This window comes from Dryobates pubescens, chromosome 15, assembly GCF_014839835.1.
Source record: "Dryobates pubescens isolate bDryPub1 chromosome 15, bDryPub1.pri, whole genome shotgun sequence".
NCBI lineage: Eukaryota > Metazoa > Chordata > Aves > Piciformes > Picidae > Dryobates > Dryobates pubescens.
The window spans coordinates 9896167-9965829 of record NC_071626.1 but is presented as its reverse complement, the minus strand read 5'-3'; the positions used below and the strand labels follow the sequence as shown (position 1 = coordinate 9965829).

Sequence of the window (69663 nt, the reverse complement as noted above, 5' to 3'; positions counted from 1 at the left end):
CATTTCCAGACTTAAAACTCTGTTGAAAGAAGCTCTCCTAAGAGGAATAAAAGTGTGGGGTGGTTGGGGGGTTTTGTGTGTGTGTGTGTATTTTTTTGTTATTTTCTGTCAAAAGAAGCAAGTCAGAAAAATCATAATAACCTTTCCCCCTTCCCTAGAGCTTGGATTGTTATTGAAGCAGGAAGGGAAAGAGCTATAGGACCCACAGGGAGCAGATCCTGACTATCAAAGGAAACTTGCTCCTAGTTTTGGCACTGACATCTGAATGGTTCCTAAAAACTGCTCAAATTTGGTGGGGTTTCTTGGGAAAGCAGGCAAAACAACAGTGACCCTGTCAGCCAGGCTGCTTTACTGTCTGTGAGCCCATCTGTCAGGCTGCTATGGAATCTCAGTGTGTAATGGTTGTAGCTGGGAAACAGCCTGGGTATTCCTTTTTAGGGGAAATTCCAGAATGGGGAAACTTGAGGATTGTTCCAGATCAAATATTACTCTGAATTTTGTAATCTGTATTTTGCTTTTAGCATTTTATTGAGGAAAATCAACTAACTAGAGGAGTAGAACAATGCCAAGTAGTGCCATTAAGAATTAGCCTTTTTCATCCATGAACGATGGAGCCAACCTCTGATGGTTCCAGAGGGAGTCTGCTCTTACCCAAAGCTACATTATTTACCTTGCATTACCTTGGCAGTACATAGCATACCATAAGAATGCAGCCATTAGCATGTGTATACACCAGCATCTGAAAGCAACTGGGGCAATTCTACAGAAAACCAAGGAATCTGGGAGGAAAAAAAGTAGAAAACCGTCTCATAAAACCCAGCCGTCGTGAAGGCACCAAATGGAGAACATAAATCTCTTGCTGAGGAAGAGGCAAGTACTTGCTCAGCAGGTATCGCTGCCTTTGCATACCCTGCGAAGTTGGGAACTGCGGCTAGAAGGAGCACCCCTGAATACGCAGCTGCTAACGGTTCAGGGCAAGAGGACCAGAAATGACTCTGCTGCCATCTGGTGATTTTTGCAGCCATTTGAGCTCATGGAAAGATGCTGTAAATCTTGGCAGGTAGCACTAGCTTAGCAGCACAGGATAATACACACATAAAGCGTGAACTTAGCTGTGGTAAAGAGAGGAATACGGTGAAAAATTTAGTACTGGATGTCTTCAGACCATAATGAACATAATATTGTGTATATCCATGTTCAGCCCAAAAGATATCACTGAGACATTACTGCTGGCGGTGACTGGAGCAGGAACACTTGAGAAACGTTGCACTGACATTTATGTGATCATTTGTCTCCCAGGTGATTTCTTGACAAGTTCTCAGAATCCAGATTTGTCTTCTATTCTGGAATACAGCAGGGCTCTGCTTTCCAGAGTGGCAGTGTTTAGATAAAAATGCATTTGCAACTACAGGAATTATCCTGGAGTTAACTCAGAAATTTCCAACCTTGTTTAGAGCTGTGCTCCTGCACTCCAAGAAACATGAAGCAGGGATTTCCACTGCATCCTTTTGTTACATGCAAAAAAACTTCCTTTCACCAGTCTTCCTCTGCAATAAGCTCTCCTTTCTTCATTTCATTAAAAAAAAGTGATTAGCAGTCACATCTTCTCCTGCACAGTACCTTATATGGTGTACATTTCCCATGCCTTCTGGTCTTCACCTCTTCACTAACAGTTCAATCTTTCTCTACATGGGAGTTTCTCTGTTCCTAGACTCCCCCTGGTTGTCTGACTCAACCATTCTCTCCTCCCCTGTTGGAGGTGATATAAACAGAGCACCTCTCCTATGAGGACAGACTGAAAGAGTTGGGTCTGTTCAGTCTAGAGAAAAGAAGGCTCTGAGGTGACCTTATTGTGGCCTTCCAGTATCTGAAGGGGGCCTACAAGAAGGCTGGGGAGGGACTTCTCAGGATATCAGGTAGTGATAGGACTAGGGGGAATGGAGTGGAGCTGGAGGTGGGGAGATTCAGACTGGACGTGAAGAAGAAGTTCTTCACCATGAGAGTGGTGAAGCCCTGGAATGGGTTGTCCAGGGAGGTGGTTGAGGCCCCGTCCCTGGAGGTGTTTAAGACCAGACTGGATGATGCTCTGGCCAGCCTGATCTAGTGTGAGGTGCCCCTGCCCATGGCGGGGGGGTTGGAACTAGATGATCCTTGTGGTCCCTTCCAACCCTGACTGATACTATGATACTATGCATAGGATCCATTTGTATAATAGCACTGCAATATCCCACTTCCCACACTCGGTGCATTTTGCTTCTCCTTAACCACTGATTTCGCCCATCCACAGAAACTATTCATTTGCTGAATGTGCTGAAAACATGCAAATGCACTTAACAGAAAAGGAAGAATGTCTGTTGCTTTTCCCCTTGTTTGATCTTAGATGCTGTTTTCATCCTCCCACCTATCAGGGTTTATAATTTACCAGTGCTATTTCCAGGACAAATGTATCTAACGAGTCCTAAATTTCAGCTCGGTAATAGGATTGCTAAATCCAAATATAGAAAGATACAAATAAATATAAAGAGGTTTTTGCCCAGCCTCACTCATTTTAATAAAGCACTGCTGTGGGGGTGTTTTGAGTTGAGCTAATTTGCAAATTTCTTGGTAATAATCATCTTTTCTTCAGGTTCCCTCAACTGGAAACTAATGCATTTCAAGGAGGAAAATGTGAAGAAAACAGCAACAACTGAAATAGACTCAGTGGGGGAGGTTTTCAGATTTGCTTTTTATTTGGTCATTTATTTCTTCAGAAAAAGTAAGCAGCTCAACTAAATAAAAAAGAAAACTCCTTGCTTATGAAATCTAGCAGACAATACAATGGTCTCTCAAGTGATGTGGTAAAAGCTTCCATTACCTGAGACATTTAACCGTGAATTGAATTTAAGACCATAAAGCATCCCATTCTTCCAGTGCTTCAAGTACAGCACAAATACTCAATAACCTTACCAGGCTGGTACTGTTAAAAAGAGAAATGAGTTATGACTGAGATATACACTGATACAATCTCTCTACTTCTCTCTACATAAGTACACTAAGTGTTGTATCCTTCATAAAAATGAACAACAGGGGTTTTTTTTCTTCTTTGTGACTCCCCCAGTCTGAAACCTTAACTGCAAACCATCCATTCCTCCCCTGGGTGTCTCACCAAAATAAATGTAGGGCACACAGACCTGTGTGTCTTATTCGTGACCAGCACTTCCTGGAAGAACAATCTATCCTTCTCTATACAGTGTACAACTGACCAATACACAGCCCGGGTACACGGTAAGGATCTGAGGATCACTGGGAGGCTGGTCAAAACTGCTTCTCAGACTGTCACAGCTTCAGCATCCCTAGATAATACTGAAAACCCCCACATTCCATCTGGATATTATATAGAAAGAGAAGAAGAAAATTCAGATACTGTTGCATGGTTGCAGTGAGCTATGAGCTGATGCAGCTTCCATTCTGATTCATCTCAGAGTACCCCAACTTCTTCTGTAGGTTTCTCACGTGCATGGCACCAAAATTACTCTCACTGCAAGTTCACCCCATGTTTTTACTTATGCTTCAGAGCAGTACTGTCTTCACACACAAAAAAATTAAGCTCAGCTTTATGACTCTTTTGTCTTCCTGGTGCAAAGTATAGATAAATTACATTTTATAGGGGCTCTTCATTCCTACATCTTTCCCAGCATTAGATCAGTTGTGGTCCATACTACAGGCTTCCCAGTTAGACAGCTCTCTTGTACCCTCTATATTTATTTCAGTTTGTGGCACAGTGAGAGGTGAGGCTTTTTTAAGCAAGTTTGTTAACAAACAGTAGATCAACCTCACAAAAAAAAGCCATTGTATCCCTGCTAGGCTATACTTACTCCAAGGTCAAGGACTAGTTGCTTTTACACATCTAGGGAAAGGGGTGTAGATGACTCCATGTAGTATATTTTCTTCTGAATGATGATTCCCCAAACAACTCAGCACTCCAAGGTCTTTCCACCATGATATGTGTCCCTACACACCTAAGCCAAAAAAAATAAAAACAGGATAAATATCCTCTCTCTAATAAATAGTCTAACCATCTCCCATGTTCCTAGCTCTGCAATTTCATCCTGTATCCTATTTGCAAATGCTATAATATAGAATTATTTTTTATTTAAGACAGTTAAAACTGGTACTCACCTAAATATAAATCCTGCATCATCTCAGACAGATGTGATGCATGTTCAACATCCACTGGCACCTTGACTATCAGGAGAAAAATGGGTGTAGGGAGGAAAAGAGAGAAAGATGGTGCAGCCCTGCAGTATCTAGGGCATGTTGGAGAAAGAAAGCAAGATGAAGGTCAGCTCCAGGCTTTACATGATCAGCACCCCGAAGTCTCCAGCATGATGGTGGTGGCCCACCCAGCATGGCAGTATTGCAGAGAGCTACTGACCTGAAACAACAGTCCTCCTCCACATTATATGTGTTGCAATCACAGAGTAAAACTAGAGCTGAGCAGGCTCTGTCCTGGTCCCCAAAAGGCTGTGATCAATCTGTATATGTTCCTTGTTTTCCATATCCTCCTATGACTCACAGGGGAAATTATAATGCAGACTGACACTCTGGTTTTTAGAAAGTGGTCAACTCTTCTATCCTCATAAAAAAAAAAATTCCTCTAGAGAGAGGGAAGTATTAGAGTCACTGTGTAAGACCTTGGTGAGTCCTCTGCAAACTGAGCAATTACCAGTCACCCAGCTTCAGGGAAGAATTCAATATGAGCAAGCGCAGAGCAAGGCTGCCAGCATGGGGAAGAGGAAGGAGGAGGCCACCAGCTAGAAAGGAACTAGAGAGAGCAATCCTCGTTTAGCCTAGCCAAACGAGAACTGAGAGTAGGTATGACAGTTCTCTATAAATACATCAGAGCAAAAACAGCAACAAGGCACAATAATTATATTAGTTAAAAGAAAATGTTGGCACGGGAACAAGGGGATGCAAGTTAACCATGAATACATTTAGGCTAGTAATCAGGCAACAGTCTCTAACTACCAGAGGAAAGAAATTCTGGAACAGTCCCACAGTGAGTGTGGTGGAGGACTGATACCTGATTGCTTTGAAGTTAAAGACTGATCAGTTTACAACAAAGACTGAATAGCAGTGGGCCTGCAACAGCAGGCAACAGGTCTCAATGACCCAGATCATTTAGTCCAGCACCATGACCCTGAAAGCACTGCAAATTATTTGCTGTGTAAATCACTGCAACATACAAAATGTCCTACACCACCATCAGATTCTCCCAGTACACACCACCCTGCAATGCACATGAGTGTACAAGGTACCTTTTGTAATTCCTCACCTGGTGCCAACAGCAGTGCACTTTCTTACTGTCTTTACCATGCCTCCAAAATTTAGGAGATGGAAGCCCTTCCCACATGTTGCCCATATTTTGGCAGCAGGATCAAGGAACACCATAGCCATGAGTATGGCATGAGCCCAGCTGGCATCCCGAAGCTTTTGCAGGCAGTACTGTTGCCAGCCTCTGCAAACTCCACTGCCACTTTGCACCTGTTCAGGGAACAGCGAAGTCTTCTTCTGTTGCCAGAAGTTCTGATTTCCAGCTACAACATCTGTATCCAGAAGCAGAAACAATATGCAGGGCTGGCCCACAGAAACAACCATGAACCATCTACATGACTGAAATAAAATCATTATGGCTACCCAGTGCAGGACAGATGCTGAAGCAGTGGTTCTGTTGTAAACAGGGAACTGCAGAAATGAAGCAGCCTGGAGTTAGAGAATTTTTTTCATACAGTTGAAGGGCCGTGCCACTGTAAAAAGAGAGGAGCAGGTCAGTCTGGCCAGTACAGAAGAAGGCTGTAATAGACAGAGTTGAGGTGTGAGAAAAGGAAATTAAATAAATTACCAGACCCAAGGCAAAAAGAAAAATGCAAAGCACAAATATAGATAGGACTGAATGCTTGATGCTTCATGGGACCAGGGGTGTGAGGAATTATGGCCAGCGGAAGTCAGCAAGGTCCTTGGAAAGTATGCATGGAGGGAGAGTTGAACTCTGAAAACACAAGCCTTGTATAGCTCTGTAAAACTCAGATTTAACCAATTCTGCTTCCCTGGCAGGTGGTGAGGAGGAGGATATCAAAGTCAGTGAAAAGAGGCAAATGCTGACAGTCTGCATTTAGTCTTTATGCATATTGCCTCAGTACTCCACCTTTGTCTAACCACAACCAGGAGCACACTTTTCTTCTCTGGACCCCACTAATCCTTCTGTAACACATGGCACTCTATCCTCACCAGATGGGTGAGGACATGTTACAAATAAAGGGGTGCAGGCAGGTAATGAGTAAAAATATAAATTATTTTATTAATTTAGAAATCTGGCCACCCACGTAACATACACACATTTAGAAAACATTGTTTACAGGTTGGTTGCTCGGTTGCACAGTATCTCCCAGAGCACAGGAACAGACAGGTACAAATGGTTAAAGGTCAGGATTTGCAAAATGATAGAACCCCAGAGCAGCATATTGCCCCTAGACCTAGGCAGGTTCCAAGTATACTCCCAACACCGGTTCCAGTTGTGAGTCATCCTCTTAGTGTCTCTGTTTCTTGAGGAATCCTTCTGGACTGTGATGTGTGGTCCACACGTGCCAGGAAGAGAATCACAGGAAAAGCCTCTAACACTCTCTAGCAAACCCATTTTGTATCAGCTCATGGCCCAAACATCCTGTGTCCTAAATGCCACAGATCATATTCCACATGCCAAAAAAAGGAGAAGAAACCGATTGGCGTCAGGTTCTGTATTGTCCAAACTTGTGCCAGGGGGGTCTGCCCCTGACATGTGATCTGGGGGAAGGGGCGCAGGTGTCCCACATTTTCTGATCTTCACCCCCATCCCAAGTCAATGGGGAGGGGAGGAGGGGTTTTGGATGCATTGCCACAAGACAGTCCTCTCATCTCACCTTACCTATACTGTGATACTGTGATACTGTGATACCTCTCTCAGCATGTACATGTAGAGGGTGCAGAGCAAGCAGCAGGGGAAGAAGGTGTGTCCCCACCTTGATAGATGCTGTGGTTCTGGGGAACACTGAGGCTGTTTCATTGACATTACAAATGAATGCACATCCCTTTGTGGCTTCATTAATTACTGTATTCCCAGATGAAGATGCAAGACAATTGATGCATCCTGGGGAAAAAAAAAAATTAAAATTAAGACAAATGGGAAGTAATTTAAGTAAATTCCCAACACTGAAACAATGCACACAACAAATCTTCTGAAGTATTGCTTCTCTACAGAAGCAAGTCCATATATTCCAATAGGACAGAAATAAGACTAAGGAAATTATATGGCTGAGGTAACTGGCATGCAATGTCCATTTCACCTAAAGTCCACTGCAACATTGTGGTCACCTCCTCTGTAGTCATTGCCATAAGCCCTTTAAAATAACAATTATCTTACATAGAACATATCCAAATGTAACAAAATGTGCTTCCTTTTTAACAACAGACAAGTGTTGTAGTATGCACATGGAAGAGTAGAACCATAGAATGGCCGAGGTTGGACGGGACCCCAGAGATTGTAGTACTGTCTGTGCAAAACACAGCAGGCTTTTCATGGATAGGTGGGGATCAGGATAGGTCCCCTTTCCAGTTAATGCCAAATCACCTTGGAATCTAGGGAAAAAATATGATGAAATGGGGCAGGAGTGAAAAGAGATTGATTAGTTGGAAATTATGATGGAGTGAATTAGTAATTGTTCCTAGAGCTCCAAGTGCTATGCTTAATTCTGTAGATAAACTTGGTTGTAGGTTCATGCTCATGTTGCTAGTCATTCCTCTCATGCTTGCATTCCTCCTCACTTGAGACTCCACTGCACTAAGTACTAAAAAACAATGGAACAAAAAGAGAGCCATTAAATCTAGAAGCTTGCAGGGGAAAATGGTAGACAAGAATACATAGAATACATAGAATACATAGAATAAACCAGGTTGGAAGAGACCTTCAAGATCATCGCGTCCAACCCATCACCAATCCAACACCGCCCAAGCAACTAACCCACAGCACCAAGTACCCCGTCAAGTCTTCTCCTAAAAACCTCCAGTGATGGCGACTCCACCACCTCCCCAGGCAGCCCATTCCAATGTGCAATCACTCTTTCTGTATAGAACTTTTTTCTAACATCCAGCCTGAACCTCCCCTGGCGCAGCCTGAGACTGTGTCCTCTTGTTCTGGTACTGCTTGCCTGGGAGAAGAGACCAACATCTGTCTGTCTACAACCTCCCTTCAGGTAGTTGTAGAGAGTAATAAGGTCACCCCTGAGTCTCCTCTTCTCCAGGCTAAGCAACCCCAGCTCCCTCAGCCTCTCCTCGTAGGGCTTATGTTCCAAACCCCTCACCAACTTTGTTGCTCTTCTCTGGACTCGTTCCAGCAAGTCAACATCCTTCCTAAACTGAGGGGCCCAGAACTGGACACAGTACTCGAGGTGCGGCCTAACCAGTGCAGTGTACAGGGGCAGAATGACCTCCCTGCTCCTGCTGGCCACACTGTTCCTGATGCAGGCCAGGATGCCATTGGCCCTCTTAGCTGCCTGGGCACACTGCAGGCTCATGTTCAGTCTACCGTCGACCAGCACCCCCAGGTCCCTCTCAGCCTGACTGCTCTCCAGCCACTCTGACCCCAGCCTGTAGCTCTGCATGGGGTTGCTGTGGCCAATGTGCAGAACCCGGCACTTGGATGTGTTAAATCTCATGCCGTTGGACTCTGCCCAACTGCCCAGCCTGTCGAGGTCCCTCTGCAGAGCCTCTCTACCCTCCAGCAGATCAACTCCTGCGCCCAGCTTGGTGTCGTCAGCAAATTTACTGATGATGGACTCGATGCCCTCGTCCAGATCATCGATAAAGATGTTAAAGAGCATGGGGCCCAGCACTGATCCCTGGGGCACACCACTGGTGACTGGCTGCCAGCTGGATGTGGCACCATTCACTACCACTCTCTGGGCTCGGCCCTCCAGCCAGTTCCTAACCCATCGCAGTGTGGTCCCATCCAAGCCATGGGCTGACAGCTTGGCCAGGAGTTTGCTATGGGGAACGGTGTCAAAGGCCTTGCTGAGGTCCAGGTAGACTACATCCACAGGCCTCCCCACATCCACCAGGCGGGTCACCTGATCATAGAAGGAGATCAGGTTGGTCAGGCAGGACCTGCCCTTCCTAAACCCATGCTGGCTGGGCCTGATCCCTTGGCCATCCTCTAAGTGTTGTGTGATTGCACTCAGGATGACCTGCTCCATAATCTTTCCTGGTACTGAGGTCAGGCTGACAGGCCTGTAATTCCCTGGCTCATCCAACCGGCCCTTCTTGTGGATGGGTACCACGTTGGCCAGCTTCCAGTCAGCTGGGATCTCTCCAGTGAGCCAGGACTGATGAAAAATAATGGAGAGTGGTTTGGCCAGCTCATCTGCCAGCTCTCTCAGCACCCTAGGATGGATCCCATCTGGTCCCATGGACTTGTGGGGGTCCAAGCTGCTGAGGAGAGCTCCTATCACTTGCTCATGGAACAAAGGGAAACCATGCAGCTCCCTGGCTCCCTCTGCCAGTTCTGCAGGCCAGCTGTCTGGTAGACGTTCTTTCCAGGTAGTAAAAACTGAGGTAAAGAAGGTGTTAAGTACCTCTGCCTTTTCCTCATCCTGTGTTACAACATTTCCTTCTATGTCAACCAAGGAGTGGAGGTTGTCCCTGCCCTTCCTCTTGCTATTAATATATTTATAGAAGGACTTTTTGTTGTCCTTCACATCAGAGGCCAGTTTAAGTTCCAAATATGCTTTTGCCTCCCTAATTTTCCTCCTACATGCCCTAGCAACCTCTTTAAACATTCCATGGGTTGCCTCACCTTTCTTCCAAAGATGATACACCCTCTTTTTTTCCCTTAGTTCAATTAAAAGTTCATTACACAGCCAGGCTGGCCGTCTGCCCCGGCGGCTCCTCTTCCGGCACATTGGCACAGCCTGCTCCTGAGCCTTCATCAGCTCTTTCTGATGATGGTGAATATAATGTGGGGAAAACAAGACCATGCTAGGGGGCTTCATGGGTGGTAAACCCTTACTTAGCACATAACTAATTTTGCATTAAGCCTAAGTATACACATGTCCTAAAATGTTCTGTGCTGGCAAGAGCATTTCATACAATATGCATCTCACTGCCAAGAAGACACCTGAGGGAACATACCATGCACTTTTTTTTTGCAGTTTCTCTCCCTGCCATGTAGGCAAAAGAGTGCAAAGTGCTCTGAACAAAAGGAATAAGCAATATTCTCACAATAGCCTGAGACTGACAGAAACTACACTTCAGGTCTTAAAAACAATGGGGGCTGTTTGATTTTCTGATTCCCTCACTACAACCTCTTATATTGAAAAGTACAAAGAAACAATTCTGTCAGGTAATAAGGATTTGAAAGGGTTGTACCTCTCTTTAATTTGCTGTCAGCATCCTGACATTTTCCCCACCTGACCTGTATAATCTAGGTGTACACTCTAAAGGAATCCCTGGATTTTCTAGAAAAGGGAAAGGCTAAGCTGTTCAAAAGCACCTAATAAATGTCTGTGTTTTGTGCTGGCTGGTTGCCTTTATTAATTCTGAAGAATGAGAATGACTGAAGTTCTTTTTCCCAAGCATTTCTGCACTGACAAAAAGTGCTGTAGGAGGGACTACATGTTGTTGTTGCTATTACAATTACTATTACTATAATTATGATTGTTCTGTGGGAGAACGGGAGCATGGATAGATCTCACCAGGGGAGGTCTGAGTGATTGGTGCTTCTGTGGCTTTATGTGCAAGTATTCTGCTGTATGCTGATTTTTGCAAATTCACCTGCACATTCACTCTCTCCTCCACACATAATCGCTGTCACAATCTAATACCTATCAACCACTGAAAACATTAAACTGCAGGGGAGCTAGAATTCTTTTCCCTTCTGCCTCCACCTAATCTGTACGCCAAGTGCTCCAAAAGCTAACTGATGTTTCCACACACTCTGTGAGTAAGAATGCTGAGGACAGTAAAATCCTGGTGACAGAAGCCATGTTTTCCCTGTACTGTGAGTTGCTGCATGCCTTATGGGTCCATCACTGAGACCTCCAGAAACATGATCAATAATTGGAGATAAAAAGCAGGTCGGGGGGGGGTTCAACTCTGGCCTCCTGTTCAGCCTAAGAGCAGGTGGGTTTTCACTCTGATGGTGTTAAAGCTGCTACACTTGCAGACATTGATCTGTACATAGAGGCTGCACACCTCATTTTGGATCAAACTATACATTCACACAGCACACATAGGCTTCTGCCCTACAGCAATTAATTATTATGTAGCAGCAGAAACAGAGGCACATCTGTAAGTGCTGGGGAACCAGGCTGGCTGTGATGGGTCAGGTTCAACCTCAGGCACGGCTGGGAAACGTAGTCTACAGACAGCATGTAATTGTGAGCAGCCTCTGACAAAGAGTCATATGAGTATCTGCCAACATCTAAATAAAAATGCTCCTGCATGAGTGGAGATTGCAAGATTTAATGTAACACTAAAATGGGGTTTGCTGAACACGGTCTTTCTGAGTGCTCAGACTTGAAGAAAGACTAACCTGGTGGGGAAAAGACTTGTCTTGTCTGAGTAAAATTCTTCTCGTGCTTTTTTAATCTGACTTGAATCCCTTGCAGTAACAAATGAGCCCCTTAGAAGATTCTGGCGGCGATTTGCCTTTCTCTTGCCTGCCACCTCTGGACAGCTGATTGGAAACGGCGTGAGGATTGCATGAGGCAGTAGCCCTGAATGTGCTGATCAGACGCGCTTACGTCCGCTCCCGCTGGTCCTTACTCTCCCGCCAGTGCAGTGCATCCCCTCAGTGGCTCGGGCAATCACGAGCTTGCAGATGTGCCGGTTCATGTGCATACATAACTCATCTCACAAAAGTGCTGTCTCTGTAAGCGCCAAGTAACAGGATTTCACTCTTTTCCATTGAGCCACTGTGGCAGGAACAAGCAGACAACTAACCCACGCTTGCAAGCCCGGTCAGCTCTCAAGAGATGACGAGATAGGAGAGCTGTGCTACAAAAGCACAGCACGACACACACGCAGGGAGTAGGTTGTGCTGAGGACAGGTGGGCACAGGTTCGTCGTCCACACCAGGCGGTCCTGGACAGAGCCAGTCCCACGCCTCTGAGGGGTCATATGGCAGCCGGGGTGCTTGGGGGCGCGGCGGGTGACCCAGACCCCAGCGCGAGCAGCAGCGCTTCCCTCGCCCTCACCCCAGCCCTGGGCCCGTCCGTTCGCACCAACGGGGCACCGGGAGGGCGAGAAGACCACAGGCCAGGGCCCAGGATCAGCCCGCTGGCCAAGCGAGGCACACGGTTATTTCGAATCCCACTCGCAGTAGGGCCTAGGCAGGGAAGGGCAAATGAGCGACAGCTACCGACCCAAGTCGCAGCCGCCCTCAGCAGGGTGGCAGCATCCGCAGCTCCGCTCACACCTTGCGGATCGGAGCTCCCCGCCCCGCCATCGATACGCTCGGCAATCCCACACCCCGCCTTCTCATCCGCCGCACGGGTGCCACGTTGGACGTGCTCGGCGGTCGGCTAGCTGTCCCTAGCTCCGGCGCCGGGCGTGTGTCCCTTGTCTCCCTTTCCAAGATGGCGGCCGCGGGCGGTGGCGGCGCGGCGGGAAGCGGCAGTGCAGAGTGAGGCGCCTGCACCGCCTCCTCACCCTGCGGCTGAGGCCCGGCACCTGCGGCCAGGCAGGCCTTGTCGTCCCTGAGCGGCCCTGCCGTCGGGGCACGCTCGGGCCTGCTGCAGGGACGGAGCCGCGGGCTGCAGTGAGGCCGGAGCCGGCTCGGGTGAGAGGGCGCGCAGACGGGAGCGGGACGACAGAGCCCGCTTCAGATGGAGGCGGCGGGACAGGCACAAGCGGCAGTTGGGCTTGCCCCTGAGGGTGTTGGCGCGCATGCGTGGAGCTGGACCGTGGGGTGCCCCGGGGGGCGCGGGATGGGCCCGGCTGCGTGTGGGCGGAAGGGCCGGCGGCGACGTTTGCCCTCTCGGCCGCACTCGGAATTCCCGGCGAAGCCCGCCTGCCGTGGCGGCTTCTACAGGTTGCAGGGAGTGCTGGCGGGAAATGGGGTGAGGGAGCCCGTTGCCGCCGCCCTCCGCTTCCACTCGCCGCGGTCTCTTGCCAGTTGGGTGCGCAGCCTTCCGTGGGGGAACCGAAGTGCGGAGGTCACTGAAGTCCAGGGGGCTGCAGATGAGCAGTGGTTGGTGTTGATCCCGCAAGCGTGTGCATTAAGGAACTGAAGACGTGAAGAGAGCCTTTGCACTGAACGTGCAATTACTGCTGAAACCAAAGAATGTGAAGCAGGGAAACCTAATTGTGATTTACAGAACAAGACTAGTTAAGGATATGTTTTGTATTTGCAGGGCTGGAATACTATATTATAAGACCCTTTGAGCAATATGTACCAACCTTTATACCTGACAAGCAGATGATATTTAGAAAGAGTAAGTAGGTACACAGCTAGCTGTAAACAAGTCCTAGTTTCTCCCAGCCACCTGTTCATAAATAAGTGACTTAAGTTTTGTTGAACAGTATCTAGCTTAGACCCTTGTCCTCTTGAGAAAAATACTTCGGTGTCATGCATTTTCCCACTGAAGTTCATATGACAACTGAAGAGCTGGCTCAAGGTTGTGAGCCCACAAAGGCAAGAGGGCAATGCTGAGTGCCCTTTGCAATGTGCAGTGCTCTTGTGCGTATACATATGCAGTGTTCCTGCATGTGTACATAAGTTCTGCCCACAAATAGCTGTTCTTGCTACAGACACTGTAGTGTCGTCTTACTGACTTAAAACATTTGTGGCAGATGGACTCCCAAAATGAAGAAATAATGTGTATTCATATGAGTTTAAACAGAAACATCTCATGCATACCTGCAAGCTTGGTCTAGTTGGGACTTGATTGTTTTAAATAACCACTATAAAATGAATATACTATGTATTATCAGCCTCAGGTTGTTACTTAAAAAATTCAGGTACATGCAGGGATGTACAAGCACAACTTCCCTGCTGTCAAGATTTTCAAATACAGCTTCAGTGTGGCAACTAGAACGAACAAGCAGCATGGTCTTTGTGGTTGAATGCTTACGCATGCAGATACACGTTAACACACAAATTCAGTTAGGTGCAATTGGTTTAATTGCTTAAGAGCAGAAGGTGGATTTTGTATTAAGCTGGTTGTTGACTGAAGACCTAAAGCCATTTACTCAGAGAGAACCAGAGTGCAGCTATTTCATAAGGGTGTTATCCTGCTCTCTGCCAGCAACTGTGCGACAGAATGATTCAGTTATATGAGACCTGAAAACCTGGAGCTGACAGAGGGTGGGTTGCTGTGGAAGGCCTAGGGAAAAAGGGCTTTTTTCCATCCCCTCTCCCAGGCTGGCATTCAGAATGGCTGCAGTGGTAGTGTTAGGAAGCAGATCAGAAGGACACACCTTCATTACAAAATGTACAATCCAGTAGTTAAAAACATTGGAAAGAATTCTTTTGTAATACAGTGATTCCTGACTGGTTCCTCATTTCCATTCATCTGAGATTCAAGGGTTTGAAACCTCTCTCAAATATCCAACTCTTTGCTGAGCGGCTCCTGACAAAAAATGGCTTTGACACAAGTTCCAGTGCAGTTTTGTGTGTCATCAAAATCAAACTCAGCTGTCTTCTCACCATCTTTCTAATTTTGTAAATACATGACTTCTAGTGATTTTACAAGGAAGAGACCACCCGCAATTTAATTTAAAAAATATATTGTCAAGCCTGAAGAGTGAGCCTGAACCAATCAGAAGGTAGACTTCTTTCCTTTCCCACTGTTTTCCAGAGAATCTTCACTTGGTTCAGAGGAAGTTTCCCATTTTACATAGTGATTCTTCTTTGTGGGAGGGTTATTTTCATTCTCTGTTTCTTAGACCTTTTCCTGTAGATGGGAACGGGGGAAGGAGCCCAGACGTGGCAACACATTCTCAGGCTCCTGCAGGACCGCCATGGCTTATGATGACTCCAAGAAGAAAGAAGGTACGACTGCGTCATAATCTCAGAGGAAGCTGCCACCAAAAAATCCCTCCAAAATGGTACTCTGCAGCCCTTGCCAGGCCGTGCAGTCAGAATGGGAAAGGAAGCTAGTATGCCATGGAGCCTGTAAATTTAACCTGGCCAAGTTGCCAGAGGATCCCAAGCCCTTGACTTCCAGGTGTAAAGTACTAGGATTTGAACTTTAGGACACCCTGACTGGAAACTGCCACTGCAGCCTTTCTTCTCCCTGCCAGGTCAATGGAGCGGGAGACTAGGATAAGGATGCGTTCAGTCATGGTAACATTTCTAGGTCCAGTTGTCTTTAGAAAGAAATACACAAGGGTTGAAAATGAAATCTTGAGTGATAGTGTTAACTGCATTAGAGCACTGAGCCCCATCCCTGCCGTCAGAGCACAGATTGTTATTTTGGGGCCTCTTGTGCTTGTTGAGTTTTGTGCATCGCTCTGCCTTCATCTGCTGTTACCTTATTTTATGCACTGTCCACATGTCTGTCATTCCTTAATGGAGTATTTAATTTCTTCCTTTTCCCATTTCACATAATTCTTAAAGAGTTCCTAGAGAGTGACCGAGGTGTTGATGACGTGGGGCTGGCAACTGGCAGGATACAGCGGGAGAAAAAACGCTCTTACAAGGAACTGCTGCAAGAGGAAGATGAGATAGCAGCTCAGGTCAGGAAGCCCCAGAGAACAGGCTGAAGATGTGAAGATATGTGTAAAGTTAGTTATGGAAGGGGATGGATGAGTTTCTTGTTCTTTCTCATGCAGGTGTTCAAGTAGAAGGCAGCAAGAGCAGCTATTGTGTTCAGTAACTTTCCTGTGGAAAAGGAGGGGGTTCACCCAAAACAGAACTGAAACCAGAAAATAGGATAGTAGGAAGCTGTCCTTGTCTTGGTGTAGAATCTTACAAGTCAGAATATAGCAAAAATAACTCTTCACACATACACTCAAAAAGTTTTTAGAATTTATGGTTGTATGAATAGCCAGCAAAGGATGGATATAATGTTAACTGATGCATTGTTGTCTTCCTGATTCTGCAGACACCCTCAAATGATAGCTCTTGAGAGGTATGAACTCACCCTATTCACCTCTTTGGGGCCTCAACTCTAAAATCACATAGTGGCAACTTAAATTTCTTCAAAACTTTCCCCTCTGAGCTAATTTTTTTGCTGTTAGCTCAGAGATGACTATTGTAATTTTTTAATCTGGAAAAGAAGTTCTAGTTTAAAATTAAAAACTTCTGTGATGCAGATGGAATTCTGTAAAGGACCTTCAGTTTCAGACCATAAATTGATCAAGAGACAAATAATAATTGGGTGACATGAAATGTTAAGGACAATTTTTTGACCCGTCATTTTAACTGTCACCTCTCTGTACCTCCTTTCACTTCTTTTTATCTTTTTCAGCACATTAAATGTGAACTGCTCACCTTCATTTCAAGGCTTGACAGCCTATGCATGCTTAGTTATTTTTCAGCTTTATTAAGAGGTAGATGCCTGTCTATTATCAACTCATCAGCTGATCTTCAAGTGCTGGCTTTCCTGGCTATTCTTTTTAACGCTATAAAGTGTGATTTGTTTTGTTTTTTCCTTGTGCATTGCTCCTCTCACTTTTGGGAAGCTCCCTACAGAGATCTGTCTTTGAATTTCCATATAGCCCTATTTTGCTGCAATAATGCCTGCAGAAAGCTTGATGCTGGCTAGGTGGCTGATGTGCTGAAACCAATCCTGACTAATACCACTTCTCATATTTTCTCACGTATCTACCATGCTTTTTGTCTCTTATCTTAAATCTTCACTCTGGGCTCCTGTAGAGAGAGTCTGGCACTAGAATAATGATCCTGGTTCATACCTAGGATTACTTGATGCTAGAGTAGTACAAATAACTCTTGATATCTCCTGCAAATTGTTACCTATGTCAGTAGTCCGTGTGCATCTCATATTATTTTCCTCACGTGTGTCAGCAAGTTTTTTCTTCTTACTCTAGGACACTGAGCTTTGTCTGGGGTCAGAGCCTCACAAAAAGAAGAGAAAGCACTCCTCCGATGAGTTCTGCCACAGAGGTGAGCAGGGGAAGGGGCTAACTTTGAGGACAGGATGCTGTTAAACCAGTGTCATCAGGCTTTGTGGTAAGCATTTTATGGGAGGAGAGTATCAGCCTTAGGACAAGTAACAGAAAACCCCATGCTGATCAGCACCAGACAGCAGATTAGGGAATTACATTTTTAGAGTGTAGTTTAACAAGTTGCTATTGTTGTGAGTAAAGACCTTCCAACCCTTATTCATTGATAAGTTGTAGTTTTCTAACTCGGGCCTTCCCTTTTGGCATTTGCATTTCTTTTATTTTCTTTACCAGGTTGCAAATTGTAATTGCATTTGCTGATAGAATTACTTTCTCTAATTTTATAGAAAGAGAAGCGGGGAGAGGGTGGGAATGGGTTTGGGTTCAGTTTAAATACAGGAACATTATTCTCACCATTAATAAGATGGCCAGAAAATGACAATTCATTCATAAAAGCTTAAGAGGTTTAAGATTTATTTTTTCCCAGTGAAATGAGAAAGCCAATAGGAAATTTCATCAAAGTCTCTTTTCAGAATGAAAAGGCTTGTATTTCATCTCGCCTTAGCTAAAAATGGCATGAAATCCTTGCACTCAAGTTGTAGTTCAGTCTCAGTAAGATACCTTTTCATCAAAATATGTTATTTCACAATACAATACAGAGTTTGACAAAACATAATGATCTTTCCTACTCTTTCTTCCAGTCTTAAACTGACTTAGTTTGGGCAATGCAGCTGTTGAATGCAGCTGGCTACACGTGTCTGTGATCTGTTTAAGCCTGAATGGAAGCCTGTTTGCTGTAATCATAAGTAATGCAGGATTTCCACTTCACTGTCTTCAAGGGAATCATCTTGAATGTACACTTCTCTTGATCTATTTCAGGTGTTTCGCCTTTGGATCTACCATCAAAGAAGAAGAAAAAAGCAGTTTCTAGCCCATCCTCAGCTGATACAACCATGGATTTACTCAAGGCTATCACCTCACCTTTGGCCACAAGCTCAAAGTCTTCAAAGAAGACCTCTGAAAAATCGTCTTACTCCTCCTCTGGCCACTCTGAAAGCAAAAAGGAGCACCACAAGAAGAAGCTGAGTAGCAGCAGTGGAGAGCACTCAGTGGACGATGGCAGCTTCCACAAATCTAAGAAAATGAAACCTCTCTATGTGAACACAGAGACCCTTACTCTCCGGGAACCTGATGGCTTGAAGATGAAGCTCATCCTGTCACCAAAAGAGAAAAGTAGTGCAGATGATGATTCTTTCTCCTACTCTTCAGCACCATCAGCTGCAAAGAAATCTTCAAAGAAATCAGCTCGAGATGAACAAGGCCCTGTCCTGCTAGGTCATGAACTGCAGAGCTTCCTGAAGTCATCCCGGAAGAAGCACAAATCACCTTCAGACTCGCATCCACCTTCTGAGAGTTTTGGTGCTGACACTTCCCTTTTTTCAGAGGGCCATGGGAGCGAGTATGAGGTTTCGGGTATGGAGGCACCACCAGATTCTGGTTCATCTTCTGGTGGGGAGTTAGAGGCTGGAGAGCTAGTGATAGATGACTCCTACCGGGAAATCAAGAAGAAGAAGAAGTCAAAGAAAAGTAAGAAAAAAAAAGACAAGGAGAAACACAGAGAGAAGAAGCACTCTAAATCTAAAAAGAGTTCTGGACATGGTCCTGTGGCAGTAGCAGAAGTAACAGTGTCACCACCACCTCCATCCAGCACCCCCTATGTTCTTCCTCCAGCTCCTCCTACTGTTTTTCATTCAGATGGTCAAGGTGAAAAGAGGAGGAAAAAGGAAGACAAGGAGAAGGACAAAGCTGAGAAATGGGAAAAGGAAAAGGAAAGAGAAAGGGAAAAAGAAAGAGAAAAAGAAAAGGAAAGAGAAAAGGAAAAGGAAAAAGAAAAGGAAAGAGAAAAAGAGAAGGAAAGAGAAAAAGAGAAGGAAAGAGAAAAGGAAAAGGAAAGAGAAAAGGAAAGAGAAAGAGAAAAAGAAAAGGAAAGAGAAAAGGAAAGAGAAAGAGAAAAAGTAAGGAAAAGATGGAGGGAAAATGGAAATTGGGTGGTGGGTAACGGTGAATTAGACCATTCATTACAAAGGCATGTTAAATTGAAACAGAAGGATAACTAATAGGATTGATGGTTTGAGTGAATCATGTTTGGAAAAGTATGTCAGTCACTGTGATTTCTGTTTGTAACAGAAGGAATATATATCATTCTGCTTTTGTGGCATAGGCAGTCTTTGGCCAATGGAGGTTTGAAAAGGTTATGCTTAAATTGCTTGATGCAGGTTATGTACCAAAAACAGATGCATCATTTTCTATGGTAATTTTTTCTCACTATTTTCAGGCTTTTGCACTAACAATCTAGTCTATTGTCACAGTTCCTGTAAAAAGGAAGCAAGCTGTAGCCTGAAAAATTAAAGTATTTAGCCATTGACTCCTGTACTAAAACAAAATCCTAATTCTTATAGACTACCACATTCACAATTTTCTCCTGTACTCATAAATTCAGTTTTGCATGATTAATATGTACAAATATGAGTAGAAGAAATGGTAACTAGCATATGAATGAGTTTACAGGTGATAGAACTGTATCCATGCAAGTATATAAATGGGGGAAAGCAGTTTATGTATGTTCAGATAGACAAAAGATGCTTTATGTCAGGAAATGGGCAGTTGTAGCTCAAGTTTTTTCTGCCATTATTCTGTTTTTCTGATCATAGCTCAGCAACTGCTTCTGCCACTGCTGTCAAATGTCTTACTACTTACACTCTCTTTTCCTTCCAGTCTGAAGTGTTTTGTAAGGATGTAAGGAATGGACAAAAAAATATTATGATAAGGACTAAACTGTTTTAGCAGAACTATATTAGGTACTGTGAACAGTATGAGAGGTACCTTTTTTATTATTTTAAGTTTTTAAAATGAGCTCTTTAAACAAAGTTGTATGTTGATTCTGGATTCAGAATAGCAGGTTGTTGTTACTTTGGAGTGAAATGCATTGATAAGAGTTGTTGAAAGACTCATTCTGGCAGGTTCCTGTGCTTTCATAAACACTAAATTCAGCCAGAAATCTAAACCCATTGCTTCTTCAGGTTCCTGATGTAGGCACCACATCTTTAAGTCTTCAACAAACACCATATTCTTAGTAAGTTTCAGTAGATGTCATAATTAAAAACCTTTGTTTTCTTTTCATCTTCTGACTAGCCAAAGAAGAAAAACATGTCTGCCTATCAAGTGTTCTGCAAAGAATATCGTACAACTATTGTGTCTGAACACCCTGGAATAGGTGAGACAATAATCTTGCCTTCTCTTGTTTTATACACCAGTCAGATTAATTAGCACAACACATCATTCATGTTTCAACTTACTAATTTTGACAGAATGCAAAGAATCTGCCAATTTTCTTTCAATAAGAGCTGGCAAAGGGGACAGGCATTAGTTGTTTTCATTGTATTTTAACCAAGCTGTGAATCTGGATGGAGAAATTGCTAGCTTGCTCTTACTTAGAGTTACCTCGATTGTGTCACTTTCACAGAATCACAGAAAGACAGGGCTTGGAAACGAACCTTTGGAGACCATCTAGTCCAACCCCCCTGCTGATGTAGGTATGCCTAGTTTAGGTTGCATAGGAACATGTTCAAGCATGTTTTGAAAGTCTCCAGAGAAAGAGACTCCACAACCTTTCTGGGTAGCCTGTTTCCAGTGCTTCATCACTCAAAGCTTTTCCTCAAGTTAAAGTGAAACCTCTGGTATTGCAAGTTTGTACCCATTGCCCCTTGTCCCATCACTAGCCACCATTGAAAAGAGCCCAGCCCCATCTGCTTGACCTCCACCCTTCAAGTATTTGTATATCTTTCCTATATATACATGTATGAGTTGCTATTCCTGATGCCAGCTCTAGAAAAAAAAACCAAACAAACAGTAATGGGAATGCATACTGGCAGTTATTTTCAGGACAGTTCTAGTTGTGAAGTCAGTTACTTCCTAAATGTGTATTCATTGGCCAGTAAACTTCCTATGTTCTCACGATGATTTTATGATTTCATTTGTTTTAAGCATTTTTTGTCTTTCTTCCTGACAGATTTTGGAGAGCTAAGTAAAAAACTGGCAGAAGTGTGGAAGCAGCTACCTGAGAAGGATAAACTGGTGAGTGTGTGAGATGTTTTTGTAAATTATTTCTGTAAACTAGGTGCTTAGGTCAGCACATGCCAGCAGCATTGCCACCATACCTTTAAAAATGCTGCCTGTGTCCTCAAAGTATGGAAGCCTCGCCCTTGCAATCATAAAAGCATCCATGTTCTTACGATACTGCTTTACCAATTACATCATTCAGCCTCCAGGTCCTGGCATCAGGTAACAGATTTACCTAATGTTACTAATCTCTTTTTGCATACCATGGTAACTGCAGATCTGGAAACAGAAAGCTCAGTATCTCCAACACAAGCAGAATAAAGCAGAGGCCACCACTGTGAAGAGGAAGGCCTCATCTTCTTCAGATGGTGCACCAAAAATAAAAGGTAATTGTACTTTTATTTACTCTGCTGGTCTTTCTTGGACAGGGAAGATTGGGCTTCCTGTGAAATACAGAACAAAGATCCTTTCCTGCTTCACACGTCTGCCTGCTTTCTCACAAGTCTTGACATGTAACTGATCATATTGCTCAGAACCAATGTTTTTGTGAGAGTGGTAATGATGTCAGCATCTTAAAAAAATATATTTCTGTGTGTTAATTTCTAGAAGGGTATTTGGTTTAGTAATCTAGGGGTTGAAATGTAAACCAAGAAGAGGCAGCAGGGAAGTTCTAGTGGGATTAGCTTGCTGCAAGAGGAAAAGGAGTCGTTTGATTTGGTATCTGTTTACCAAATATTCCAAACCAAGTCTCCCAAATTTCATTCAGCTGAGGTTGATGCTTTTCATACATAAAAGGAAAGTTTTTGACTCCAGAGACCACAGGACCAGGTTCACAGAGCAATGTAAGCATCTTGTGCCTTTGAGATTTGAGTGTTGCTAAGTAGATTGGCTTGTAAATAGCAGAATGAAACAGGGAATATGAAATTTTAATTTGTGTGTTTCCAGCTTCTCCAACAGGAGTGATTTCCCCTCATAAGAAATCTCCCACCAGTACCGTGGTGGTGTCTTCCTCACCAGCCAAAGTCCCTGAGACAGATCCTATTGATGTAGCTGCACACTTACAGCTGCTGGGTGAATCTCTGAGCCTCATTGGACACAGACTGCAGGAAACAGAAGTGAGTCCATAACCAGCAATGTCACGGTGATCTTGTGCAACCTACATAGAGGACTGGGGGGGTGATTGTTATTTTACTTTACTTGAAAGTTTAGTTTCTGTTGTTCCCTATTTTTTTCATACACCAGTATGCTGTCTACTGAATTCTTACTTTTTTTTTTGAACCAGCAACTCTCTGTGAAGCACATGGCATAGTTTTGTTACTGTTTAAGTAATGAAAGTGGAGAAGCTTGAGAGTGAAAATACTGCATCTTCATGAGAATCAATACAGCTGTGAAAGAATCTTAATTTTCACTACTCATCCCTACCTGTTTTTTCCTTTGTTACTTCCAGGGCATGGTGGCTGTTTCAGGAAGTTTGTCAGTACTTCTAGATTCAATCATCTGTGCTTTGGGCCCATTGGCATGTCTGACCACACAACTACCTGAGTTGAATGGCTGCCCTAAGCACGTTTTGGTGAGTTCCCTGTGGTTATTTCCGTTCTATCACTGTTAATTTCAGTAGAGTCTAGCTTAGAGCTTTTCTGTGCATCAGTCTTATGATGTAGTTATAATTCCAGTGCAGTACACTTTTTATAGTGGAATATTTTTTCACATTCTTTTAGATGTAACTGCTGTACAATAAGCTTGCAAGTTTTTTTTCTCCCAGTGGCAACTGACCTAATAGTTGTAGCACTGATTGCGGTGCGTGCAGGTCCTGTTTTAGTGACTGGATCAATCTATCTGAATCAAGTAAAAGGACCTGTACATATACTAGTGTTTTTGAAAGTTCTCATTTTCTGTAAAAATGAAAAGCACCTTCTAGCTGCACTGTATCACACAATCTGTTTTAATAGCAGAAAAAACAGCTTGTGATCTCAGGATTCCTAATGTGATTGAGTAAGGCCTTTTACACGTGGCTGTAACTTTCTCCAAGGAAAGAAAAACAGTCCCTTTATTTTAAGGAACTGCATAACTACAAGTTCTTTTCCACTTTACACTTAATATTGAGACCTGTGGACATAGTTTAAGGTGGCAGTGTAATCAGGAGCCATATCTCTAACACGAGACACAAATAAAGCAGCTAAGTAGCCTAAACAAACATATAAATAAATAAATAGCCTACAAAAGAGATTAAAACAAATCTGGCAGAGAGAACAACAGAAATGGGATATGAATTCACATGTTATAATAGGACAGCCCAAACATTGATTCATTCTGAGAACACCCTATTAACAACAAACTTGACAGCTTAGGCTGTGATCTCCCACAGACTGGCAGGTCTGCACAAAAGCTGAGTCAGTGGGGTGTTCCCATACTAAGCCTTGGAAAAACATCTTATCCTTTTTTTCCTTCCTGCTTGCCAAGTGCATTCAGTGCAATGACAACACATGACTAATGGTGCTTATATTGGAAACTTGATCAACTTACTGTTATAAGGAGCAGTGGTGCTTTAGGTGGATTAAGGCACTTACCACTTCTGAAAAGTGGTATTTAGACTTTATGGTAACTAAGCTACTCTGATTTTTACCATCAGATACATAACGGTGGTGGTCAAGGTATGGATCAAACTGGCAGTGGTTGTTGCATGCAGAATGCAATTTACCTTTGCAGTCAGTAGGTGGCATTGTTAAATTCTAGAGCCGTAACTGGTGCAGATCCAGCTCCCCTGTCTTCATCAATAAAACATGATATTCCTAAGGCCTTCTTCAGCCATTCAGCAACAGGCTTATGCTTACTGAAATGCTGAATTTGAAGAACATACAGATAATGTACTGCTGGGTCTTGTATTCTGATGCGCACAAGACGGACTCTTGCTCTCAAAATTATATTACATTTTGCAAGGAAAAGTGGAGAGTACTTATTTTTCCCATCTGACACTCTATTACTGTGTGGATTTAAGGGTTTCTCTCTTGTGAGTGTAAAGTCAAGTCATTTTTTTATATGCTACAACTTTGACCCCTTTGCTCAAGTCCTTTGTCACTAGTCTTTCCTGTGCTCGATGTGATACAATCAGTGTGGCTTGTTTCAAATTCAGAGATCAAGTATGGGGTTTGTAAGGAGGGGGTCATGTGAGGAAAGCCTCAAGCATTTCCATTGTTTCCAGGTGCTTAGAGATACTGAGGCTGCCTTTACGTTTAGTTAACTTACGTTTGCAGTGATGTGAAAATAAGCCTAATGGTGGTGGCGAGGACTGGGCAGATGACTTGTAAAACAAGTGATACCCTTAATACCCTTGTCTCTGTCATTTTTTAAGGATTTTGAGCCACTATCTGGCAGTAAAAAAATACTGAATTTCTTTTCCCAGTCAAACACACTAGACAACATCGCCTACATCATGCCTGGACTTTGATGGGAAAGGATCCTGGGATGTACTTAACCTCTGCGTAACTGACTTCTGTACATATGCACTACACCGGCACTCCTGAAAGGCTCCGTGTGTAGGGTTTTAAAGTTTTATATCTTCATGGTATATACATAGGATTATAACTATTTGACTTCTCTTTTATGAAAAGTTGTGAAGTTAAGCTGAGCAAACCCTTTTGTGTTTGTGAGTGGAATGTCCTCCCATCTGAAAGTATTTTGTATGAAGCATTCAGAAAGCTTTTGAGATACTTGCCTTAAATTCAGATCCTTTAGTGGGGGAAGCAGCCAGAGAATGGACTTCTTGATGAAAAGAAAAAAAACATCACCATGAAAACAGATCATTGAAACAGGTGGCCAGGAGAGGCTGATGATGATACTCAACAACTGAATGAGCAGCCTGCTCTAGTTGGACTTTTTTTAAGCAGGGAGGTGGTCCAGATGACTTCCTGATAACCCTTCCAACCTAAATTATTCTGATGTTCTATGGGCAGGTAGAGATGATATGTTTTGAACCAAGGAATGGAACCAAACTGTTCACCAGCCCTATTTCTAACAGGTTTTCAATTTAAAATCTGCTTGAGGAGAAAGATGGATAGCTGGTCAAAGATACAGAGGGCTTTGCCTTTCGGTCCCTTATTCTAACCCCGCCTTCAGTTAGTAGTAACTGAAAGTTGCCAGTCTCAGCTGGCTGGTCGGGTAGCTGACGTTTGAAGTAAAGTGGAAGATGACAACAAATTTAATCTCTTCTTGTGGACTTGCACCCAAGTCATCATTAGCACGGTATCTCAAGTAGCTTGAGAGAGTGAACCTCCTGCTGATTTTCCAAGGGCATGGTCAGCCTGCTTTGATGAAAAGGAGTGTGGAAGCAGATGGGGAAAAACTTGACTTGCTTCAGCCCATCTTGCACCATTCAGTGAACAGACAACTCTGGTTTCTGAGACTGCTCATCCCCCATGCCTTTCACCAGCAGTATTGAAAGAGCCATGGTGCTGCTGTGAGGCAGTGACTAATGACCAGTTTAAAGCAGTTATGGCTGAGTAAGGCACATGTGGGTTGCTTGGACCGATTCCCCTTCCTTCCAGGCACATATTTGGTGTTTGGTTTTCTGCTCCTCTAGAAGAGGAGAGCGCTTGATTCTCATATAGGCTTTTGTGTGTTTGTATGTTTGTGTATGTGGTGTTCATATCATGTGTATTTAACTTTTGCCAGTATCTGTAACAGATTTTATTTATCCTGTATATTTCTCTGTGTGTGTGTGTACATATATATATACATAATGTAAAAGCAAAACCCCCTCCCTCCACCAGCAGTGTGGGGAAAAAATTAATCAAGTTTGCCTCACTCTACTTCATGCAGGAGTCAGCTGTATTCATAGCAGTAAGGGTTGCCATGGCAGTAAGGATTGCCATGTTATGGAGAAACATCAGGAAGGTTTTAAGCATTTGTAGAAACAAGCTATCTTGTGAAGATAAGTCGATCAAGTGAAATGTAATTTGACTCTAGTCTTTCCAGCCTCATAAAAAGTTTTTAAATGACAGAAGAGCAATTTTTTTACTTCCAATCTGAAGTCTAGCCTGTTTTTTCAGGGCTGTTGAAAATGAGCCATATTCATTGTGGCGCAGCCCCAAATCACATTTCAGTTAAATCCTCAGATGTGCAGGAGGGTTTTTCTCCCCTATTCCTCTTTACCATGTATTCCCCACCTGTAGCCTGTCTCTTACACAGCTTTTCTCAGTGCAGGCTTAAGTTTTCTCAGTCAGAGGAAGAGGCAGAAGGTTCTCAGACCACAAGTTATCAAACCAAGCCTCAAACCAGAGCATGCATACATGACTACTCCCAGTGAGCCTGGAACTTGGAAGAGCCTGAGAGGGAGGCAGTCTGATCCCACTAAAGATCCTGACCCATAGGAAAGCAGCTGCTATTGGGAGTGGCACAAAAATCACTGTCTCTTTCCAGCCCTTTACAGTTGAGAGCATGGCAGGTGAAGGGGGAGGTCTGTTCTCAAAAGAACAGAAGGGGATCAGCTTTAGCTTTGTCATCTGTACAATGGAAAACTCTTCAGGAGTAAAACAACACACACAGCCCTGGTGTATTGTATTTTTATTAAAATTTGTACACTTTGTATAATCTGTATCTTGTGGTATTTGGTGCTAGCAGGAAAACTTTGGCAAGATTTAGCAGGTTTTATATTTTTTTGTTATTTCCTTGCTGTTTGATCCAGATTACATTGCAATTATACAGAGAAACTTTTTTGTACTGTACTTAACAATATAATTTTTTTTAACATTTGGAGTGTTGTCCTTCATTTCTGGCATGCAATGTGTTTTTTGCTACTGGTGTTACTACTAGTATGTAGTGTTTCTCAGCACAACACATCCAATTCTAAAAACTCATTAAGCTCATACAGTTTGCAGGCAAGCTGTGGTGGTGCCAGTACCACAGGTCGCCCAAAACGTCGTTAAAAGGCTGCTGAACGCTTGAGAACTTTTTTGAAGGGAGATGAACCATCGAGCACTGCAGGTGCCTTCGGGGCGTTTCTGTTCCGTGCTACCTCGTCCCTACACTTGGTTCGCGGTGTCACTAACAGCACACGGGGCTCGGGCGAGCGTGTTCTGACGGGATGTCAGGTGGGGCGGTGTTAAATCGTAATTTGCGGCGACTATTAATACGTCCCCATTTCCAGGGAATGAGCGTCAGTCCATTGCAGGCTCGGCTGGGGCGGGGCGATGGCTCACGCTTGCAGGATGCTGCAGAACGCGGTGCCTCCCTGACCGGCCCCTGTACCCTGTACGAGAACGCTCCAGCACGGGATTGCGGAAACCTAGGAACCCATCGCTACGGGCTTTCGTGTATGTGGGGCACCAGTCGAGCTCGGGGTTTTTCTGCACGACTCTTGCGAGGGAGGCTCTCGGATCCTGCTCGCCAGGGACGCGCCACCAACACTGCTTTTGCCTTATCAGCTGCCGGCTGTGGTCGGGTTCGGCGAGCGGCGGTGGGGCCGCTCCGTGCCTCAGCCCCACGGCGGGGCCGGGGCGGGCCAAATTGCGCACCCCTCCCGGGCGGCGGCTACCGGCGTCACAGAGAAGGCCGAGCGGGACCCGCCCCAGCCCGGCGCGCGAGTCACGTGAGAGGTCGCGGCGGCGTCAGCTGATCGCGGCGCGGCGGCGATGGACTTTCTGCTGGGGAACCCCTTCAGCTCCCCCGTAGGGCAGCGCATCGGTGAGCACCGCGGCCGCGCGCCTCCGCGACCCTCCCTGCCCACCCGCTCGCCCTCCCCTCACCGCGCCCCCGGCGGCGCTCGCACGCCCGCCGCCGGACCCCTTCCTCCGGCAAGCGGCAACCCCCGCCTCCGCGGCGGGACGGAGACGGCATTGACCAGTGAGGGGAGAGTCTCGCTTTGATTGACGGGCACTATCAACCAATGGCGGACGCGCAGCCGGAGGCGGCTTCGGAGGCGGCCCCACCGGCCAATCCGAGCATGAGGGGGTCTTTCGGTGGCAAGGAGAAGTTTTCTTATTTAAAGGGGCCGCAGAGCGGTGGTCTGAGCCACGCCCCCCAGTAGAGCCGAGGCCGGTGATTGGCTCGAGGCCATTCCCGCCTGCACCTCTCTGGGGGTTTCGCGGGGCAAGCGGGGTCCTATCAGGGGACGCAGCGGGGATCGCCGATTGGCGGGGTTCCAGCTGCAATGGACTGTCACATTCGGGGTGGGAAGGAGCCGCGCTCCCTCTGAGGTGACAGGGTGCCCTTGGGCAGTTACCTCTGCTCTGGAGGCTGCCCGGGGATAAGGGCTTTGGGCTGGCCTGGCCCTGTGCAGCACACCTGTATCCCACCTGAAGGATAAGCACTCTGGGCATGCCAGAGATAGCCGCTCACCCAGAACTTCCCAGCCTTGGTTCTGTGGAGAGCACCTCCGCTGCACCATGAGCCTCCTCACAGGGTTAAGTACCAGCTCCAGCAGTGAAATCAAGAGCAGGAACATAGTGTCCATTCTGTGACCTTGCAGGCCCATGGGCATGCAGTCTCTCTTAGTGCCTGTGGTCAGGTCAACTAGATGAACACAGGAAACAGACATAGTCTGAGAAAGTGGAGCAAAGAGGTGTTAGTTAGAACAAGGCCATCACCAGTTACATTGGCCTCAAAACAGAGATGCAGTTCTTAAAATACTTCAAGACTCTTGATATATTCTTGTTGTATTGTCTAAGTGTCTGCAAGTTGTTCTTGAAGGTTGATGTTGCCCATTTAAAATCCCCAGCTTGTACTACAGCCATTTTTAAGTTTATGTACTTGTTCACTTTTGCTTTTTGTCACCGATAGAGACCGTTTTTTCTTCACTGTGAACATCTGGTCCCTGATTCAGTAGGTTTTGGTGTGCTTGCGTGGGTGAATACACTGCTGTGGCTGGAGTGGGAAGGGAGAAAGCAGCTGCTTCCCTTTTATAACACTGCTTATTTTAGAGTAGACCCAAAGCACTGTCCAAATCACATGAATTTGGAGCACTGCACTGTGCCACTCTAGTGTTGGGACAAGATAGGTGAGATGCACTACAGCAAGTTGGGAGAAGAATCACCAGGGATGGTTTTCTGTAACTAAAACCTCCAGAGGATCTTTGACGTCTTCCTAGATGAATGTCACGTGTATCATGACTCTTTCCAGAAGATGCCATCTCCTGCCCTTTCCTTAATGAATGCTCTTTGATTCCTTCAGTGAATGCATCAGATACGTTTTTGTGTTTGGGTAGAGGCGATGTGAAGTTATCTTTAGATGTCAGAGATAATTTCCTGCTCTCTGGATCTTCTGATCAGTATAGTAGCCAGATTTTAAGTGAGTTCCCTCTGAGATTAAAGAAGGGATTTTGTTCAAGCAACAAACCAACAGCAAAGAAGAAGAAAAAAAGTATTTCAACAGTGTTGTCAAACAGGAGCTTTGACTCCTTAGTACCAGAGGCGTGACAGTAGAGAGATCTTAATGACTGGGGTTGATTTGGGTTATGAGAAAGAAACTCAGTGCGGAGGCTTGAAAGAACTGGTGGCTGGAAATATGTTTTCTCCTTTTGAACGTTGCCTATCAACATCCCGGGGACAGGGATAAGTGCTATCTTCCCTGTTTAATTTGAGACGCGGACATGACTAACCCAAACTCGTTTGGTAGGTCTGCAGCAGCTGCATGTTGAACCCAGGAGCCTGATCACCAAACCTGCACAGCGCTGCTGCTGCTTTGGGCTGTCTGCAAAAAGCTAATACTGTGTCCTTGTAAATTGCTTGGGTAAAGTCATGTGTGCCTGGTACAGCTTTTAAAGACTAAAATAGCTTTAGATGAAGGCTAAGGAATAAAAAAATCCTCTGTGGCACACTGCAGCGACGTTCTCAAATTCCTTCATTAAAGTTAATCTAGTAAGTCCCATTTATTTTGCTGACAAGGAAACTGGTGCTCAGATAATCTCAGTGATCTGTCACAGAGTGATTCATCTGCAGAGGAGTAGGTGTTCTAGCTTCTTACACCCAGTCCCAAAATTTAATCACAAAAGTTGCCTCTGTCCTGTTTTTGAACTGTGATGTTTCTTCCCAAGATGAATACAGACTTGTATGGGGCTTTTTGGTATTTGGTTTTGTGGTGTGGGTTGTTGGTTGTTTTAACACAGTACTTCTGACCAGTGGGGAAACATCCAAAGACTGCTGAAGCATCATAGTTTAGATTCCCTTCTCAAAAAGGAAATCCACTGCACCTCTATCTGGGAGCTAAGAGAAACTTCAAAATGGAAAATCTAATTTCAAGAAGGTGCTCTGAGTGAGAGAATGAAGAGGAAACCATGAATGCTGCCTCCTGACCCTGGAATTCTGAAATAACCAGTAATTAGAGCAACACCAAAAGAGACAGAGTGAGTTATTTCAGTGAGTGAGGACAGACAAGGAAGACAAGTAACGGTGTGGTACAGGGATTACCAGGACTTTTTATGTTTGGGAGTTGGTTTAAATATGAGAACAAGGAAAAGTTGAGACTGTACAGAAGGAACAGCTAAGAGAGGCTTTGGGGTGAAGAAGAGGGGCAAACAATACACATGATGCCAGAAAAATCCCAATGTCCATTTGGATCCTTCCTTGCAGGTGTCCCTGCACCCCTCTATGAGCTGGGACCGTGGGACTTGGTGGGTTCCTGTCAGAACCAGATGGGTCCCTGCAAGGTTGTGCTTCTCAAAAAGATGTTGCCTTGTCTTCTGTGTCCCTTCTGGAAGACAAGGAGAAAGGGGACCAATAAAAGAGTAGTTTGATCCTCAAAACTTTGAGCTGCATCGCAGGAAAGAAGCAGAAGTTCAGAGACCCAGATACCCACAAAACTATGTCAGCACAAATCTGTGTCCATCACCATCCTTGAATTAGGTTTGGAGCTGTACCTCTGCTCACTCTAAAAAGTGCCTTTCCCCCTCTGTCTTCGGAGGAGCAAATCAGCTAAGTGGTGGAGTCCCAACTGTGCTGGTGCTGAAGTTTCAAGGGAAGCAAAAGCATGAGGCTTAGCAAGGAGACTTTGTACAGAAAGCTGACTTGCACCAGGGGTTTTTGAATTGAAGAGAGGCTGGGAGAAAAGCCTCTTATGTTGCTTTCTGTGGAATCTGCACCATCTCATGCAGTGAAATGCTCATGCCCTCAGAACTGTTAAAATGGGTGAGAAGGTGCTTGATGTTTTACTAAGGAATTTAAAGACAGCATGACTGAGCACTGTAGGGATGCTGGTTAAGGGCTTGGCTTGGGGGAGGAACACACAGTCTGTGACGATCTATAGCAGAGCATGTCATTGGCAAAGGGTTGCTCAGCAGTGCCTGGCCAGTTATGGATGCTTCAGGTCTGTGATGGGGGGCAAAGAGAACAGAAGCCTGCAGTATCTTCTGTCCCCATCTCCTAAATTTCCTTGTGCTGTTGACTGTCCTGCCAGTGTGCAGTTGCAGGGATGGCTGGGATTGCCAACCCCACAGTGAGCTCTCACCTGCCATGAAGGCAGAGACAGGAAACCTGGAAAGAAGCAAAGCTGTGAAATTTACACATGTCATGAAGCAGTGTACAGCTCCATTATGTCAGTTATACCAAGCTCAGAGTTCTTTCTCAGCTGACAATTCCATATAACTTTTATCACCTAGTTACAGCCAGCAGGAGCATTCCAAATGCCAGGCAGGAAAAGAGCTGATGCTCTGGTTCAACCCATACCACAGTCCTCCATGGTTCTGGGTCGATCCAAGCAATTTGTGAGGCAGCAGGCTGGAATCAGACAAACCCCAATGCTGTCACACCCGAGGAGGCAGACAGGCTGCCAGAACAATGTGGCTTTGAAATGGCCCAGTGAAGGGCCTCCTGTACATTCAGTAGCCAGTTGTTTCCAAGCTTGGAGGGAGATGGCCCTCATATGCTCACTGATAACCTTGGTCAGGAGGGAATTCTCTGTGGCAGGTCAGGCTCAGCTCATTAGTGCGCAGAAATAACTCCTGCCTGGCGAGCCCTGCCAGGCGGGGTGCTAGGCAGGCAGCTGGGCACTGCCTCCTGTTCTCGCTGGTTTTAGGAGCTTGTCGCTGTCCCCAGCCATCCTCGGCTCATATTTCATGAGGGGCAGACAGCTCATGTGCTAATTACAGCTCGTGAAATGGGGCCAGCCACTCTGGTCCTTCATGTGACTAATGAATAGGCTTTGTTTGCTTCCCTTCTGCAGGCTTTAGTGAAAGGATAAACTTTAGGATTTCAGAGAAAACTCTGGCGTCTCTTACTAGGCTTGGAGAGTCCCTTGGTGCTTGGAAGCAAGCAGGGAGGATTAAAAATGCATTAGTTCCAGCTCTCCTTAGGCCAGCTAGGCCAGACCTTAGTCTGTACTGGATAAATTCAAGTGTTTTGTCCTTGGGAAATGCCTCATGGTCCCGTTCCTCTTTTCCATATGCCCTAGTACTTACTGCTCTTCCAGCTTTGTATTTTTTGAGCCTTTGTGCAGGATTATGGCAGGTTTGCTCCCTTCCTGCAGCTCTTCATTGAGCAGCCTGTGAACAGGAGTGATGGTAGCAGGATGAGCACAGCATTAGAACAGTGGGGTGGTGTGTGTCACTTCTGAGGAAGCCTCATTTTCCAATTGGTGGCCAGCCAGGTGAAGGAGCATGCACGGTTTGTTTGCATTCCTGCCTGCAAAGCAAACGTACTGGCTGACCTTGGCAGGGCTGATGTGTTTGGAGGAAAAGGGGTGGTGATGGGGAGCAGGTTATGGAGTGCCACCAAACACAGGGAAGCAAGGGAAGGGTGTTTGCAGCCCCAGTTCATGTTTGTGTGCAATGAAAATGAGGATGCAAAGAGCTGGGGAGACTTGAGCAGGAAGGACTTTTCTAAGATTCCATGACTAGATGATTAAAGGTAGTTTTGTTTCATCCTTGATTTCTTCTGTAGCTCACAGCTTCCCACCAGATTTGGCCCTGTTCCTGAGTTGTGGGTTGGGTTTTTTTTCCTTTCCATATGCTGTGTTTTTTCTTCAGGGGTGAGAAGAATGGACTTCCTTTCAGTAGAACGACCCTGTGTGACTGATTCATGTGCTTCATGGACAGAGGCAGCAAACAGCATAGAGAAACTTCTGCCCAGCCCACGTTTCAAACCAAAGTGTGTCATGAACAGGGGATGCTGAAGGAGAGTGCAAGTGAAGGTTGGCTTTGTGACCAGGCGTGCCAAGTCTGACCTGAGCTGCAGTGTGCCTGCCAGCAAGGCTGGCCGTGTGGTGTCCCAGAGCAGGAGGGAACCTGGAGCTCTGCTACTGTACCAAGTCCAGATCCCAAAGGAGCCCTTAAAGAAACAGTTTCTCCCTATGTATTACCACAGTGTCACTCATTCATTGGTATATGCCCTGGTGCACCAGACATGCCCCCTTGTAGCCCACAGCCACCACATCATCCAGTGCAATGCTACCTCCTGTGTCTCCCTGAGGAAGCTTAGATCTGTAAGAGACCAGGATTCCTATATAAAATTAACACTTAAAGTGACAGAAGTTCACCTGAATCAAGAGGCCTGTAGAATGTTACAGTAGCAGCCAGAAAGGTAGAGGAGCATCAAGGACGTTCTGCCACTCTTCCCTTGTTTGCTGTCTTCCATCTGGCTGTGGCCACAATGTAATCAGCATAATCACAGGGTAATCATTGCAGTCAACAGAAAAGGTGGTGGCTGGATTGTGATAAAATGCAGATAGGTAGCTCCATGCTGTGGTGTGCAATCTGTGGGAGGGATGTGTGTCTAAGAGGCTGCGTTACAAGCGCTGTGAATAGCTCTCTGCCTGACCCTTAAAAACAGGACATCCCAAAACATGATGGACGTGCAGGAGTTTAAAACATCTCCTTTTTTACTGTGTTATGGCCCTATCCCATTATTGTGTGAGCAGGCATTTGATTTCATTCTCACAAAGGGATCATTAGCTGCTGGGTCAAAAGAATGGGCCTCTCCAAAGGGGTAGAGTACCCACAACAGCAAGGGCCAGCTCCAGATTTTGCAGGGACAGCAGTTTTAAAAATGCAGGCACTTCTCTTTAGTACCCTGTTGGGCTCCTGAAGAGCACCTGGTAGGTGCTAAACCGGTCTGACTAGTTTTAATTCTCTTGCCCTAGTGATAAGTCAGGTATTTTATAGGATGAAAGAGATGGGAAGGATGGTTCTTGTCCTCATTTTGCCATCTGCTGTGTCTCTGTGTTTTCCCATGATCTGGAGAGTGCCTGCAGGGGTCCTGTCTGCCCCGCTGGCAGATCTCTTCCCCTCAGCCTCTGGTGGTGTCCCTGAACATATCAGTCAGTCAGCATAGCTAGGACCAGGACATGGCTGATTATAGGGTGGAGACACTGGTGCTCTCAGTAATAGCTGCTCCCAAATCTCTGCCTTGAATAACATCAAGGCTGACTGAGGAATTCCTAATTAAAGAGCACACAATCAAGAGCTGAAACAATATTGGTTTGACTTCAGCTTGCAGTCCACTTCTGTCCATACTCCTCAGAGGCCAGAAGTTCAGGGGAGAAACGTTAAATGAGAGAGAGCCCTGCTTTGGCTGTTTACATTTGCTGGTTTATTTTTGTAGGGCTCATGTGAAAAACAAACAAAACCCCACCAAAACTGGGGTGTTGGTGGGGTGGTGGTGTTTGATTCTTTGTCCTTGATTTGGCGCAAACCAATATTGGTGCCACTGACAGACTGCTTTCAGCATGAGCACATCAAACTCACAATTTCTGGCCCTGAAGCAACGGAGCAAATATGCCTCTTCTTCTGCAGCTGTGGAGCAGCAGTTATGCTGAGCCCTCTTCCTTCGCTTGCAGGACCCCAGAGATCACACTGTGTGCGATTGTGTGTTGGTAGCTTGGGTGGTGTGGGCAAAGTTGAGCAGCCACCCATTCCAGTGCCAGCCAGCCTTGTGCTTTGCAGTGGTGACACCTAGCGGGGAGCACTTGGTGGCCTGGACTTTGCAGCCGGATTCTCCTCCTAGTGTGTTGTGGTGGAAACCAGGGAAAAAGTGTCTGGTCACTGGGGTGTCTTGACAGCAGCTCGTGAAAGTGCCAGGGCTCCTCTTAGCCTCGCTGTGTCTTGGTTTCTGTTTTCCAGAGAAAGCTACAGATGGGTCCCTGCGGAGCGAGGACTGGGCTCTCAACATGGAGATCTGTGACATCATTAACGAGACTGAAGAAGGGTAAGGGAGCTGGCAGGGCTACACATCCAGTGGCAGGTCCCAGCACGCTCTGTAACACTGCATCCCTAGACTGCAGTGGTAGCATACACTGGTGGAGGTAATAGGATAGGCTTCCCCAAAGTGCCTTAGACAAGACTCTGCTAGGAGACCTAGAGACACAGCAAAGCTGTCAGAGCATCTGTTAGATGCCTCCCTGTAATCTTTGTGAGCACTGGGAGCCATTCAAACATGCCTTCAGGGTCTCCAGAGAAACCTTGATTCAAGCCAGGCTGCCTCCCCATCTCCCAAAGGCATATTTTCAGTTTTTCCACTTCGTTTTACTCCTCTCCTTTGGGAATGTAAAAATCCACAGGCTGGTGGCTGAGAAGGGAGGAAAACCTCAGGCTGCTATTCAGTCCGCTGACTGTGCAAGTCCTGCTGGGGTTCATTTCTCAGGTATTTTCCTGTTTGGTCACAAAGTGGGTGGGGGAGCCCTTGTATCCCTCTTCCTGCAGGGAGACATTTAGAAATCTGCCAGACCTGTTAACTCTGGGCTGGGGATTTACCAGTGAATTCAACTGGGACTACCTCTTCTCACAGTAAAGAAGTCAAGAGCATCATGTAAAAAAACCAGAAGGTGCTGCGTGGAATAAAGAATGTAGGTTTCACTCCTGCTGTCCTACCCCACCATGATGCTGACAGGATTGGCAAGCCTGGTTTTCAGCTTCACAGTTATATGAAAACAAAGTCAAACATCTTTACTCACAGATCTGTCACCACTTCTTTTCCTTGCTATCCCTATGGCACAAACACGCCTGCCTCTGCTCACAGTTCTCACTCCCAAGCTGAGGCCACTTGGTATTTCTGTTCTGGGCACCTGGTAACACAGCTGTACCCTCCTGGCATGGTGGGCTCTCCCATTTCTCTGCTAATGCTCATGCATTTCAGCCATCCTGCCTCATGGGCCAATTGCTGCTGCCTTCCTCCTTGCCTCAATGTCTCCATCCTACTCTTCTCCTTCAGTGTTGCTGCTCTTCCAGCCCAGCCTTTCCTCCTGTGCTCTGCCAGTGCACTTTGGTTCATTTTTGCCCTCTCACAAGAACATAGTGGGCTGAGACCACAGTGCTTCCCCCCCAAAGAATGGCTAAGGAGACACTGCTATACTACTGCTCTCTTGCCTACCTGCAATATAGGGAAGATTTTGCCACTGCATCCCCCCTCTTTTTTTAGCCTCCTTTCCTCCAGGGAAATACTGTTAAACAGCTTCTCTCCAAACAACACAGGGATTACTGCAGCTTGCTCTCCTTTCTATTTCTAACCCATGCCAAGATATTTTGTGGTCTCCTCCTCTTCAGTCTCTCTGCCATAAGATTTTGCTCTACCGCCCCCCAGCAGTGCTTTTACTCTGCTCTCTGTTGTGTCCTGTGCACCTTGAATTGTTGCAGACATCAGCACAGCAGCCTCCAATTTCAGTAACAGCACTCATTAGTAGGACCCCACTCCTCTTACAGAATCACAGGCAGAAGCTACTTTACCAGTTGTTGCTTCAAGCCATCCTGAAAACATGGTGGGGAAAGTCATCTTCTGAGTGTGAGGAATCCAGAAAGAGTGGCTGTTTAGCTTTGCTTCTCTGTGTATTGAACCTCTCAACCTTCTAACGATCTTTCTTCATATGATTTCTCCTGCAGGCCCAAAGATGCCTTCCGAGCCATTAAGAAGAGAATTGTAGGCAATAAGAACTTTCATGAAGTTATGCTGGCTTTGACGGTGAGTGGTCAGGTCTCTTCCTCAGCTTTGTGGTATCCTGTGGTATCCTGAGTCCCTGGCTGAAATGACACAAGTACCTAAAGCCAGCAAGGCAAGCACACATAGGCAGAGAAGGCCTAATGCTTCGTTGTCTTTGAAGGTCCTGGAGACGTGCGTCAAGAACTGTGGCCATCGCTTCCACGTCCTTGTGTCCAGCCAGGACTTTGTAGAAAGTGTCCTGGTGAGGACAATCCTGCCCAAGAACAATCCACCTGCCATAGTGCATGACAAGGTGCTGACCCTCATTCAGGTGAGCTGAGAATCAGTGCTCTGTGCCACTTGAGGGAGTGTTTGTCTTTAGGTGTCTGTACTAAGGCTGCTGTCAGTGACGATGGGCTGTACTACCTTCTTCTTCCCAGTCCTGGGCAGACGCCTTCCGCAGCTCACCAGACCTGACCGGTGTTGTCGCTGTCTATGAAGACCTGAGACGGAAGGGCCTGGAGTTCCCCATGACTGATCTGGACATGCTGTCACCCATCCACACACCACAGAGGGTATGGGAGCATTACTAAAGGGGAGGTTGTTGGTCAGCTGCCATTGTGGGGCTATGAAGTGACTTCAGGAACTCTAGCTTGTATTTAGAAGGCTTCTGGGGAGTGAGAAGCTCCAGGACAGCCTGTTTGCTGGAAGAGCTATTGAAAACACATACAGAGTTCCCATCAACATTTCTCTCCTAATTGCACTGCCCTTTCAGCTATGAATGTCTGACATCTCCTTCTCTCTGATTTTTCCCACCTTTGTCTGTAGACTGTGTACAGCTCTAACTCCCAGTCAGGACAGAACTCACCTGTGGTCAACTCACCTCAGCAGATGGAGTCCATCCTCCACCCTGTCACCCTGCCCACTGGGAAGGGAACATCCAGTGACTCTCCCATCACACCCACACCAGAGCAGGTGAGTTGGACCTGTGCCTGGTAATGCTGCTGATTCTTCCTGCATTTGGTGGCTGTTTCACAAACACTGTTCTGGGACTGCTGTCCTGGTCATTTCCCAGCCTCTCTCCTCAGGAAGCTGTTCCTCTAAAGTACAGTCCCTTGAGAGCTCCCCAGAGCTCCATTGTGGTCACAGTGATGAGCTGGGATACCACAAGCACCGAGTGATTGGTTATGTTTTCCTAAGACAGGGCAGGTAGATGGAAGATCTCCTGGCTATAGGGAATTGGGAAACTGAGGCACAGAGATTTGGGGCTTTGTAGTGCAGCAGAAGCTTAATTGATGTCTTATCATCTTTGTTTATCCTGCTGGACTGCTGACTGTATATGAATCAATGCTGTCTGACTGTGGTTTCCAAAAGCCAGGCCTTTCACACTTGTTTCCTCTCCCTGACTTCCTACAACACCAAGTTCAGCACCAAACCTCCAGCAGTCAGTGAGTTGCATGCCTTGGCAGAACAGAAGGTAGAAACCCTTCTCAAGAGGCTCATTAGCATCTTGTGAAACCAGAGAGATAAAGCTTCAACTGCACACTTGGCCAAGGCTCACCTTTTGAATGGGAATTCATTTTCTTGCTCCACTTTGGAAATGAAATTATTTGAGTGGCTGCCACATGGGAGCTGCTAGCTAGGGAGAGATGTGATTCATAACAGCAGCTTGTGCTGGCTATTAAAAATCAAGGCTAGGCTAGTGGCCAAAGATCTCAGGTGAGGGCCTGGCATCTGTTACTAGCAAATGAACCTGATGGTAAGTAATGGAGCTTCTTTCTGCTGGGAGCTCCCAAGAGCCCAACTGAGTGCTGACAAATGAGCTCCTCAGCAGCCATTCCCTTTGACACATATGTGATGCACTGCCATTCAGAGCTACTTCATCTGTCCCTGCAGCCTTCTCAGGCAGAGCTGTCACTTCCCCTCCCATTTGCAGGTCACGAAGCTGCGCAGTGAGCTGGAAGTGGTGAATGGAAATGTGAAGGTCATGTCAGAGATGTTGACAGAGCTGGTGCCATCCCAGGCTGAACCTTCTGATCTGGAGCTGCTGCATGTAAGGAATGCTTTCACCAAGGAGGGCTGGCATGTGCAGCTTGATTTAGCAATGACTTGATGGACTGAGGCATGACACATGCCAGGCATGGGGAACAATTACACTGCACAGTTTAATGTGGGGTTTATTAGGGTGTGACGGAATAAGAGACATAGGGAAGGCAGAGTTTCAAAGGCCAAGGGAAGTTGCACTACTGTGGCTGGAATGAGCCCACATGAGGACTCGTAGTCACCAAGGGCCTTTCTTTCTGGGTGATGTGCTACAGACAATTATTGTCTGTAAAGCTCAGGCAGAGTTTACTTCTTACTCTAGTATCTGTTGCCAACCAACTCTTGCTGATAGACCCCAGTAGCCTCTGGGGTATCTCTGTCCCAGTCAGACTTCTAGAATCTGTGAGTGCTCAGCCTTAGCCTGGCCATAGTGGTAACTTCTCCTTGCTGTGAGCAGGAGCTGAATCGGACATGCAGAGCCATGCAGCAGCGTGTGCTGGAGTTGATTCCTCGTGTCCTCCACGAACAACTCACTGAAGAGCTGCTCATCATCAACGACAACCTCAACAATGTGTTTCTGCGCCATGAAAGGTACCTGTCTCCTTCCTTCTCTGTTCTGTTCTTCCACAAGGCCCCTTGAAGGCCTTCTACCTCACCCTTTTGATCTGCCCATGAGTATAATGCTCAAGATGTATCAGCCTGTATCATCCATCTTGGAGAACAAATTCCACTGTTGCTGATGTATTCCTGTCCCTTCAAAACTGCTGTGTAAGTAATGGATGGAATATAAAGACATCCCTGTGGCATAAGCTGGAAGAACAAGGAGGGAGCTGCATGAAAATACTTGGTTTTCTAGCTCTGAGGCAGAAAGGACCCACACATTTTTTCCCTATATTTCATAAAACCCATCTCTTAAGCTAGGATGAATTCTGGATAATTTAGTCCCTGTGTCTGTAGAGAGAGCTGGGTTTGAAGTAGCTCTAGAGGATCACAAAAAACTTCTTCACGCCATCTCTGAGGAGGCATCAACTCTGTGGGTCCTGTTGTTGTGTCTTTGAGGGAGAATTGGACCCTGAGTCAGGGTTCACTTTTCCCAGCACATAGGAAAGGGCAAACTGTGCCAAGCCCTAAAAGAAATCTCTTGTCCTGTGAATGAAGAAGCACACACTACTGAAAGGCATCCTGTCATCTTTCTTGCAGGTTCGAGCGTCTTCGGACAGGACAGCCTGTTAAGGTAACTCAGAGAAACTTCACCTCTGCGCAGCTTGATTTGCATCCTGCAGGTCCAGGAGTGTCCTGCTGCAGTGAGGCTTAGTCTGCCCCACTTACAAGCTGTAGACTTTGCTCTTCTGGCCCAGCTGCACCAGGCCACACTGGTGTGCAGGACACTCCAGTTACCACTGCTAGCCTCTCCCTCCATGCCAGTGGGAGCCTTTCTCTCACCCCAAAAGCAAGAGCAGATCAGCAGCAGTTCATGCTTTTCTTCTATTGAAGGATGAGAGGACCAAGTACCTTATGAGCCTCCCTTTGTCCTCTGAGCATTGCCCTGTCCTCTGAACCAACACTTACCCTATTTACTGATGCCCAGCAGAACTGAGAGGCTGGCTACCAAGGGATGATCTGCCCCAGGACGCTATTCCCAGCCAGTTCTGTTTGCCATCCTCCTTCTCACAAGGAAAGGCTTCACAGCTGATGTCTTTTGATGAGTACAGAAGGGCTTCCCTCTCCAGTGTTCATGAGCTGGGACTGAAGGGTTGGTGTGTTGGGCTTCAGAAACCCTACCTTCTTTTGTTGTTGTTTGTTTTTTTCCTCCAAAGGCACCAAATGAGGCAGAAAACAGCTTGATTGACCTGGGGCCCAGTGCTCCTGCAGTGAAGCAGCCTGAAGTCACCAACAACCTCTCCTCTCAGCTGGCTGGAATGAGTATGCTGCCATGCAGTTTTCCCCTCAGTCCTTCTTTGCTCCTCTGGGAATCCTTTAATGTCCTTGAATCATCTCCCAAACTTACTTAGTCTCATTCATAAAGTAACCTAGAGAAATAGGGTGTATTATAAACTAATAAACATAGGAAGGCATATGTCCACACCTCATGCAGGAGGAAGATGTAGCTCAAGAAGGACCTCAGCAATAGGCTGTGGCTAAGGACTGGGCCTTTCAGCAAAACAGGGGAGAAAGTTGCTCCCTCTGCAATGCCTAGCAGCAGTGCAGCAGCCTGTGTGGTGTCAGGGTGACCATTGTGGTTTGGGAGAAGAGAAGCAGCTGAGCTGTTCTACAAATGCAGCCATGAATATCTTGGGCTCTGAACCTAGGATTTGACAGGTTGTTTACTCAGCCTGAGAGTTCTTCAAGGCATACCAACAGCCGACATAGATAGCACTGGCTGAAGCTGTTGCTACCTGTGAGCACATCCGGTACTGCGTGGATGCAGCTACAGAAAACTGGCAAAGCTGTTTTTACAGCCAAACCAATTAAGATATTTTTCAAGCCAGAGTTTTTCAGATTATGCCTGCATCATGAAAATCCACTCATCTGTCTCAGAGGCTCTTGCCCAGAGCATGTCCCTGTCTGAAACGGTCAGGAACATCTAACCTTCAGCATCAGTGGATTGATGTTGCTGCTGCTGCTGCCTGAGACTGAGCTAAAAATATCTGCTGAGCAGTCAAACAAGCTGCTTTTGTGACTTCACCCGTGACAGTGCACACACACACATAGACCATGCTGCAGCTGAGGGGCAGGATACAGGAGTGGGCCTAGAGCAGTTTAGCCTGTCCACCCGTCACCCTTCAAGCCCATGACCCTCCATGTGCTGCTCTGTGCTACCTGCTCATCCTGCTCTCTTTCCCACAGACCTGGGTTCAAGCAGCATCAGTGCAGGGCCACGCACCCTCAACACCTCTGGCAAGCTGGAAGAAGAGTTTGATATGTTTGCTCTGACCCGTGGCAGCTCGCTGGCTGAGCAGCGCAAAGAGTGAGTGTAGCAGCCCAGCTGTCCTGTCCTGCCCTCTGGCAAGGGGCAGCTGGGGCTGTGTACCCAACCAGCAGTACTTCCCACAATGTCTCCCAGGAGGATGTGACAGAAATGCACACTCCTGACACAGAGTGTTTGTAGGATGTGTTTCCAAGTCGTTCCTGCTGCCTTCACAGTGTTCTCCTGGACATGGGGAGAAGGAAGTGATCTCTGTGTGCTAGGGAGACTCAGTGGAGATGAAAGCATGGGGGAGGACTGGCTGAATTTCTTTGTCTCTGAACTCATTGTGCCCTCTCTGGGGTGCTGTTGAATTTGGGAATTGCTGAATATCAATACAGCCTAATGGGCAGAGTATTGAAGTGGGGCACAGGAAGTATGCAGTCAATTGCTGCTTGCCAGGCAGGGCACTGCTCTGTGCCTCAGCTTCCCTGTGGGTAAGTGGGACTGATACTTCTTCCTCCATAGTATGTGAAGTGTTGACTCTCCATAGTACTGGGTGAACTGAAGAAGTTTCTTCCCTAGTGCAACGAGTGGATTATTGAATCTTAGCCCTGGGAGGAGCCCACTGTACTGACCAGATCCCTTTGGTTGGAGAGTCTGGCTACTTTGTTATACATTGTTTTGCTGTCAGAGGGCTTCTACTGCTCTCCATCAGCTGCCAAGCAGTAGAGCCCACAGACTGATGGCTGCCTCCAGCCCTCAAAGACCTATGCTCCTGATCTGCAGCCACTGGAATACCTTGTTCTGCAGTTGGGCAGCAGCATGTTATGGTCTCTTAAAGAGGTCTCCTTTCATTCCTCTTCCTCAGGCCACTTCTGGTAAAAATGGTGGGGAAACTTATGGCCTTAGACAGTAGATGTGTTTTGCCCACAGGTTTGCCCACCACTTTCCCATAGGGTGTGCTGCCTGAGGGCAGAAGCAGTCTGGGACAAAAACACTGGAGCCAACAGCACCCAATCTGGGGCTGAAATCTGAGCCACTGGTATGTGCTCAGTGATGGAGGCTGAGGGAGATCTGGGCCGGGGTGGAATCATATCTTTTCCATGGTGGTGCAATCCTCACAGGCTGTGGCTTGTGATCTCTGCACAAGTAAGACATCTATTTATTCCTCACTAACCTCCATCTGCCTGCACTTGCACTCCTGCCAGGTAGCCTCTACTTTCACTGGCTCAGGTTTCCCATATCACTCACCAGCCGCTGCTCTCAGTGTCTGTCAGTTTCAACAGACCCATTACCCTTCCGCTTCTGGACAGGACCTGCAGGCAGGAGACAGACACAGCCAGTGGGGTTTGTTCCTGACCCCCTTGTGCTTCATGTGTGTCTCAGGAAAGCAGTGCTTGAAACATCTCAAGCCTTTCCTGCCATTCTTCCTCATCAGTGGCATGATAGCAGCGCTGTACTTCATCCTCGATGCCATTGTCCACAGTGGGCCCTTCACTGATGAGCACTTCTTTGAAAAGTTTGAGCGCCGGTGGCCCAAGCCCCTGGCCCCCAGCAGAAACAACTCCACTTGATGGTGTGATGGATCTGCAGAAAAGGGCCCTGGAGCAGCTGGAGAGCAGACATTTGGAGAGTGTCTGGGAGAGGCTTCATTCTTCCAGCATGGACAGACTTTTTTCACCACTCTGCGTGGATCAAATGGTGATATGTGGCATTAGCATGTGTTGTAACGGTCTAGAGGGGACACAGGAATGGGTGAGGGAGATCATGGGTGATATGTGTCTCTGTGTGGAAAGAGGTTGCTGTAATGGTGCACTGGGAGACCTTGAAGCACCATTAGGCTCTTCTGAATATCCATTTTCACCTCCCATGTAACATAAAGCTGTGAGTCTCTGCCACCATCATTTCTTGAGCAGTATCACTTTAAGAGATTTTTTTTAGCTGTGCTTGTGTCTGTGAAGGTAGATAAGTAAGGCTTGTTGCTCAAGTCCTTTCTAAAGTAGCTGTAATCTTCTGGTCAGTCTGTGTTAGTTGCCTCTTCTGCAGTCATCCTCAGAGAAGTGTCATGAGTGATGTGCCATGACACCATGAGTGTCATTGTTGATACACCTAGCTCTGTAAGTCTATGTTCTCCTCTGTTGGATGGTTGTCTTCATAAGATGCCTTGTGTTCCTCCTGTTGTGTGCCAGGGCTGACCTGTGGTATCCCAAAGTGATGTTGCAGTGAGTAGCTCACTCTGTTTTGTGGTCATCTACACCTTCAGTAGGTGTTTTGCACACCTTTCTAGAAGCTCTTGGGAGCAGAATGACAAGAGGTGAAAAGTTGTGCAGTTGGAAGCACTGAATATATGTTTAGGAGTTCCTGCTTCACTCTTAGGCATCTCATCAGCCTGTGTGTTATCTGACTGCATGCTTTCAGGGTAAAGTACGAAGATCCCCAAGCCTCCAAAGGACTTGCTGGTGCCCTGGATGCCCGGCAGCAGAACACAGGAGCGGTAAGTTGGCCACAGAGCTTTTAGTGCATCACTAGGAATGAAAGTCTCCTCCTTGCTCACTAACACAATTAATGTGCAGTCTGTTGGAAAAAATCAAGTGCATAACATGATAATAACTCCCAGTCTCCACCAGCCTGCATTTCCTACCTGGGGTACAGATCTCATTCTTTAAACCCCAGAGGTGGGGAACTATGTGAAGTCTGGAGTTAATTCAGTCAGTAACAGGATGGCCTCCTTAGATCTCGAGGGAACTTTCCACCTGCAAATATATGTTTAATTCCTTTTCAGCAGGTTTCCAAGTCCAGCTGCCTTCTCTCTGCAATCAGAGAAGTAGGCTAGAGTGTTCTTTTCCCAACCCTTAACCCACTGTGTCCTCTCTCCCTTACTCTGTGATAGCAGCTTTCAGTGCAGACTCTTTCTCGACTAGGGGGAGTCTGGTGCCTCCAGTGATGGAGCCCAACTGACTAAGTGGATGATGCGGCAAGGAATGGTGAGATCGTGGAGCACCAGCAGGGGGGGAAAGAGGCTGGGGCTGATGAACTCGAGGTGGCGCTGGCACAACATGTGAGAATGCACAGCAGACATCAACAGAAACAGCAAACTGAAATGGAGCAACCTTGGTCTGGGCCAGTGGTGAAGACCAGGGTTGGGAAGGAAGCAGGCAGAACACCAGTTCTTCCTCAAGTAAACATGTCTGTAGGAAGAAATCCTAGGAGCTCTGAGGCCAAGAGAACATATGCCAGTCTTGAACTAGATGAGGGTCTGGTTTGGAATGGGTGTCTGGGCAAAGGTAATAGCCAGTGGCATCATGAAGAAGGCTGCTGTCATTCATTCTGCCTTGCAGCCTCTCTTGCTCCACATAAGCTGCCCCATTTGGAGGCAAACACACTCTGGCTTTTACCCTGTTCAAAGTCTCCTCCTCTGGCTAAAGTGATTGACCCTTCAGGCTGTTGAATTTGGTCTTTTGGCAGCAGGAATTCCTGCAATTACATCCCCTCAGGTACACTGAGGCTTTGACACGCTCCCAGGTCTGAAGCTTGTTAGCCTGTCTTCCTGAAATGGGCACTGCCCAGACTGATGATGTCTGCTCTAGGAAGGTTCTCCACATGCTGTCCAGTGGGCTTGAATGCACTTCTACCCCAAAGAGTTCCTCTCTGGGTAGACAAAGCCAGCCAGCTTTGAAACCTGCTTAATCTCACAGACCCTCTTCCATGCCCATTCTTTCCTCTGCCAGCTGTGTTAACTATCTGAACCTGATCTCTGGTCTGGGGAAATCTGCCTGTCCTTGATAAGAAGGGGTCGTGCTTTCCCTTGGTCTTGAGAGCAAGGGACCTGTACATCATAGGAGGCTAATAAACAAATTCCCACAAATACCCTCTTGCACTTCTGCTTGTGGAGCCTCCAGCAAGGGCTGCTGTTTGCTCAGCTTTGTTCAGAAGTTTGTGACTGGAAAATGCTCTGGGGTTTTGAAGTGGACCTGGTTTCCGTCAGGGCTATCTCTGTCCACTAGGAAGGAGCCTGTTTGCTGCTTAAATTGGCCAGGGACATGAAGTCATCTGAGCTAGCCCTGGCCCTCCTACTAGAAGTAAAATGTAATTGCAGGGGATTTTCTTTCTGATGGGTCTGTTTCTGTAATTTGATGAGATGTAAAATCCTGCTGTGCTCCGTGATTCTCCTGCCAGATAATCACTTCTTGGCAGGTGTCTTTCCTCCTTAATGCCAAACCTGCCATACCCAATATCTGCATCATTGCAGACTTTGCCATCAGGCTGTCCCTGGTTTGTTGAAGGGAGGAGGTGTGGAGAAAAGCATGTCTCTTGTTCCATGGTTGCCTAACACAAGCAGTCAGCTTGCACTATGAGTCCTCACCAAAACGGAAAGCCTGGTCCTGTCTTCATACCCCAAAGCCAAGCACCAGCTGCTTTTAACGGCACGCGTTCTGGAAACTCTGCCCACGTGTCTGGGTGGGGATGGGCCAGAGAAAGCAGGTGAGCGGTGGCATTGGTAGCTGGGAGAGCTTTGCAGTGGCACTGGTTGAATTTGGAAGGACCTGAATGGTGGAGTGAGAGGGTTAGCTTTTGGGTTGGGCTGTTGGTTTGATTTGGGATTATTTTGGCAGAGTGTGTTTCCTGGAACATCCTCTCCTTTCGTGGCCTCATCACTCTTTTCACTTGTGTCCTAGATGCCGGTTCCCCAAGCCAATTTCATGGAAGACATAGAAAAGTGGCTCTCCACTGATGTGGTAAGTGAGGGGCTGCTTTTATGGAGACAGCAGCCTTGCCAGAGTTGTCCGCAGGGATGGATTTTAGGCAGTGCATAACAACTCTGGAACTGCTGAATGTGTGGCACTGGCTGCGCAGAGGGAACAGGGGAGGACCAGCTGAGGTCACAGGTATACCACAGCAGTATAATTAGCCTTCTGGGAGGCATAGCTAATGAACTGAGGCTCAGGGCCACTCTAACATGTCTGTATGGCAGACGTAGGAAAAGTGCTATCAGGTCTCTCTCTCTATTCCAACAAAAAAAGGTATCTGTGGAGTTGCCTTTGGATACATTGCTTCTAACCCTGCTCTTCTCCTTCCTTAGGGAGAGTCAGAGGATGCAAAAGGAGTCACCAGTGAAGGTAAGGTTTGCCAGCCAACACCCTTCTCCACCTAGCAGCACCTTGGCTCTTCCACAAACCTCCTTCCTAGCTAATGCTCTTCTCTTGCCCCAGAGTTTGACAAGTTTCTGGAAGAGCGAGCAAAAGTTGCAGACCGGCTACCTAGCTTGTCCAGCTCCTTAGCAGGGACGTCCGTCTCCCCTCCTGCTGCCAGCCATCACCGGAAGCAAGCAAAGGAAGATGATGCTATGTTTGCCTTGTGAATGCTATGGACTGGTGTGCTGTGGAACAAGAGGCTGTGTGTGTTGTTTTACTTGCCTCCAAGCAGGGGCTAGCAGAGGAAGGACTCTGTCCCCTTCCTTCACTTTATTCCTGTTTTCCCTTTGAGTTGTTTTTAAGTTGCTTTCAGTTGTTGTGTTTAGGGATGTCACACCATAGACTTGTGAAGGGGGTTTCAAAGCTGCTAAAGAATGTGGGCGCTTTTTTGGTACAGTATAGGCTAAGCTGAAGCTCCCCATCCTCCTCTCCACTGAGGTAATTAGAGATCTTGTCCAAGAAACAGGAGAGGCTGCAGTCTGCTGCTGAAATCATTCCCGCCTGCCTCTTTTCTCACCTCATCCCTAGAAGAGATCTCCAGAGATCTCCAGTCCTCTGCCTGCCACTGTTATACTGGATAGCATGGGGATGCAAAGCATTGCAAGTGGCAGAGGAACTCTAATGGCAGAGGGGCCCCATTGCTCTAGTCTCTCTTGCACAAGTGCTTGTGGTATGCAACACCTTCCCACTCACAGCCCCTTCTTTTCTTCTTCCTTTCCTCCCCCTTGCCATTGGTTCATCCAGAATCCTGCCCACAGCCTGAATGTCTGTTACAAGACCCCCAGTTACCAAAGCTGCCAGCTGCACACAGCTATGAGCAGTACCTCAGACTGAAGGAGTTGTCTGCCATGGGCTAGGAAGTGCCTTCAGCCACCTCTCTGCAGTTGATTTAATTCTCCATTTATTAGATTTTTCTCCTCTCTTTCCCCAATGTGATCCCACCTCCCCCTCTTGCTTCCACTGCTGCCTTCCACCACGTTGTGCCACAGTGTGGGAAGTCTCCCTGAGTTTCTGATCAGACCAATGCTATGGACTCCCTCAGGGTAGCTGTGTGTGCTGGGGCCACAGAACTGTGTTCCCTACAGCAGGAGGCCCTTAGGCTCGTACTGGTGCATTGGCAAGAACGTGCTGTTGCTGGGGTGGCTTGTTCAGCTGGTGAGCACAGAGGTGAAGTGAGACATCAGTCATCTCATGCCAGCCAACAACCCTGCAGCAGCCAGGAATCACAGAATCATAAAATGGTTTGAGCTGGGTGGGACCTTAAAGACTACCTAGTTCCAGCCCCTTGCTGTGTGCAGGGACTCCGTCCACTGGGCTGCTCACAACCCCACCCAACCTGCGGCCTTGGACACTTCCATGGATGGGGCACCCACAGCTTCTCTGGGCAACCTATTCCAGTAGCTCATCATCCTCATGGTACCTTCTTTCAGTTTAAAACCATTACTCCTCTTCCAGTCACTACACTCCCTCTAAACAGTTCGTCCCTGTCTTTCCTGTAGGCCCCCTTTAAGTACTGGAAGGCCACTATAAGGTCTCCCCAGGCCTTCTCCTTTGCACATGGGGACAAAAACCCTTTTAAGCAAACTGCACATTCTGCCCACTTGTAAAAGGCAGCCAGGGAGGATGGTTCCAAGCCCAGGGCTCCTGCTTGTGGGATTTCTTATTTGTGTGGGAGAGTTACCTTTTTCTATTGCATATTAAAGGAGCAAAATCATGAGTCTTCCTCTCTTGAAGCTGTGTGTGTGCTGCCAGTGCTGGTGAAGGGAGGGGAGGACCATGTTGGGGAGGAGAGGGGAGCAGCCACATTTGCTTTTCATGGAAGGGCACAGGCACTGTGTCACTGGGATGAGGCACAGTATGGGGGCTGAGGGTGCTGCAAGTCAAGGCAGGTGCTCAATGCTTTTTAGCATAGACTTCTGGGAAGGTGACTACAGCCCATCTCAAAATAGTAAGAGGGTGATCTAACAGCTTTCCCTCTCTGCCTTGTCACCAGATCTGAATACCCACTTCCCAGCCCTTGAAGACATGGGAGACATAGAGTTGCTATGAAAGGACTCTGGTATCCACAGGGCATCCTCAGTTATCCTCATGCCATCCCCTGATGTCCAGCTGAGTGGAAGGATTCTTAAAGGCAGTCAAATAAGTATCATCTGAGCCCTTGACTTGTAGGAAGGAGTTAAATTAGCTGAAGATGCCCAAACCTCAGCACTCCATCTCCCTGTGCCTGCACTGCAGTCTCAGCTGTACCAAGCTCAGGCAGAGGCTTGAGGATAAGGGCTGTGAGCAAAGCTGGTCTGCAGCTGGTGACAGTGGGGCTGCAAATAGCAGGGTGCTGTTTCCTCCTCTGTCAGCAGTTCTGGAATAGGAGGAGGTTTTGTGTCTTCTTCATCTTTCCAAGATGGACAGCACATCCTTGGACAGTTTGTCCCTTGGAAAAATGAATCACCATTTTCAATTCCACTGCATTCCCAATGCCTCAGGGAGGAACTGAGGGAAGACCTCCCTCCTTTCTGAACTAAGTGGTTTTGTATATTTACTATCAGCCTCTTTAAGCAGCAGTTCTCAAACCAGGGTCTGTATGCTGTCTTCTAGAGGTGATGGGGAGGGAAAAGCCCAGCTCAATGAGCCTGAAATTAAGCTAGTCCTGCCCCATCTTGGTCCTTTGAACTCCATGTTCCTGCCTCAGTGAGTGCTTAAGGCTCTTGGTGCCTCTGGCTCCCTCTGTGCATTGCCTGTGGCTTCTGCAAGAGAAACAGAGCCATCCCTGAACGTATACTCTGTGCACAGGACATTCAAGGTCTTCCTTGCTGCCACTGGGATGCCCGAAGTGCACCTCAGCGTAGGAATCCCTTCTCCACCTGCACCTCACTTTTCTTTCCCAGACATCCAGCACAGGAGCTGGCAAAGCCAAGAGGGAACCATTCCCACGGAAGACTTAGGCACAGCAGAAGCAGCTTGCTGCTATTTTCATCGTGGGGTGAACAGGTGGGAAAGGTCATTTGGTGGCTTGCCAGTTTGAAGCAATGACTGACAGGTGAAAATTAATAAGGGTGCAGCTTGTGACCTCTGGGCAAGTCTGTCTCCTCCCCACCGTACAGCCAACCGTGGTCACAGCACTCTTCACTGTGGGCCACTCAGCACAGACGCTTCTCCTACGGGAATGACGCAGCTTTCTGTCCAAGCAACTGAAAATATGGAGAATAGGGTCAAGGGTATGGAATCTTTCCATGCCCGAATTAGTACTTTCTTACTTGTTATGGATCATACCAATAATAGCTTGAATCATTTTTTTTATGGTTTCTTTTGAGGAGGAACTTAGAGAAAAAAATCCTGCCGGGTCTGCAAGGGATCATTTTAAGTAGAGGCCAGGTGGTTTACACTGGGGGGGGGGGGGAAATGCTTTATGATCGTGAAAGAAAAATAATGACACCATTATAAAGAATTCCTTTAAATATGTTTTTGACTTCTGAAAGTGTTTCTAATGTTGCCCTTTTAAAACGCAATAACGCTGCCTGCTCACTTCTCACCACCAGATGGCTGTGGTCCCTCAGGCACACAGCCGGAGCCCCACCAACTGCAGAGGATAGCTTCTCCCTTCGCGGTGACCTGTGTAGCAAGAGACCCAATCAGTAGAAACAAAACAACAAAGTTTTTCCTTATTCTAAGTATTATGCTGCAACCATTAGCCCGGTGCAGACTCATAGAGCAACTGCTCCGGAACATGCACTCAGCAGCTCTGCGCTCATTCACTTTATTGCAGCCCAGAAAGCAAATCACATCCTGGGCTGCATCAGAAGTGTAGCCACCAGATTCAGAGAGGTGATTCTGCCATTTTATACTCTGCTCTAGTAAGACCTCACCTGAAGTACTGCATCCAGCTCTGAAGCCCTCAATATAGGAAGGACAAGGACCTGATGGAGCAGGTCTTGAGGAGGGCCATGAAAGTGATCAGAGGGTTGGAACACTTCTGCTATGAAGACAGACTGAGGGAGCTGGAGTTGTTCAGCCTGGAGAAGAGAAGGCACTGGAGAGACCTAATAACAACCTTCCAGTACCTGAAGGAGGCCTACAAGAAGGATGGAGAGAGACTGTTTACAAAGACCTGCAGTGATAGGACAAGTGGCAATGATTTTAGATTTAGATTGGATGTTAGGAACAAGTTCTTTACTATGAGGGTAGTGGAACAGTGGAACAGGTTGTCCAGGAAGGTGGTTGAGCCCACATCATGAGATATTCAAGGTCAGGCTCAACAGGGATCTGGGCAATGCTGCTTACTGCAGAGAAGGTTGGACTAGATGACATTGAGAGGTCCCTTCCAACCCAAACCATTCTCTGATTTGATGATTCTAGGTTGGGAAAAGGCCTTGAGCAAGCTGGCCTATTGGAAGGTGTCCCTGCCCATGGTAGGGGGGTTGGAGCTAGATGATCTTCAAGATCCCTTCCAACCCAAACCATCCTATGATTCTATGACTGCACAGAGGTCTAGGAAGAAGCAATACACTGGGTCTCCACATCCATTAATAGCCACACTGGGAACAGGATCCTGACCTGGACAGATATTTTGCATGACCCAGAGCAGTTGTTTCTGTGCAATCTGAAGAAAGGCATAACTTCCTTGTACTGGGTCAGGGGCCCTCCACAGCTCTCAAATCTGTGCTAAAAGTTAATGAGCATTTCCATGATGTTTGGATTCTGTGGTCCTTGGCATACCAGCATTGAAATCACAAAGGCAAAAGAATATCTGCTTCCCTTTTACTTACTGCTAACTTCCAAACAGTATATACATTTTATTTTTATATTTTTAAGAGCAGTTAGCAAAGACATCCCCTGATTTCCCACAACATCCCCTCAACAATCAGCACAAGTGTCCCATGCTAGTACCCTGGGAAAGCTGTTCTCCATCCCACATGGATTTTCATCAGGAGCAGGGAAGTCATTGTGTCTCTGTACTCAGCACTGGTTAGGCCACACTTCAAGTACTGTGTCCAGTTCTGGGCCCCTCAATTTAAGAAGGACATTGAGACACTTGAACGTGTCCAGAGAAGGGCAACAAGGCTGGGGAGAGGCCTCAAGCACAAGCCCTACGAGGAGAGGCTGAGGGAGCTGGGATTGTTTAGCCTGGAGAGGAGGAGGCTCAGGGGAGACCTTATTGCTGTCTACAACTACCTGAAGGGAGGTTGTAGCCAGGAGGGGGCTGGTCTCTTCTCCCAGGCAACCAGCACCAGAACAAGAGGACACAGTCTCAAGCTGCACCAGGGGAAGTTTAGACTTGAGATGAGGAGAAAGTTCTTCACAGAGAGAATTGTTAGCCATTGGAATGTGCTGCCCAGGGAGGTGGTGGAGTTGCTGTCCCTGGAGGTGTTCAAGAGGGGACTGGACATGGCACTTGGTGGCATGGTCTAGTAGTCATGAGGTCTTAGGTGACAGGTTGGACTTGATGATCTTTGAGGTCTTTTTCAACCTTTTTAATTCTATGATTCGTGTTGCTCTGCCATGTCAAAACATCCTCAAAGCTTATTTGGGATAATAAAATTCCCCCTTCCTTCACAAAATGAAAATAAAGCCACTGCCTCTTCCCTTCAGATCACTGTTAGTGGCACTGCTTAGGGCAGATGGCGATGCTGGGAAGGGATGTACAGCAGAGACCCAGTGTGCAGGAGAGAGGGTTGTTACGAGGAAGGAAATCATAAGCAAATGGATGCACAAGGAGAGGAAAAAGAGGCAAAAAAGAGGAAGGAGTATAAGAAAATGTGCAAACACATGAGAGGAAAAACAGATGCTCCAGTGCTCATGAGCAAGGAAATGGAGGGGGCTGGTAGTGACCAATGTAAAAAAAGGAGTCATACTGGCAGTCAGTCTGGGTTTTTTAATGCTTCTCCTGAAGATACTTCACAGAACACACAGGTAGAGGTGACTTTTTTGCACCAGGGTAGTAACAAGATGGTTGGTAGCCCTGAGGAGATTTCTTTTTCATTGGCTTTCCTGCTCTCCCCTGGCTTTTATGGCACATAGTGCATCCCACACAGTGCCCGGCAGTTCTGCTGCCTGTCGGGTGAGCAAGTGTCTCTGTTGCTTTGTGTCAGTGACCTGCAAAGCCTGAGTAAGGGAATATGGGCTCCCAAGTTAAAGCTTCTTCTTTCCTAGCCACCATTGTCCTTGCAAAATCTTGCGGGTGTGGGTGTGCATGGGATCCGTAGTGGTTTGGACTGCATGAGTGGGCAAATTTACTTCCCCCTCCCAACAGGACTGCCAGGGGTCAGAGAGATGAATAGGGGTGAAGGGGAACAGGATTGCTCCCCATGAGTAGGAGAAGTTTGCTGCAGTGCTGTCTCCAGCAGTATTGCTGCAGGGCTGCACCTTGGTTCTTATCAAGAGCACCCCGCTGTGGGGCACGGGGGTGTTTCATTGTGCAACAGCAAGCAGCTGGGGGCTCAGGAGATCCCCAGGGAGACAGGCTCTGCAGCAGAGCTTTGGAGGATCAATGATTCCCTTCTAGCACAGAGAAGCCACATGTGCCAGTCTCCAGGCACTGTTTTTCTGGCTGATCTTGGCACAAAAGCATGGATCAGGCACAAGGTGAACTTTATGGTGGGGTGAGGCAAGGACACAGCTTTCCTGAGGCTTTAGGGGAGGCTCTTTCACCAGCACGGAGTGACAGGAAAATCTGTGTTTAGAAAAAGTGCTGTAAGGCACTTCAGTGGTATTTTTAGCTCCTTGGCCAAAAAAAAGGGCCCTAAATACCAGACCAGTCTCAATGGGAGATAGGTACCAACTTCTCTGAGCTCCTTTGCACAATTTCAGTCCAAAGGAGAAAAGAAAGAAAGAAAAGAAAGAAAGAAGGAAAGAAAAAGAAAGAAAGAAAGAAAGAATGAAGGAAGGAAAGAAAGAAAGAAAGAATGAAGGAAGGAAGGAAGGAAGGAAGGAAGGAAAGAAAGAAAGAAAGAAAGAAAGAAAGAAAGAAAGAAAGAAAGAAAGAAAGAAAGAAAGAAAGAAAGAAAGAAAGAAAGAAAGAAAGAGAAAGAGAGAAAGAAAGAAGGAAAGAAGGAAAGAAAGAGAGAAAGAGAGAAAGAGAAAGGAAGAAAGAGAAAGGAAGCAAGCAATCAAGCAAGCAAGCAAGCAAGCAAGCAAGCAGCTCGGTGGGATAAATGAGGTCCTGCCTGCCCTGAAGTGATCCTTGGTAATGGGTGAAGAAAAGGGATAGAGAAGGAAGGGGTGTGGAACACAGTCTATGCCACAGACACCTTGTGTGGCCTTGGGTAAGTTGCTTAAATTTGGCACACCCTGAATGCCAGCCTCTAAACTAAATTCATGACCATATTACATATCTGCTGGGTTTGGTATTTTCCGCCAGAATAGACAAAGCCAGGTGCCCATCCAGCGCCCCAGAGAGCAGGGTTCCCATGCTTGATTCCCCTTGTATGGAGCAGGGACCGTCCCAGTCCCAAGGCAGATAGCCACAGTGTCTTCCATGTCCCTGGGTCACTGAGGTGTGCAGATTTAGAATCATAGAATTGTTAGGGTTGGAAGGGGCCTCAAGGATCATCTAGTTCCAACCCCCCTGCCATGGGCAGGAACAACTCACACTACATCAGGTTGCTCCAGAGCCACATCCAGCCTGGCCTTAGTAACCTCCAGGGATGGAGCTTCTACCACCTCCCTGGGCAACCTGTTCCAGTGTCTCACCACCCCTCTGGTGAAGAACTTCTTCCTAATCTGAATCCACGCATTTCTATTTTTGTCCCATTCCCCCTTGTCCTATCACTACCTGACACCCTCAAAAGACCCTCATCAGCTTTCTTGTAGCCCCCTTAAGATACTAGAAGGCCACAATAAGGTCTCCTCAGAGCCTTCTCTTCTCTAGACTGGGCAGCCCCAACTCTCTCAGTCTGTCCTCACAGCAGAGCAGCCCTCTTCTCATCCTTGTGGCCCTTCTCTGGACACATTCCAGCACCTCCGGATCCTTCCTGTAATAGCGGCTCCAGAACTGGATGCAGTACTCCAGGTGGGGTCTCACCAGAGCAGAGTAGAGGGGAAGAATCACCTCCTTCAACTTGCTGGCTATGCTTCTCTTGATGCAGCCCAGGGTGTGATTTGCTTTCTGGGCTGCAAGTGCACACTGGTGGCTCATATTGAGCTTCTGATCCACCAGCACCCCCAAGTCCTTTTCTTCAGGGCTGCTCTCAATCTGCCAGATTTCCTGGCCTGGGACACCTGCTTTTCTGACCTTTCCCAGCTTGCCCAGTGCAGTGGCAGAGGGCTGGGAAGCAGAGCCAAATGGGGAGCATTTTGTGGCTGCCAGCGGTGCCGCACGTCCCACTGAGACTCTGCAGTCTTGCACGAACTCCCAACCCCCCTGCCTGCCTCCCGCTAAGGCTGACTCACCCTTTTCCCAGCGTGGGCGTCCTGCTGAGTCAGGGTCAGGCCGGGTCATCCAGTATTGCTGAGCAATGGTTTCAGGCTGCGGCGGAGGGGCTCTTTTGCTGAGTCACGGTGGAGAAGGATCCACGTGAGGCTGTTTATTTAGGAGCGGTTTTCTGTGCACCGCCCTGAGATTGCAGCTGCTGCTCTTGGCCCAGGTCCCACATCTCGGGACAATCGGAGAAATCTCCAGAAACTGCCCTGCTTGCTCACAGCCCCTCAGCTGCTCAGCTTGTGGGAGGAGGACACTCATGCCTCCTCTGTCCCAGGGGCAGAGAACCACAGGTTCCAGTTTGTTCTCCTCCCCTGCCCTGAGCAAAGGGTCTGAGCTGTGGCACAAGGTCCTGCTTGTGGCGTGTGTATGAGTTTCAAATCCATTTTCCACAGTCTTTCCTGACACGCAGCCAGGACACGCTTTGTTTTACACAGCTGCAGCACTGAAACAAAGGAGGCAGCGTGGACTGAAACATTTGCACAAGCGGGGTTTGAATTTGCTAACTCTGCCCTGCTCCTCTCCACACTTCCCTTTTGCTTCCAAAGCAGAACCCCCGGCAGGAAATGGGGTTGATCCCCACCAGCACCAAGACTCTAAGCTAGATCATGGTGGGCTCGATGCACCCTCCACCAAAATTTCATCCCAGTGCACCCATAACCTGGAGACCTGCTTCATGCTTTAGGTCGCTGTCTGACTCCGGGTCTGTGGTCACGAAACAGGTACATGCACTGGGGGGGGGTTGCTCTGTTCCCAGCCAGCTCAGAGCTCTTGCCTTGCTCAGAGCCAGGTGCTGCAGCACACCTACACCCACCTGTACAAATATGTATTGAAATCTGCATTTCCTGTCTTTACCAAGATGGTTCATTTATGTCTGAGAAATCTGCCTGCACCTCTGTCTCCCATGATGGTGGCCTCTGGGATTCTCATGTGTGGAGTTTGCCCAGCACAGTTGTATCTATCAGACTGTCTGAAAGGCGCCAGCAATGCCAGTCCAAAGGACACCTGCGTTCCCCACGGGGACTTCCAGTGCGTTGCACTCCTGACCTCCTTTTTCCACCTGTTTCTCTGACCTCAACACAGATTGTTTAATGCTGATGGCAGTGAGCACACTCAGTTCTTCCACAGCAGGGATGGGCTGGGCAATACCCCATTGGTCAACACAAATTAATCTACAGAGTATCCCAGTCCTCCAGCACTGACCCTCTTCAGCAAATCACTTTAAGCAGTTACCACAATCTCTCCCACCCTCACCATTACACTGCAAGTCCTGGTTACTGAGTCAGCTTTCTGGGTGCAGTCCAGGCAGCTGCATTTTGCTGTGTCATGGTCTGAGAGAGCCTAATTAACCCCTCCTTTCACCACACACCCCACCAAGCTGAGACAAGCTGAGCTGCCAAGAGCTGCCTGGTGGAGCCTGGCTGGATACAGCACCTCCCACATGGGTTCAGGAGAGCTGACTTTGCACTCCCATAGCTGCTGGGTAACAAGATACTTCTGACCACAAAGCTATTTGCAATACAGGCTGTTAAGTGTATAAAGAGGAAAAAAAATCCTCCACTTCCTTATCCCTGCCAAAAACAGGGACCCTTTGATAACTTTCTGTTGTTGTTAACCCTTTAGCTAACCCATCTGTTGATGAAGAATTTTCCAGAGGCTGGGCTGTGCAGATGGAAGCTTTTAAACCCAGTTGGAGCAACTACCTTGCCTGAGGCTCCTTGATTCGTCTTTGCTAGAAATCTCCTGGGTTTATTCACTCCCATGCTCATTGCCCTCACAGCAAGTAGCTCTGGCACCACACAGCCATTGCTCACTGGAAGAGCAGCAGGCAATATGATTTCTGGAAGGCATGGTGAAGACCACAGGTCTGATACTTCGATGAGGTCCAAACAGAATTTCTTAGTGACCTGGATACAGGCTGGCCTCTGTTTCTCTGTGGCCTGCTGTGCTCTGGAAGTGCTGTCTCTGGAAGTGGCTGTCTCTGGAAGCTAGTTTGTTCCTTCTACTAAAAACACACAGCTCCTTCCCCCGCATCGCTCTCAAGTGTCAGCTTCCCAAATTCTCTTCTAGGAAGAGATGACCCCTTGCAGATCTCTGCCAGCACATTGGCACACTCTGTGTCATTAACCTCTCCACACCACACAGGAACAGCACAGCAGAAGCAGTAAGAGTCATTGTTGCAGAGCACTGGATGGGACAGAAATGCCCCAGGCCAGCAATGGCAAAAATGATGACACCTCACTTTCAGTTCTCCTTCCATCTTGTGCTGCAGGGCATTTGAGCCTTTCCATAGAGCTGGGCCTGATCTCACAGCTGCTCCATGCCAAATAACCCTGAGCAGCCAGAGACAAGATGGCATAAATCAGTCATGGGGCATGGCTAGCTTGCCTGCACCTATGAAAAGCTCAAAGTGGAGGTGAGCTGCAGTAGGGACCTAATCTTGTGACCACCATGTCCCCTCTCTCTTCCCCCAAGATCTCAAACCAACATCTTCCTCATCTCTGGATGAAAAAGGAGGAGGAGGACCTTCTGGATACATCATGTTGAGTGCTTCCAGGTATGCAGCTTCTTGGAAGAAGGCAGACAGAGGACAAAGGCACTGGCTTGAAAGCAAACAGAAAGGGATCTAGGTGCATTACCAAAGTTACAGAGCAGAGGCAAAAGGAGGGACAGGGCCTGGGGATTTGATTTTTTTTTCTTTCATGTTGTTTCATGTTCATAAAATGAATAATATTCATTTTCATATTCTTCTATATTTCCTAATTCCCTCCTCCAGAACTAAAGATTCTATCTGTGCCCCAACTTCCTGTGCCAGAAAAAGGACTCACTGAAAAGTAGAGAAAACCTCACAGAAGCTGTAAGGAGTGATGCCAGAGAGAAGCACTCAATTTGTAGCTGTCTCTGTGACAAAATGGCATGCATGTCTTCAGGACAAACTGCCCATGCAGCCCTGTGCTCCCCATGCTCTCATGGGCTCCATGCAGAATCCCTCTCTCAGGGGATATTTGGGGCTTTGTCACACTTAATTCAAAGATAGAGACACCTGATACATTATTTCCCGTGAGAGAAAAAGAAGCAAGCCAGCAGCAAGCTGTCTGCACTGGCATGGGGGTAAGAATGGAGCTTTTGCTAGCACACACTGTCACTTTAAAAGACAAAGGCAAGACAGGAAAAGTCTGGCTGAGTCAGGCTGGAAGCGCTGAGTAATCTTTCCTGAGCCTGCAACCCTCACCAGATGTCTGCCCAAGTCAACAAATAAGCATGGAAGCACATTTCCTCCAGGACAGCTTTCTAACCTACAGCACCAAACCCCTTTGTGGCCAGGTGTAGGCACAGTCACAGGGAGACACATGAGGCATGTGCCTTGGATGGCAGCACCCACCACCAGAGCTGCAGAGTGGGCTCACTAGAAGGGACAGACAGCCAGAAAACGCCACAGTCCTTCTCCTTCCTCTGCAGGTTCTGCCTCCCTACCAACCCCTGCAGAGCTGCAGCACAGGGCTTTCTCACACCCGCCAGAGGAATGGTGGCTTTATGTGCCCTGCTCTTTGAGGTGCACACAAAATGTGTGTTTTCCAAAGCAGAGCTGGGCAATGTGTTGTCCATCTCAGCTAGCCCTGCTCCCAGCACAGCTACACTTGGAAAAGAAGGTCCCTGCTTCATCTGTCAGCTGCCTCATTGACCACCGCACCAGATAAAATGTCAGAACAGCCAGGTACTGGCAGAAGCACCCTGTCCAATTCTCTTTTCCCATATCAGAGAAATTTTTTGCCTTTTAAAGTCTCTGCAGACTTCCTCAGTTTCTCCCAAATCTCATATGACATCTTTTCAGTCCACTAGCTGCCCAGGCCTTCTGGATATCTGGGAAACAGAATGCTGTTCTCCAAGCTTGCCCAGCACACAGCAGGGACCAGTTGCCACACAAATCCCCATGCACAGGAGAGCATGGAAAGGATTTTGCTGTTCATCAGTGCAGGTACACCTGTGATGGCTCTGTGCAAAGGGGCAGCAATCATTCCCCAGCACCCATCACTGTGCAAGGGCAGTTCTGGCACCTCTGGACTAGGGCATGTGCAACTGGATTACTCCAGGTGTCTGTGACTATACATACCTCAGGGTCCTTGCTGTGCTCCCTGCTGTGAAAAGCTTATGCTTCTAAGCTGGAGCACGTATCAACTCATCCCATGGTCCACAAGCACCATGTTACCTGACTCTCTCTCTGAAGATCTAGAGAGTCATGGGAAATCAGATGTTTATATCCGAGCGGTGCTAGAGCAGATGAGGGAGGGTGCTGAATTAGCTGCCCAGGAAGGGTGCAGCTGGGACACAAACTGAGGTGCAAGGAAGAGGAGGCTGCCCACCCTGCCCCAGGCACTAGCCCTGAAAATCCACCCCTCTTTGTCCAACCTGGATGCCCCCAGCACAATGAGTACCTCTTGCAGCCCCTGGGCTCTGCTTGCCACGGGCACCGAAAGGGTTACTGAGCCGAACACGCTCGAAAGAGAAGTTGCTGGACATCCTCTGGTTTGTGCTTAGTTATCAAGACGCATCAGGTGACTTGCTTCTGGTCCCTAGGGGGCTGCAGGCGAGGAGGGGGAGCAGCCAGGCTGGGAAGGGAAGTGCGGTTGTGTTGCAACAAGTTGTGCTCAGCCTGAGGTCAGCGCTTTGACGGCTCACGTGGCCTGACAATATAAAGCTGGATGCGGGAACGCAGCAGCCCAGCGCACAGCTTCACCGTCCCGGGAGCAGAAGGGAAGGAGGAAAGCACAAGCAAGAAAAGCAACAACGAAGCGAAGCAGTGAAACGACCTAGATAAACATGGAAACTTCCCAGGCACGCAGCTCTGAAAGGTAAGAGCAGGACGGGAACGAGTGGAATTTTTTTGTTCGGTCGTTTGTTTGTTTTTTTAGCAGAAGAGTATTGTTCCTCCCCTTGCTTTAGGCATGCTGTGTCTGTTTCTGCTCTGCACGGAACGGCATGCTCCTGCTTTCACCTCTGGATGGAATCTGTCAGTTGTCCTTGCTCGGGACAGGGGCTGGAATGATGGTATTCCCCCCTTCCCATCCGTGGCTCTCGGGAATGTTCTGTCCCTTTTTCTGCTGTCCCAGGCTCCCCCTTTTTTCCTATTTTGCCATTTCCCCCCATTTTGCCAGAGGAGAGCGACGGCACTTACATCTGTTTTGCTGCTCTTCCCCAGCATGTCCAAGGACTTGTCAGAACTCTTGAAGGAAGCCACCAAGGAGGTGCACGAGCAGGCGGAGAACACACCATTCATGAAGAATTTCCAGAGGGGGCAGGTGTCACTCCAAGAGTTTAAGGTATGCAGTAGCAGCATCGCCTGGGGATGGCATTCCCTCACCAGGAGAGATACACTCTTATATCAAATGGGTTGCCTGGGGGCTGAAGAGGGGAAGGAGGGGGCATCTCCTGGGCAAAATACACTTTTAAATGCCAGCATCTTAGCAGCATCTCTTGCAGAAGATGGTGGAGGACTGTGCATATTAGGGTGGGCAGCCTGAAGCAGGGTGAAACAAAGAGGTTGAAGGGATTTGTGCGATCGCTTTTCTCTGCCTTCATAAATGGCTGCATGTTAATTATTGGCAATGATAGTTAATGGAGGTGTGACTACGTGCAGATACACCAGTGGCTGAAGGGACCAAAAAAGAGGGGGAATACTAAATTCACAACACTAACCATCTACAGCTACAAATAATGATGGAATACTGAGAAAGTGAGGCTGTGGGATCATCTCTGGCACTGAACTTTGCAATGTTTTACTTGTCACTTGGGTTATACCAGAGCTGAGATCATGAACAATAGTAACTCCAAGGTAGACTGAGTTTGTACAAGCCATGTCTGCTCAACAGGTAGCAGCCTGTTGCTTTTCTTAAGATAAAAGAGAATCATTTGCAGATATAAGCCTGTGCCTAACTTGGCTACATATGTGATTCCTGGGATCTCAGCCACATAACAAAGCCATGAGCAAAAACAAAGCACGCACCTGGGCCAGAAATTCCTGGGAGGCTATAGGATGTGACGCATGGGCTTGCAACTAGCAGCCAGCAATCCAACCTATGGTTTAATTACTTTGTTATTGAACTGTTCCTTGGCAGATAAATCCACAAGAGCAGGAAAAAGACTGCTTATTTCTGACAGGTCTCATTCAGGATACTTAGTCAAGCACAGATTTAATCTCAGGCACTGACTTCCTGCTGTTAGACATGCAGCATTGGTTAGGCAGTGAACTTTGAGACAGGCTGGCACTGATGTAAGAAGTCAGGTCTTCAGGAATACAGCTCAGTGTCTTAGAAGATATTTCTGTGCCATGAGGGGCAGTGAGACGTGACATGGATTTTAAGAAGCAGTGGCAGCTTTCAAAAGCCACATTTCCCATTGTACCACCACCTGCCTCTAAAAACAACAAGTCAGGTTATATTTTCTTAACTTATTAGGCAATGTTCCTGTATTTTGTTTCTCTTCCAGTAAGCTGGATGTCAGGTTATTGTTTAAAAGCCTCTGTTTTTGTTTACTCTCTTGGCAGACCTATATATCTGCCCTGACACGTGACTCCCCAGAATCTGAATATTTGTTTCCACAACCAAGCCACTGCCTGTGTGCTTATCAAAGTCCTATTTGCTGGCACAGTGGGGAGAGGTCAGCCTGGCAACTCTTTTACTGCAGAACTGACTGCTTTGTGAGAGAGTAAACTGCTGCTGCTTCTTCCATCAGCGTAATCTTCTCCCACCTCAACCTGATTCACTTTCACTGTGACACCTTCATGTTTTATATTTTGCTGCTGGTAGGGATTCCACTGCAAGGAATGGGTGGTGTAGGTGTAAATACGAATACAGAAAACAGAGATTCTGAAAACAGAATGCACAGGGAAGGAAAGAACACAGCTAGATTGTCTTAGGCCACGTGGAAAAGCTGGCAGATAGAAGGAAGTATCACGTAAGCTGGGAAAAACAATAATAGGGGTTTCAAAACAGAGAGGAGAACGCACAGCCTTGCAACACTCCTTCACAAAGGCATCTTTCAGAGGCAGGCTGTGCTTCCAGCCCCCTTTTATGTTGTCTCCTCTGAGCAACCAAGGAGGCAAACCCACTTGCAAGCCTGAATGAGGACAGCGGTGGTGCCTCAGTTCCCAGGATGGTGGGATGCTAACAGGATTAATATGTTGAAAAACAAAGAGGGTGTGTCATGTGTCATTGTCTCACAAGGCCCCACAAAGGGAAGCCACATCTTGAAGCATTCAGATTTGAACAATGCTGCAGAAAATATACCTTTGGGAATATTCTCCCCCATTGACCAAGGGACTAAGGAGAACAGAGTGGGCATGATTAGACAGGGCTCCAGTTTCCATTGCAATTAAGCTTCAACACCTTTAACTTCAAGTTGAATGCAGTGGCTTTTAAGGGCAGGTAAGACCAGTGTCTGCTGGAAAGAGCTTATGCGTTACCTGATGGTGCCTCAAGCAGAAGGGGAAGAGCTAAAGAGTGTCTCACTGCACCTTGCAACTCTGTTTTCCCCATAGGAAACCTGCACCATAACAAATGCGCATGACTCACACTGGGTGTGCCCATAAATAACATTTTCATTAGGAGGCTTTGTCCCCAAAAGCTACAGAGGCACCTGTAGCTCAATCTCTTCCTTCTCTTTCAGCTGGTTACAGCATCCTTGTACTTCATCTACTCTGCTCTGGAGGAAGAGATTGAACGCAACAAGGACAACCCAGTTTATGCCCCTGTGTATTTCCCGGTGGAGCTGCACCGGAAAGCTGCCCTGGAGAAAGACTTGGAGTACTTCTATGGCAGCAACTGGAGGCAAGAGATCCCATGCCCCGAGGCTACTCAGAAATACGCTGAGAGGCTCCACTACGTAGGCAAGAACCACCCAGAGCTCCTGGTGGCCCATGCCTACACTCGGTATTTGGGAGACCTGTCTGGGGGGCAGGTGCTGAAGAAAATTGCCCAGAAGGCCCTCCAGCTGCCCAGCACTGGCGAAGGGCTGGCGTTCTTCACCTTCGATGGAGTCTCCAACGCCACCAAGTTCAAGCAGCTCTACCGCTCCCGCATGAATGCTCTCGAGATGGACCCTGCCACTAAGAAAAGAGTCTTGGAGGAGGCCAAGAAAGCATTCCTGCTAAATATACATGTGAGTAACAACCAGACAGCCCTGCCTGCCCACACCCTCCCTGAAACAAGATAATAGCTACAGGGGAAAGGCAAAGCTGGTATTCCTGCTGTGAAGCTTATGGGTAGGTGTGGATCAGGGCAAGCTAGTCAGAGCAGGATGGCTGTGCTTGTCCAGCCTGGGAGCCTAGTAAAAAGATGGTCTCTGAAAATCTCCCCCTTCTCCCCTAGGGTGTGAATTCAGTTGTTTTCCTATGTGTCATTATTTAGATATGAATGAGGGCTTATACTGAGAGTAGTGCAAGTGGGGATCACTTATCTCCGTAGTACAGCTCACAGGTCCTCTGTGGATGATGACTAGACACACAGGTACCTTGCCTGCCTTCCCCTCAGAAGATGGGCAATTGCTTCTTTGTGAGCTGAAAGCTTCAGGCAGAACCCGTAAAATACTTGCTCTTGACCCCACAAGGCATATTATGGTCTGTGCAAAACAAATGCCAGGAGACTTGGATTGAACACTTGTGTCTTCCTGTAGTTCTTAAAGTGCCTGAAGCAGGGGCAAGGGGTCCGGTGAAAGAAAAGGAGGCTACATAATGACTCAGTGTTCCCTCTTCTCAGGTGTTTGAGGCACTACAAGAACTGGTGTCTAAGGGGCAGGAGAATGGTCACCCTGTGCAACCAAAGGCAGAGCTTCGCACAAGGAACATTAACAAATCATATGAACACGGTAAGGCACTTCTGAGGACAGGTGTTTAACATTGCCCCTTGTGCTTTTGTTCTCCCTTCCTTTGTTAAAGCCATTGAGAAATCAGCATGAGGTGCCTGCTCCATCTCTCCCCCAGCCATTAGTGCAAGGAGAGGCACTGGAGTGTGCAAAGCTCTTCTAGACATGACAGAGGAAGGATGACACATGGGGGCTATCCAGAAACATTCAGTGAGGAAGCTTTACATGAAAAAGATTCCACTCTCCTCCTCTTAGGCTTCAACAAGCATAAGGTTCATTCAGCACATGAGTTTTCACCACATAGAAAACTGGCCTTGAGTTCACAGATGCAAAGACAGCAACGTTGGGCCCTTTAGATCAGCCATGGTGCTGTGACGCTGACAACATTCTTTCAGACACACAGCCCCATCCAACAGGCTGTCCTTTCAGACTAAATCTCCCTCTGGTCGTTTTCCTGCCTTCCAGAAGTAGTTAATGAAAACACTCCTGAAAGTGTGCTGGGTTTATAGTGAGCATTGTTCAGAATGGTGGAGTGTAACCAGTTGGGAAGTGGGGAGGTAAAGGCTGCCCATCAGCTTTGTGAAACTGAAAAAGTCCCACTGCTGACCAGTGCCAATCCCAAACTGAGCAAAGCCTGAGCAGCAGCTGTGAGCAGAGTGATGCCTTTTCATGCAGTCAGGCTTGTAACAAAGTGAGGAGTGGGCTCAGATGTTCACAGATGAGTTTTCCTGATAATATGTGATTCAAATAAAAAAGCCCTTAGGACCTACCCATTCTGAAACTAAAAGGAAGATTTTTTTTTCAGTGTATACTGGATTGCACTACAGTTTTCCTCTGGCAAAGAATGGAAAACAAACCTTGTCTTACACATCTCTAAACAGTGAAGCTTAAAGTACCTTCTTTGGCAAAGCCAGTAAAAATTCTCTGTGGAACTTAGCCACTCCTTTCCCAATGCATTCATAAAAGTAGAGTTTCCAGAAAAGTTTGGTGTTGGATGAGGAATCCCATGCTGAAGCTGTAAATTTATTTGTCTGGAGTGCTAAGGACTACCTGTTTAAGGCAATTAGATGTCCAACCAATTGAATCAACTACAAGTGGGAGACAAAATGCCTTTTCAAATTCTGGCTTAAGTAATTGGCTGTCTTCTGACACATCAGGGGTTTGGTAGAGCTGGGCAGAGCTTGTAAACCTGCAAAAAGACAAGGGAAGAGGCCAGTACTTACATACAAGCAGAGGGGTTGGAAGCCCAGGTCAAGTTTGCTTCCTTTTTTCTTCCCCAGAAAAGCAGAATCTGCTGTTGCTGTTTCCCCCAGCCCAGCTAGGCTCTAGGCTTCCTTCCTCCCTTGACAACTTCAGCTCCAGCCCAGAGGAAGGCAAACATGGCATACCAACAGCATCTTGATGCAAAATCTCACTCACTCTTTGTCTTTTATTTAGGTGCAGTGCTTAGGAAAGAAAGTGAGAAGACAAACAGCAGACAAACAGGCATGATGCCCACCACTCCCTTGGTGCGATGGATTCTGGCGCTCAGCTTCCTCGCCATGACAGTTGCTGTGGGTTTATTTGCCATGTGAAAGAGCAGAACCTTTGTGTTCTCTTCGTGCCTTCCCTTATCCTGAACTAATTCACCTTCCCCAGTCCTTGTGAGAGCTATTCCCTCCGACTGGGTACTGTGATCTTGGCTCTGCCACTAATACTAGGAGACTTTTCTCCCCAGAAATCAGAGGGCTGTAAGGAGGGGTCAGGCAAAGTCTCTCCCATGCTTGGTGTGAGCTCCTCTCAGAGACTAACTTTATCACCAAAAATACCTAAGGGCTAAAAGGCTAAAAACAATGGCCAAGAATTGTTGCTGCTTTACAGAGTACCAGCAAAAATCCTACAGGATCAGAAATGCAGCTTTGAGATCTCTCTCCTCAGAAATACAAAGTTTCCTGGAGCTCTGTTTGCTCAGTATTTTTATACTGCTAGATAATACTGTGATCACTTTTTCTGTGGAGCCACATGGTTCCTGCGGGTTATAGACTGTTTTATATGACACTAGTAGGTCTTTGTTAATTCTTTCTCCAATCATTTTGTTTGTTTATTTGTTTGTTTTTAAGCAGATGACAGTTGTTGAAGCTACAGTGTCACACTCTTGTCTCATTATATAATTTATACACATAATAAACTTCAGTGTAAAGTCTTCTGGCCTGGTGTTTCCTATTATTAAAGCATCACCTGGGGAGAAAATAGGTTTCTTTCTTCCTGCCCTGTGTTATGTCTTTGGAAGCTGCTGCCTCCAGAGACATGACAATTGACATAAGTGGGAGCTATCATCAGAGCCAGACTCTGCTCCCACTCAGGGCTAACAATAACCTGTTACAAGATGGGGCAGATTTCTTCAGCTGGTCTCTATTTCTAGAAATGGCATTAAATTCTGGGAGCAAAGTGGGTAGAAGCCATACATAAGAACTGGTTGGTATTCTAGCTAAAGCAAAAGATGATGGGACCCTCAGCCAGCTGAAACCAGGACACCTCCCCCTGACCACTACCAGCTAAGATTCCATTACCAGACTGCCTTTGCCAGAACTTCTGCATGAATCAGAAAAGCAAGCATGTTTCTGCTACCCAGAAACCAAATGCACACTAGGTTTTGATCCTGTGAGGTAGCTAAATGGGGGACATCAAGCATACATCTGCATTCCCTCACCTAAGTAATAAATCAACCCAACTTACACCCAGGAGTTGGCACAGCTAAAGACATTCCAAACACACAGCACTGCTGGAGCAGCCCACGTACACAGCTTGCTCACTTCCCCCCATTGCTGAGGCAAATCTGGAGGTCTAGCTTTGTGACCAGCCACTGTTACGGCTATAGGCCTTACCTGCTTTAGAAGGCCTTCTAACACAGGAGTCACTGCAGGAGAGCCTGCAATTCAGGTATGGCACAGCAGGTCTTGACAAAGCCATTATCTCTCACATCAGAGTCCTTTCCTCTCTTTCTACCAGAAAGCCACTGAGACCACCTGTCTCAATGATGGTGCCTGCTCTGGCTGTGACCTTAATCCCAGACATGCTTTCCTACTGCTCTGTTTTGAGAGCAACACTGAACCTGCTCCAAGAGCAAGAATGAGCAGTGATAATGAACAGCAGGAAATAGGGACTGTCAGATAATGGTTAGACTCAATGTTACCTTAAAGGTCTTTCCTAGCTGAAATGATTCTGATTATTCTCTGGCTCTTATCTACCTTATAACCCTTCTGAAATCCCCTTTAATACTTCTCTATTTGGACCCATTTGCCAACCTTTGGTAGAAAAAAAGTAGTTATTTTTTTAAAGGTAGTGAGATGTTTAAAGGCAGGGATATGGAGCTTGATAGTTACTCACATACAAGGTCTGATTCGTTAATTTGAATTTATATTAAGTTCTATTCTGTCCCACTAACCCACCTAAGTCAGTATGTTCATTCAACCATGCGGAATGCCTGAGCTCAGAAATGCACTCTACCACACTCAGCTCCTCTCTTCTGCCCAAAGAGATCACAACTGTGACCATAAACTTAGGAAATTTGGATACAAACTGACATCATCCCTCCTCTGTTCCTGGCTGAAGAGCTAGGGTGCCCTGAGTGACTCCCAGCCATTGTGCTGAAGGGATACTGAAGGGATTCCTGACTGAGCATAAAGAAGCCATCACAGGTGAAGATTAAATCTTTGCTTGTACTGGTCTATTCTCTTTATGAATATATCTGGTTTCTCTGCAATATGTGTGTGTTGGTTTCTCTGCAATAATGAGATAGTCTTTATTTTCCACCTGCTGTAGCTAAACCTCCCTTGCAACACATTATGCTTCCCAGTTCTGTTTCCACTTAGGATGCATACTATCACATTTCTGAAGGGACAAAATACTTAGCTACAGCTTGCCATTTTCTCCACAAAATTCACTACCAGTCCTGAGAAGTGCCCCAGAGAACACGTCTTAAGGCAGCAACCTTCACGCAGCCCATCAGGCTGTGGCACAGCCACTGCCATTTTTGTGGGGCCGCAGCCACATCACCTGCCTGCCATTGCCCCATGGTAAGTCGGGGAATCAGGGAATTGTTTGGGTTGGAAAAGACCTCCAAGATTATTGAGTCCAACTGTTAACCCAGCACTACCAGGTCACCATTAAACCATGTCCCTCAGTACCACATCTACGCAGCTTTGAAACCCCTCCAGGGATGGGGACTCCATCACTGTTCTGCACAGCCTGTTCCAGGTCTTGGCAACACTTTTGAGGAAGAAATTTTCCCTAATACCCATCCTAAACCTCCCCTGGTGCACCTTGAGGCCACTTCCTCACTTGTTACCTGGAAAGCTTCTTCTCTGCCCTGCCCTCCATGGCCATGGTTTTCTGCTGCACCCCATCCAGCCAGACCAGGCCCAGGCATAGCCCCAGCCCTAGCGATGGAAAATGCTTACAAATTTTAATTATCTTGGGCAGCTTGTGGCATCTCAGCAATTTCACCACATCCTTATTGCCTGTAACTAACAAAGAGTCTTTGCAACTTTACCAGTGAAGCTTCCCCATGCATCTTTCTTTAACTAATGAAGTGTCCTTTGAAACCAGTGAAAAACAATTAATATGGGCTAGGACCTTGGCAAGTGGAGATCTAACGTGTGACAAAGGAACTCAGGAGTCCCAACAAAGTCCAAGCTTTTGAAAGACCATCAAAGACCCTGGAGACAACCCCTCCCAGCTGGAAGACCCCTGCCCAAAACAAACCACACACCATCCGAGTGTGAGAAATTGTGTTGCCTTTAATATTTGGCTTTCGCAGGGACCGTGGGGTTCTGTCGTTGGGCTAATTGGTTGATGATGGTCTGTATTGTGTAGGGCATTGGGAGAGAAAGGTGAGGCGCCAACAGGTCTAAAGACTGGCCAGGTTAAAACTGCAGGTTCTGTCTCAGTCCTGATGGAGAGGGGTGGGAGCGTGCTGGGGAATATATGAATATGTACGTTTTAATATATTAATATGTATCTTTGCCGTCTATATAAGTTCAACCCGTGGTGTTAAGGTGCGCCTCTAGCAAACTCGCTATGCGCCCAGCGCTGTGTTGCCTTTATTTTATAATAAACTGGTTATAAATTTCAGCAATGAGTTCGTTTCTCACACGAGCATGGGTAAGAGAAGCTGGACCTTTAATGAGA

General features: G+C 47.0%; 3 protein-coding genes across 6 annotated transcripts; all 3 read left to right on the top strand.

The window, feature by feature from the left end:
- The first annotated feature begins 12619 nt into the window (after positions 1-12619).
- On the top strand, positions 12620-25833 carry HMGXB4 (HMG-box containing 4). 3 transcript variants are annotated; one of them, XM_054167994.1, is made up of 9 exons: positions 12620-12847; positions 17062-17137; positions 18016-19151; positions 20329-20410; positions 21206-21270; positions 21533-21641; positions 22201-22370; positions 22703-22825; positions 24656-25833. In XM_054167994.1, exons 3-9 carry the CDS (start codon positions 18090-18092, stop codon positions 24698-24700), a joined length of 1656 nt encoding a protein of 551 aa, XP_054023969.1. In that variant the 5' UTR covers positions 12620-12847; positions 17062-17137; positions 18016-18089; the 3' UTR covers positions 24701-25833. The 3 variants fall into 3 exon arrangements, with proteins under 3 accessions (XP_054023969.1, XP_054023967.1, XP_054023968.1); XM_054167992.1 differs by lacking the exon at positions 12620-12847 and adding an exon at positions 12859-13127; XM_054167993.1 differs by lacking the exon at positions 12620-12847 and adding an exon at positions 13240-13258.
- Positions 25834-27826: 1993 nt separating this feature from the next.
- Positions 27827-48535, top strand: TOM1 (target of myb1 membrane trafficking protein). 2 transcript variants are annotated; one of them, XM_054167995.1, is made up of 16 exons: positions 27827-27933; positions 35297-35381; positions 37049-37127; positions 37267-37416; positions 37526-37660; positions 37914-38060; positions 39022-39138; positions 39586-39719; positions 40329-40362; positions 40946-41051; positions 41976-42096; positions 44455-44530; positions 44958-45020; positions 46713-46772; positions 47117-47153; positions 47247-48535. In XM_054167995.1, exons 1-16 carry the CDS (start codon positions 27882-27884, stop codon positions 47393-47395), a joined length of 1545 nt encoding a protein of 514 aa, XP_054023970.1. In that variant the 5' UTR covers positions 27827-27881; the 3' UTR covers positions 47396-48535. The 2 variants fall into 2 exon arrangements, with proteins under 2 accessions (XP_054023970.1, XP_054023971.1); XM_054167996.1 differs by lacking the exon at positions 44958-45020.
- A 12272-nt stretch (positions 48536-60807) lies between these two features.
- HMOX1 (heme oxygenase 1) lies at positions 60808-66675 on the top strand. The gene is made up of 4 exons (XM_054167947.1): positions 60808-60956; positions 63301-63792; positions 64389-64497; positions 65932-66675. The coding sequence occupies exons 1-4, from the start codon at positions 60837-60839 to the stop codon at positions 66066-66068; spliced, it is 858 nt and encodes a 285-aa protein (XP_054023922.1). The 5' UTR covers positions 60808-60836; the 3' UTR covers positions 66069-66675.
- Positions 66676-69663: the final 2988 nt, after the last annotated feature.

Bases quoted from the DNA above. Each gene is read 5' to 3' on its own strand.
- TOM1 (XM_054167995.1), top strand. From the start codon at position 27,882: ATGGACTTTCTGCTGGGGAACCCCTTCAGCTCCCCCGTAGGGCAGCGC. The intron at 41,052-41,975 runs GTATGCTGCCAT...TCTTTCCCACAG, and splicing joins CTCTCAGCTGGCTGGAATGA to ACCTGGGTTCAAGCAGCATC. The intron at 47,154-47,246 runs GTAAGGTTTGCC...CTCTTGCCCCAG, and splicing joins AAAAGGAGTCACCAGTGAAG to AGTTTGACAAGTTTCTGGAA.
- HMGXB4 (XM_054167992.1), top strand. From the start codon at position 12,894: ATGGAGGCGGCGGGACAGGCACAAGCGGCAGTTGGGCTTGCCCCTGAG. The intron at 13,128-17,061 runs GTGAGGGAGCCC...TTCTTACTCTAG, and splicing joins GAGTGCTGGCGGGAAATGGG to GACACTGAGCTTTGTCTGGG. The intron at 22,371-22,702 runs GTGAGTCCATAA...TGTTACTTCCAG, and splicing joins ACAGACTGCAGGAAACAGAA to GGCATGGTGGCTGTTTCAGG.
- HMOX1 (XM_054167947.1), top strand. From the start codon at position 60,837: ATGTCCAAGGACTTGTCAGAACTCTTGAAGGAAGCCACCAAGGAGGTG. The intron at 60,957-63,300 runs GTATGCAGTAGC...CTTCTCTTTCAG, and splicing joins TGTCACTCCAAGAGTTTAAG to CTGGTTACAGCATCCTTGTA. The intron at 64,498-65,931 runs GTAAGGCACTTC...TCTTTTATTTAG, and splicing joins TAACAAATCATATGAACACG to GTGCAGTGCTTAGGAAAGAA.